Genomic DNA, 72,089 nt, shown 5'->3' on the forward strand with positions numbered 1-72,089 from the left:
CAGGCAATACGGCGCGTTGGTGTCATTTGCCACGACAGACAGACCACTCACAGGTGGCAGAACACAGAGGCCTCCCTTATGGAGTGGGTGTCCAGTCACCACACAGCCCGCCATACTGTAGGAGACGTTTTCCCGGAACACAAGCACCGAAAGCTCACGGGTGGTGGGATGTACGGCTTCATGTCACATCTGCAGCGCACAAGGTTTGGCAGAAAGAGCGTCGATGAAATTGCCAATCTCCATGGGGCGTCGTCCCCCACACATATCGCTGCAGAAAACGGCAGTTCGCAATGCGAAGAGCAACAAGAAGACATTCTGCAAAATCCTGGGACGCTTCAGCCGGTGGCTGCATCCCCATTAAGTAATCATTAAACATGGTCCGGCTGATGCGGAGGGCAACGCTACAGCAATGTTGGATCTCACGTACAAGTTGGGATTATTGGGGGCAATTCGAAACGATTCGACGAAATTAGAACCGGATACGCGGCTGAGAAGGGTATTTATGCGTTTTAACCTACTTTCCCGCTTGTTCTTATTGTGTCATCAGGAGGGTGAGGTGAGGAGAATGCAACATTAAAAAGTACATGAATAAAACGGAAAAAGATCTTTAAGATCCTCCCTCTCTCCCTTTCCCTCCACCAGTTCGACACCACCCTGGGTACCTCCCACACATTTTAGTCCAACTCTTTACAAATGTACCTGTCAAACTTCCCCACACATCAATCCTCGTTTCGTCTCTAGCTCCTTAGAGTTACGCAACCCCTTCGACATCCTCATGAGTCGATGCCTGCCTTCAGGCGCTGGAGCAGCCTCAAGGCGAAATGTGAGTTTCAGATGGGCACATTTGTAACGTGCTGAACCAAAGGGCCTCGATTGCATGTATAGTGATACATGGAAACTCTGCATTTTATTGAAGCATATCTTAATGCTGCACCCTCATGATCACGCCACAGGACGACACGAGAAAGGAGGATTGGAAAATTCTGAGTATCTCTTTATCTCGTTCAAATATCGTTTAATGGTTTCGAATGGCTGCTAGTGGTTTCAAGCTGAAGTGACTGAGCCCTGCACTAGGTTTGAAGATTCTGGCGGCGTTGTCCACCTTTATCGAGGATCTTTAAAGCATGCATCGTTACACACAGCTAACGGGCTAAAACAAAGCGGTTCTTAGGTTAATGAAACTAAAAATGTATAGCCAAGTTAGATAGCTGTGTCGCAGATAAAAGAGTTGTTCCAAGTTTGCTTAAAATTCCGAAAAGTTTCGGAGAAGTCCTCCAAGGCAGTCAAGAAGCACGTTCGCACATATGGCCGGGTACTGCACGCCTCTAGTTGCGGCGCTGCGGTAAGCAGTTGGCGAAGGTGCACCAGACGCGCTCCAACACCCGCCACAGGAAGCCTCCAGGTGTGTGCTGGCCCTGCGCCGACTCCTCTGGCAGCGGCTGCGGCTGGTAGGGGGGCCACATGGCGTCGCCGAACTGCCGCACTACCTCGGCGCGGCGAGTCATCTCCAGCTGGGCCTCAACCATCTCCACCTCGATGCTGTCCAGCGTTTTGCTCAGCTCGCTCAGCAGCGACTCGCCGCCGCTCTTCTGCTGGCGCGCTCTGGTCAGGAACCACAGGCGGTGGATGTGGCGCAGCAGCACCCTCCTCGTGATGCCGTACTGGCGGTACACCTCGTTCATCAGCGATTGGAACGAACGACCACTAACTAAGCGACGATGGCCAGAGTTCTGCAAAGAATGACAAGAATTCAGGGTTACTACCAGAACTGAAAGTTCACCTACGAAGATTATCGCGACGGAGACTTTGAATAAAATGTTCTCGGGTAACTGGCCGCGTCAAATTCGTTTAAAATCCTAAGTTTGCAGTTATCGGCTCCGTCAGTGAAAACTCGCGATGCTCGCACTTTTATTACCACAGGTCGGCGTGTGTTTGCAACACCGACTCAAAGGAAGGCCTTGGCGCTTGTTGGTGACGTCACGTCAGATAGGCACGGCGAACGCCAGGTCTGTTGCAGGCAGAAACGCCTCGGCGTGTGTATCACTATAAATCTTAATTTTGGACAAAATGTTTGGTTTTGTTTTGGATTCTGCAGTTTTATTTAGATGAGAAATTTTCTTACTATCATAAAGCTGCAAATGAAGATCATAGTTCTGTATTACTGAATTCTGTCGAAACAAACTTAGATCAATATGATAAGATGCTTTGCCCCATTGCAAGCTTCGGAAATTTTCCATTCAAGTAACTACATTTACTTGATCCATTTTGTTATCGAAACTTACCCCAACCGCCTTACAATGAACTCGTTTCTTTATTTTCGTTTGACATCTTCACTGGAAATGTGATCTAATTTACATGTGGAAAAGTCCAACTGTTGCCATTCATTAGATTACAGTCGTTTTCAGCGAAAGTAATTCTGAACAGGAAACAAAATAGCTTCATACATCGAAAATATTGCTGAGCTTAAACTTTTTGAACACGCACATTAGAAAAGATAAATATCCCTCTTGCAACTGAAAGGAGAAACTTTATAAGGTAAAAATTTTATTTGGTGAAACAAGTATCTCTAGCCTCCTCTTCTGTCCCCCAACCTCTCCCCCAACGTGTACAATCTCAAGATATTTCATTAACATTCAGTGCTCCTCACCCCATAGTCAACCAAGATACCTAAAGAAGAGCACCAATATGTTCACAGTTTCTTGTAAAAGCAACCCAGTACAAACGTAACTTCCTAAGATTTACAAATAAGGTAAAGAAGCACGAATTCTGTTGCTGCTGGACCATGAAGTTGTTTTTGTATATCAATCATTAAAACAGGTGGAAATTTATGTTTTATGTTCAGGAGTACACTATTTGTTAAGAAGTGTAATGAATTTGACAATTGATTGGAGAAATCTCTCAGAACAATGTTTGTTGGCGACCGACTGAGCGACCGACCTAGGTATACAGCGCAGTTTGCAGCTGCACTACTCAGAGCAGGTGGTTAACAGTGTGAACTGATATCTTTCATTGTCAAGTACACACTTCCAGGCACTGGTAAGTGCACTGCTGGTTACTGTTGCAGTTTAAACACACTAGTTTCCACTGATCCCTTAATCAAATGGTCCCAAAGGAGTGAAATTTATGACTCACGTTCAAATCTTAGGTTTCTTGATTAGACTGGTCTATTATTGCAACTTCATCAGAATTTTTGTACTTCACGTGACGTTTAAATGGCGTATTAACTGAGAACGTTTTACCCAACTACTGACAGTTGATAGTAATTATACTAACCACAGACTTCCTCAACGTAACATACTGTTGTCCATTAAAATAACAGTAGATGCCATGCGTCAAATGTGGCATGAGGTGTGCTATGTGCTGCGGCATTCAGATAATTAGAACTGCAGTTCAACCAGCCATGTATACTGATAAGCTAAAATATGATCACAATCACTACCGCACGGTGGCATTGCGGGCAAGTGATGCAGTAACGATAGTTTGTAAGCTGAGCAGACACGGACGAGGTGTCACCCTAGCGAAGACATGGGCTGCAAATGGGAGAATCTATTGGGATCAGCGAAGGTCACACATGGTAAATTGTTATGGAGAGCGTGTGAAGGCGTCTCTCGAAAACGGCAAAGCAGGTCAAATGTTCACGTGCTACTGTCTTTAGTATTTACGGCAAGTAGGACATAGAAACTACCACGAGGCGCTAAATGACTACTCTCGTCCACGAGACGTGTCTGCCCTGTCAAGTAGGGTAGTTGGTGACCTGTGGCATCTACCGAAATAACACATTGCCTCTGCACTTACACTGTTTCAGGGCGCACAGCTCATTGTATGGTGTTGAACATAGCTCCCCATCAATCCACCACTACGTGTTCACATGATGTTGACCCATCTCCTCGCCCCTCCCCCCCCTCCCTTCTCTAAATCGCGGTCCTACGTGGGGTATCTTCCGTGCTGTAACGATGATAAAATTAATTTGGAGAATTAACTAAATTTTCCCTTTATGCATGTAGTGATTCATCCTATTGTTTTTATCCACAGAGAAACTGCTAGCGAAAAGACCAAGAAGATAAGAGATTAGGGCTCGTACAGAGGCATATAGGCAGTCACTTTCCCCTCGTTCTGTTTGGGAGTGGAAGAGGCAGAGAAGATGCAAGTTGTGGTACGAGGTACCCTCCGCCACGCACCTTATGTATGTAGACGTAGAGGTAGGTGGTGGTTGTAAGAGACTCAAATATTTACGTTGCGCTGTTACTCGATTTACCCCCTCGATTGCACAAAAATTCCTTCGAGTGGGGAACATTCGATAGCGATTGGGGCTGTGTGAATGTTGTCACTTATGGGCAAACTGCATTGACGTTTAGCGAAAACAATGTTGATTTCTGTTTAATAGTCTTTAAGGCCTAATTGTGCAATAATTTTACATTAATAGAAAATAACGTTCGTGGAATGTAACTGTTCCCGTATAAGTCACCTGTAACATCCACCGACACATTGCTAGCGAACACTCTGACCTACACAGTATTCACGGTCCCCGGTGGTACACTTTCGGCATTATATCCACTCACCTTTGCCATTGTATCCACTCTTTTCTTCAACCTGGACATTTATCGTCGGCAGAAACAACATTTACATTCCATCGGCTCCTGTTCAGAATGATTTAGGGGCACAACATCGACACTGTACCCTGAAGCTAATTTCACACGGAAGGGACACGAGTCAGCCGACTGTCGAGTCATGATGCTATCATTAAAAGTGTCATTGTAGGGCCAGTAGCAAGGTAAAATACAGGAGGTGGACCCAGGCAAGAATACACGAATCAGGTCATGTATAATACCGGCTGCACCACATACACTGAGAGGAAGGCCGAGGACGTATGCACAGCGAACTGCTGCTAACAAACCCGATGGCTGACGACGAATATGACAACGACCGGTTGCGTGTCTGTCTCAACACTCTAATGTCCGAAAACAGTCTAATTTTCATGGGGTTGAAGCAGATAGCTTGAGCATACCTTGAGGCACCATACAGGCTTTATTTCATCAGAATCTGATCATGGAAAAAAGAGTTACCATTAAGTACGATCCATACCAGTATTATAAATACGAAAGTAACTTAGTTTTGACGACTAATTTTGTATGGACATATCGCTCTAACTGTGGAAGAATAGATGCTTCTAAAGAAAGTCTGCAGTGCAAGATATTTTTGTTGAGTTGAATATTACGGGAAATTGAGACAAATGTTTAATCTTAGAAATAAACCTATTTACTTTTGATTTTACCATACTTGTGAAAAGGTTTTTATTCGTCCATATGTGCTACATGATACTATTCGAAGTAACGAGTACAATGCTGATAAATCTTTAATGTGTTCAATCCTACCACATTACTGCTTCTGTAGTGTCGTGGATACAGTCAAGCATACACTGAAAAATTTGAAATGATGCTTGGTTGAAGACAACGCCAACTATCCCACTAGAACCTAATTAGAGTGTCTCAAAAAATCAATCTTAAGCGTATGCAGAAATACATAAGGTGCCATCAAAACTTTTCAGTTTGAGAATGTTTCGGCAGCGGATATACAACCCTGCCAAACTATGATGCAAACATACACTTATAAGCCAAAACATATTTATTTAACACAGCCTGTGAATGAGTATCTCGATAATGGCGAAGCTGGTCAAATTTTTACGTGCTACTCTCGTCAGCATCTACAGAGAGATGACACTGAAACCACTAACCGCTAAATGGTTGAACGTCCATGAGTCGTCACAGAACCTGGACTTCGGAGGCTTCTCTACTCAGAGTAGGATAGACTGATCTGTGGCATCTCTGCCGAGAAAGCAGAGTGCTGGTGCTCGCACAAGTGTTTCGGAGCACACCGTTCATCGTACATTGTTGAACATGGAGCTCCCCAGCATACCACCTCTACTTGTTCGCATGTTGACCCAATGACACCATCGATTACTGTTGCAGTAGGCAGTGGACAATCGGGATTCTAACATCGATCAATAGAAACGTGTCGGCTCTTTCGGTGAACCACATCTTTGCTTAAATAGGTCGACGGTTATCTCCACAAACGGCGGCTCGAAACGTGTAGGTGCCACGGACGTAGGTTGGTGGGACCAATTCTGTGGTATCAGAGACATTCTCCTGATCTTGCATGGGACCTGTGGTAGTAATCGACGACACGATGACAGCTGCGAACCACCTGCATATCTTCATGTTTGATGCCTTCCCCGATGGCGATGTTGTCTTTCAGCAGTGTAACTGTCCGTGTCTGAGTCAGAACCGTGCTACAGGGCATCAAGGAGCATTATAGTGAACTTACGTTGATGCCTCGGCAGCCAAATTCGCCTATTGTTAACTCTACGGACCACATCTGGGTCGCTATTGGGCGCCATCACCACGTATTCAAATCAGCGGCACATTATGTGAGCTAATTACGTTACCTGTGCGGAGACATCTAACGCCAATTACTTCCACAAACCTACCAACAAACTGTCGGATTCCCAATACGGAGAATCGGTGATGTTCGTATCACGACGGACAAATAAGGTATTAAGCAGGTGGCCATAACGGTTTGGCTCTTCAGTGCATAACCACCGACACGTAGACAAGGTAGTAATGTGGCATTTGTGGTATATTTTAGATGTTTCACTAAATGCGGAAACCTGAACTATGACTACATTATTACCAAATTAGTTGAAAGAGCACCAACGTGCTGCAATTCTTTTCTTGGCTACCGGAGGACAAATACTAGTAGATATCTATCGGAGAATGACGTGTACTGGGCAGCATGCCTGTCGAAAACAATGGTTATGGAATGGTAGACGAAGTTCGGTGGTGATTGCGTTTCATCTCAAGATGCCAATGGACCTGGGAGGCCAGCTTGATCAACTAGGGATAAATCAAGCGGACGGCAGATGATGCGATTAGGACGGACCGGTACATAACCACTCGTCCGCTAGCAAAGAATCTCAACGTCAGCTTCAGTAGTATGCAACACTTTACTCGTTAGAAGTTAGCCACGTTAAGATCTTTAACGAGAGGATAACCCAGGAGTTGCTCATCGAACAAAAAAGAAACAGAACAGCTGTTTGCCTCAAGGTCCTGACTAGTTTCTGACCAGAAGGCCGTATGTTGCTTAAGCGCCCTGATGCAGGCGACGAAAGCTGGTGCCATCGTTGGTAACCGGAGTCTAAAGCGTTGAAGTAGTGGTGTCATTCATCGTCCCAAGTAGTTCAAGGGCCATCTATCTACTAGTAAGGTGAAGGTCACCCACTTCTTTGATTACCGGGTCCCATTGTTCACTGATTTTCAAGGAAGCTGGTCTCTCTCCTACTGGGGAACGGTACTCCGCAACGCTGGAAAAATTACGACGTGCAGCTGTGGCGAAATGTCCGGGAAAATTGAGACATCGCCTTATCCTGCTGCTGCTTCATGAGCACACACGACCCTTTATCACACACGTCGCAACGCAGAAGTTACGCGAATTCATGTAGGGAACGCTCTAGCACCCAATAGCCCTGATCTCTGCCCATGCAATTGTCTCACGTCGGCCTCTTAAAAGAAACCCATGAAGGGTCGACGATTCCTTTGTGAAGGGAGTATATTGATTGATTGACTGATATTTTGAGGGGTTATAGGACCTAACGGCGAGGTCCTCAGTCCCGCGATTCCGAAGTAAGTCAGAAAGAGGGTCTGCTAAAAGTGATCGGATCCAGTCAGTGGAATCAAACTGTAAAATAATGAAAAACACACGCATCAAAGGAATAAAACGTGAAATCAAACGTAAAAAATTGAAAAAAGGGGGACCATCATGGGGTCAAAGACTGAGAAGACTGTAAAGTCAGTCCTAACCACAACCCACCTGCCCCTGTCCCAAAACTAAAGTAAAATCATCTATCTGGAAATAAAAACCACTTTCACAGACAAAACTGAGGACCAGTTCAATCACCTGTGGATAGTCTCCCAAGATAAATTTAAGGAAACGGTAAGACTAGACTTACCACGAAGAACCGACAGAAGGGGACATTCCACCAGTACCAGATACCATCAGTCTGGCTCCACAGCCACATTGTGGGGGGTGGGTCATTACACAGAGGGAAACATTGAGTGAGTTTCGTATGACCAATGGGTAAACGGCATCAAACATTGAGGATCGGATCGAACAGCGCCAAACTGCAGTGGACTCCTTGATTGTGCGGAGTATGTTACTACGAGCAGTAGCGCTCCAGATGGCATTCCACTTTTTGGCAAAGAGATTTGACGTAGATCCGCATACCCGCAGCTGCAATCATGAAAGGAAATGCGAGGCCAAGTATCTGCTCCACTAGCCACATAGCCAGCCAGTTCATTCCCTGGGTTGCCCACATGACTTGAGACCCAGAGAGAGATTGAGCATGTGGCACGCTGAAGGGCAGAGACAAGGTCATCGATAGCATAGACCAAGATGTGACGAGAGTAGCTTCGGTCGATAGTCTGCAGGATGCTCATGGAGTTTGAACAAAGTAAAACACTGTAGAGGGAGGCCTCAGAAACAAAAAGGAGAGCCCTGTGAATGGCTGGAAGCTCTGCTGTGAACACACTACATGAACCATGTACTAAATGGTGTTCGAAGCCAGTGGGCGACCTGAAAACGTATCTAACCTTATGGTTTGTCTTAGAACCGTCTGTGCAAAAGTTGGTGGCACTATGGAAATGCGCAAAGATGGCACATACAAGACACTGGACAACCATTGGAGCGACTGAGACCCTAGGACCCTGGAATAGACCGGTCATAATCCGTGGTCTAGGCACAATCCGAGTGTGGGGAAGAGAAGAAAGACATGGCGTGCAGTCCAGTGAGTGGAAATGGAGATCCTCAGAGGAAACAGACGCATACCAACTGGCAGTACCAGCCGTGGGTGGATGTTAGAGGGGAGACATCCCTCATTGTCGAAGAGCACAGGGTACCTGGGATGGTCAGGGAATTGGCAAATGGCGATTTCATAAGAAACAATGGTGAACCCCCACTTCTGTGACGAGAGTTAACAGGACTAGTGCAGAAGGCACCAACAGCCAGACGCGCCCTTCAATGTTGGACAAGGTCAAGCAGAGTGGAAGAAGCTGCTGAGACATAAATCTAAGTACCATAATCTAATCTGGACAAGACCAGACCATGGTATAGATGAAGAGTGGTGCCGTCTGCACCCTAAGATGTGTGGGCCAGGAGGTGGAGAGCATTAAGTTCCCACATACATGTAGCCTTTAGGTGGCGAATATGAGTCAGCCATGTCAGATTGTTACGAAAGTAAGGCCCAAGAAACGGGACTGTGCTACAAAATCCGAGGAGCTGGTTGCCTAAATAGCTGCTAAACAGTGCTATGAATAGTAATGTATTCACGTACAGACTAATTTAAAAACTGTAGCTGAACATATCAGTTCCATATAAGTTGTTAGTACAGAACTTTATTTTCATTGTAACAGGTAGGTGACTAAAGTCATCATTTCAATGTTTTTATTTATTGTTTCATCGCGTGAATCGTGTGGAAAGGTTGAGACATGTAAACTGTGAATGTTTTATTTTATTGCAAATTTTCTAAAAGTAAGGTTGGAATAATTTTTATGCAGTAATGGGTCATGTGAGTGACGTCCAGTGTGCAAGCCAGTAAATAACAGCAGCGAGAAGAAAGGTGTTTTATTGATTAGTACCTGATTTCTTGAAGTATTTGCATCATCTTTGGTTTTATTTAAATTTGGTTTCATAAATTCTGAAATTTCAAAATTATTTTCAGTAATACTATTGGTTGAGTTAAGGCTTATCGCAGCTGTTTGTGGGCATTAGCTTTTCTGATTGGCTGCCAGATCACCAGCAAACGGGGATTAACGATTTCCTGCTCACTTTGGAATGCAGTTCTGCATATGGAGTTGCCCGTCAGCTGTCTTCGTGAGCTGAACACAGAATCGCGCTATACAAATTTCGGCTAAGATGAAGAAAATCATTTATTCTGTAGGTTTTTCGCCGTGATTGTGAAGATACTTCATTTTGAACATTAAATTAAAGTTCGGTAATTTTAAGCAAATTAGACAATTATTTGCGTGTGAAATTTCTGTGCAGTAACTACTCCGTGTGGCGTGTTTCTGAACATTCTCAATGGGTAACACCTTTCATAGGAGACATTGAACGACCTAATACAGTAACTAGGAAATAGCTGTGAGTCTGACAGTTTAGAACGGAGTTTATTCGAGTGGGAGTTTTAAAATTCGGCCTGCCTTTTGTGAGAAGACTTGTTTCAAACCACTATTGAACTAGCATCAATAGTAGCTAAAGCAGACTTGAGTGCCATTAAACTAATTTCAGAGGTAATAAAACCTAATGAACTGAACTATAACGTTTTATGCAAGTACTAAAAATCCGGAAGGCCCCATTTTTCCTTTCGGACTTATAGATACTGCTTGAGTTTTGTGTTCCTCCTTTGATAGGTTTTTAATCAGTGTTTCCTTAGTTCTACTTTTAATCGGCTAAACCAGTACTTAGCACAGAGTGAAGGCGATAGACTTCTAGATGCCTATCGATGTAGTTGGACATGGAGTTTCTACATTGAAACAAACATTGACTGTTAGGTCGAATTGTGATATGAACTAGGTGAAGGGCGGTAGGTGAGAACTCGCCACGCAGTAGAAACAATCCACCGGCGGCACACGAACTGCCTGCCGGTAAAGCAGTTACCGGAGACGATCACTGTAAGAGTTCCTAGGGAACGAAACTCGTCTGTGGAAGGGATGGCCTACCACATACCTGTTCGACTGTTTCTAGTCAGCCTCGGGGTCTTACATGGTTCAATTTACAGGCAGATACAGAACACACATAAGCGGTGTGTTTCATCATGGCTTCGTTCATAAAGTGAGAGAGCATTACGGAAGTGCTTCAATGGCACGTGCTATATAAGGGCGTTTATGCATCACGGAGAGGTTCACCACTGAAATTGCTAGCGTGCACGTTCCAGAAGGAATCGAGCCCATGCACACATTGCAACATGACGGCGGGAAAATAAAGTCAAAGGTGTCTGTCGAAAGCTATTCTTCCCGCCCATTTCCAGTATTAGACGCTTTAACCAATATGACGTATAGAATTTCAACAAAGCCACAGATACTGACAGAAAACAGAACGGTGAAATGTGAAATATGATAAATCTGATCGAACGAACAAACAAGGGACTGTGGTTAGCAAACTGGAACCATGCGGGTGGGGGTGTGTGGTGGGGGGGGGGGGGGGAGGGGGGGGGAGGGGGGGGGGGGAAGTAATGGCAGTTCAAATTCCAGTGTGTTCAGCCCCATGTGGACATTTCGTGATTTATCTAAATGTCTTGAGCATACGCTGCGATAGGGTTCTTTTCCTTCCTTACGCTTTCCTCAAACCTAGTATGTGACATCGCCCAGAGGACGTTAATCCTCGCCGGCCGGTGTGGCCGAGCGGTTCTGTGCGGTTCAATTTGGAATCGCGCGACCGCAACGGTCGCAGGTTCGAATCGTGTCTTTGGTATGGATGTGTATGATGTCCTTACGTTAGTTAGGTTTAAGTAGTTCTAAGTTTTATGTGACTGATGACCTCAGATATTAGGTCCCATAGTGCTCAGAGCCATTTCAACCATTTTTTGTTAATCTTCCACCACCACCTGGTTAAGTACTAAGGACCTGTCGATATATCCAATGAACTTACTGGTTTACATTTGTCGATAGCTGCATCTAGTGATTCTGAAACTCCATTTCCACTGTCCTCGCCATTTGAGATCCCATTTCCATTGCTGTGGCCATTCCCATTCCAACTTTCCTCGCCATTTGAGATCCCATTTCCGTTGCTGTCTGCATATGCATATTTCTCGGCATCTGAGTTTCCATTTCCATCACTGCATTCGATCAAGCTGTGGTATTCTTCACAATTCTCGTCTTCATTCACTTGAACCGCTTCACCTGCAAGAGAAAAAGTTTTTAATGGATATTTGTTATGTACTTTTCTGTCCTGATTAAATGTTATTTTCTGTCCCTATTTGTTTTAGTTGTGTGTATTCTTTTACAATTGTTCTCCTGACTGTTTCACAAATACAAAATTTATGAATTATTCATACACGAAGGAAAGATTGTAAATTTGATCGCCCTTGGCTTTGTTATGAAAAATGTAAGCGCTTGGAAGGGCAAGGACGGTCGAGAGTTGATGGTTGAAATTGAAGTACACTAGTGTGGATGGTGATTGAATTCGGTAGAATCAATCGGCGAAGTGATATTTGAACTGTCCTTGTTGAGATGAATATTAACGAAAGTACTTTAATAGTTTAGGGCCAAGCGAAACTGTTTTTGAGAATACAGTACACTAACGAAGACTGCTGTTATAAAGTTGCATAACGGCGATGCTTAAGTGCTCCCTATTTAACTTCATGTTCGATCTGTACCCATTTAAAGAGTGCAAGGACTATGGATGTGAAGTCTACCGACTAGACCCCTCTTGCTTTTTTTTCCTTGGGGAGCACTCAAAGAAGCAGTTCATGACGGAGCCTCAATTACGGCACACGATTTGTGTCGGCGAATCGCCAGTGCATGCTCTACGATATCATCCACTGTTAACTACACCCGTTCATCGTTCTTTCGAACGGCGATTGCAAATTTACCTTTCAGTCCATGGTCAACAATATGAACAGACGTTTAAATAAAGGATAAAGTTTTTTTTAAGACAAAATTTATGTTCTGCGATTTGGATGGTTACCAATTCATTACTAGTAAATTGTTTATTACATTAACACGCGATCTAGTGTTTTACTCTTGGTACGGCGATAGTGTGTCTTCACTGTAATTCCATATCAAATACTACTGCGAAGTTCCCTTTGAGTTGTCTAAGATGTATTTTACCTCTTACTACCTTGAAAGACCAGATCTTTGTTTAATTTTCCGGGATATTTACACACACTGGACGCCGAGGGCAACCATTTGTAATGGATGAAGATATGATACAAGGGGGGGCCCACTAGTGATAATGAGGTATCCAGAAATAGGGGTAACTTCAGGAAGGTTATCTTCAAGAAACGCATCGCTGCTCACGGAAGAAGTAACAGTAATAAAACGTCAAGTATGAAACGCAAACCTTATTAGTTTTCTCGCATATACAAGAATAACTGTAGTGGTCGTGATAGGATTTACAAATTTTGCGCTTTCTTCACGGCATTCTCTTATTTCTTCCGTGACTGGCGTTCAGTCTCTCGCAGCAACAGAGTTTACTTTACTGAAAGTAAGACAGTATGTTAATGCCTGATTTTCCAAGGGAAATAATAGGTACCTTATCAAGTTTTGAGTGCTTATTCAGAGTGAATCCATGCACTAAAAGGAGAATCCTGAAATTACAAACCAGTTCTCTCTCACATACTTTAGTTTCAGACTGAACTATACAGTTTAGAATTTAATGTAAACAGAGAATAGATTAAACAAAATGGAACCTTAAGATGAACACTTACAGTCTCAACCACGAAACACTTATTTTGTGGTAACCTATTTCGGTCAGTATTTGACCATCTTCAGACTTCGTACAATGATGATAGGCTATGGCTGTGAACGGAGCAGATATTATGGCTTCACGAATATCAAATGCTTTAGATGAAGTCTCAAGATTGCCAAATACTGGCCGAAACTGTTTATCACAAAATAAAAATTATTGGCGGTGGAGAGTATGTGGCTATCTTAAAGTACTAAAAAAACCGCTGTTCTCCAAGAGAAATATTTTCAAAAATTACTAAAACGAGACTTTTTTTACAAGGTGATCTGATGAGTTAGCGTTCCAAATTTTCTTATCTATTAAGTGACAGTACACGCAATGTTTCTTAAAATCTACGTCCAATGCCTATGTTATCACGAAGCTGAATTTTATCCGATGAAAGCCACATGCGGTGAATATGAATGAACGCGTGGGAGGAGGTTAGTGTGTGCTCCGCGCATTACAAGCGAGAATAAACTTTTATGACACAGGCTGCTTACGTTATATAGGTTAATTTTAGATAGTTTTCTGTGCGTGTAAGATCATATACACCTCGTTGACATATGATTCAATTCTGGGCAGGTATTGAGGTATCAGCTTACTTGATAACTCAAGTAACAACCATCAGTTTACTGAAAGAAGTTTCACAAGATTAACAAGGAATATTCAGCGTTATAGTTCCAGTTAAGAAGTTAATACCACGAACACCTTGTCCTGTTATCCCCGTGAATCTTTATTGGAAGTATTGCTCGCTGCGTGACTGGTGTGGAATGATTGATTACCTGGAGCGCCTCGGCCACTCACGTCCTCATCACGGACCAGCTGCACTTCCTCGCCTTCAGCCCCTCCGGACGCTTCGACAACTTCCTCCAGTTTTACGTCTTCTCCTTGAGCAGCCCTTCTGTGGAGTAAAATGTAACCTGAATTATTTTAACTGTTTTCAGCTGTAATAGATTCTCTTAAAGTTTAAGGTATGAATTACTTGTTATGACTAAGAGGTAGTGGCCGAAGTAGAGCTGTGAGGACGGGGCGTGAGTCGTGCTTGGGTGCTCAGTTGGTGGAGCACTTCCCCGTGAGGGCAAGGGTCCCGAGTTCGAGTCTCGGTCCGGCACAGTTTTAATCTGCCAGGAAGTTTCAAATCAGTAATGAAGTTTATTGCGATCAAATAGAGTTCTTGTGCAAAGTACTTCAGTGGCTAACCGTTTCGACAAGCCAATTTGAACCAGCTGACCAGTAGAGCAGTGAACTGGTAACTTACCACAGATGGTAACCTGTACGTTTCATAGCGCAAAGTATAATTCATGGGCTGCTGAAAGTAGCAAGTCAAAACAGTTTAGCGACTGAAATATTGTATATACTTAATACCAATAAACTTCAAAGGATACGGGGTCTGCTTATTTCAGCCACAAAATCACAAACATTTTAAGTTTATTTTTATTTTATATTCTTTTACGATTTTCATTACTATCACAACAACGAATGAGGTGACTGTGCTGTATTTTGTATTTTACCGCTAGTGGGACACTACCACAGAGATTGTGACTGCATGTTTTAACAGTGATAATTCTTGCACATTCATGTAAGTTGCTTTCTGAAGTTGGCAGATGGATATTTTTCCCACGTCATGTGTTTTCAGACAGACACTATCATCACACTGCTCACAGCACGCAGTTAAGACCTCTTCCACTGGTCTGTGCCGGAGTCGCCGTAGTTAGACTTCCAAGGCCTCATATCAGGAACGTTTGTCCAAGGCCTGAGACGATAACGTCTCAGGCCTTCCGCAGTTTTGACATCTGCTGCCTTGGGTTCCGTCGATCTACCCATCTGAAGTTTCACGGTAATTTGTTACGGTCGTTCTTCGACATATTTGTTTATCTTGTGATCCCAGCAGTTCCTTGCCAACAGCAGATGGTAATTTTGGCACACGTTCCAGTGGAGAATCCTTTTCACTGCTTGGAAACAGACGCTTTTCAACAGCTCCAGACCTGCTTTGCGCGGTGTAAATTTCGTGTCATATGTTGATTTCTCGAATCTGGCTTTAATGGCGTTACTCCTGATGCCTTCTTCCTGTGTAGAAAAAAATCAGGCTTTCAATTTCCTTCTTTAGGAATCGCCATTGGCCTGCCAAAAACAGCTCTATTACCGATTTTGCCTTCTGCTGTTGCAGTCTTCAGTCCTGAGACTGGTTTGATGCAGCTCTCCATGCTACCCTATCTTGTGCAAGGATTTTCATCTCCCTGTACCTACTGCAACCTACATCCTTTTGAATCTGCTTAGTGTATTCATCTCTTGGTCTCCCTCTACGATTTTTACCCTCCACGCTGCCCTCCAATGCTAAATTTGTGATCCCCTGATGCCTCAGAACATGCCCTACCAACCGGTCCCCCCTTCTTGTGAAGTTGTGCCACAAACTCCTCTTCTCCCCAATTCTATTCAGTACCTCCACATTAGTTATGTGATCTACCCATCTAATCTTCAGCATTCTTCTGTAGCACCACATTTAGAAAGCTTCTATTCTCTTCTTGTCCAAACTATTTATCGTCCTTGTTTCACTTCCATGCATGGCCACACTCCAAATACTTTCAGGAACGACTTCCTGACATATCTATACTCGATGTTAACAAATTTCTCTTCAGGAACGCTTTCCTTGCCATTGCCAGTCTACATTTTATATCCTCTACTTCTACCATCAGTTATTTTGCTCCCCAAATAGCAAACTTCCTTTATTACTTTAAGTGTCATTTCCTATGATCTTCAAAAACTACTTCTGTCATGATTTGTCGCACAGGCTATCAGTGAAATGAAATGATCGTATGGCATTGTTGGCCGGGAGGCCCCACTCGGGAGAGTGCGGCCGCCGTATTGCAAGTCCTCTTTAGTTGCCGCCACTTCGGCGACTTGCGAGTCAGTCATGGAACACCCAGTCCGCTGCCGGGAATCGAGCCCGGGCCCCCTGCGTGGGTGGCGGTAACGCTACCACTATGCTACGTAGGCGGACACAGGCTATCAGTCAAGCAGTCTATCGTAATGGATACTACTACTACTTCTGTGGGCTGCGGCGAGTACTTTGTTACGATGAGTGCTGGTGAGTAAGCTGCTTTGTGTGCCCTCACATGCTGTGCAAACGCACGACGCATCAGTATCTGCAGCATCACTTCGGAGCACTGCATATAGAGGGCCGCGGGCTGATGAGTGTAGCTATGTGTCGTGCTATTTAAGTAGCTGTGTATTGTAGAATGTGTACATCATCCAACCAACAGGATGGAAGTGTTGATTCAAAACACTGAAGATTACAGAAGAACTGTATTCATTACTTTGAATCGTATCTCACAGCACGTATCAACCAATAAAAGAGTTTCCACAAATAAGCGAGATCAAAAGTCAAAGAGTAAAGATTTTCCCCTCATTCATGTAATTCTTGAAGTGAGTAATTATCTTGTACAACACACTTCCTAAAGTAGCCTTTGTTCTTCCTCAAGGTTCAAACCGTGTCCACACTAAATTTCATCGAAACAGGATCAGCAGATTCACATTACGACAGATTTTGGAGAAAGATAGGGAAAAATCAAAAATATAGCATTAATTTTCACGCATGTAGAAAAAGCGTATGATACTGTTCCAAGAAAATTACTTTGGAGAGCACGACATATGGCAAACAAACCCTTCCTTGATTAAAATAATACAACACATGTATAAAGATAACATTTGCCAAGTGAAAGACATTTAGAACAAGCAAAGGCCTTTTACATTGCTGTCCCATGTCACCATCATTATTTAAAATCTATATAGATATTAGCCTTAGAACATGGTCTCGTATATGTAATAGTATGGGATTAGAAATAAGAGATGGAGTTTACCTACATCATTTATTATTTGCTGATGATCAAGTGGTCGTAGTACAAGATGGGGAGGATGCTAACTATATCAAAAAGATAAACACTTATTTGGGATCCATTTTAGAAATCGAGGGAAAAATCAGAGTCAGAAATCAGTAAAAGAGTTAGTAGCGGACAGAGGGTCACTGGGATGCTTAACACAGTCTTATGGAGCAGGAATGTAATGAGCAAAACTAAAAAATTAATATACAAATCTATGTGAAAGAGTGTTTCTGTATGGAACGGAGACCTGAACAATTAACATGAAGCACATTAAAAAATTACAAGCTCTAGAGATGGACTTTTGGAGAAGATCGGCAAGAATCTCCAGGATAGAGAAGATAAGGAACACCGAAGTAATAAGGTGAATGGAAATAAAGAATATATGACGTAATGGATAGGAAGAAATTACAGTGGTACGGGCATGTACGACGAATGGAGAAAACCAGAATACCAAAATTGATACTGGAGTGGGAACCGGAGGGGAGAAGAAGACCCATGACCACCTGGCTCCAAAATGTACAGCACACAATGAGGAGAATGGGCGCAGAGGAAGAAGACACACAAGATCGAAACACCTGGAGGAATATTTTGAGAATATAGTTTAAGAACGGTTATTGTTTGTATTATGATTTCCAAGTAAATTATTATGTTGGAGGTAAGCCTGTGTAATGAGGAACAGGTATAATAATAATAATAATAATAATAATAATAATAATAATAATAATAATAATAATAAATAGGATCAGCAGATTAGTCGTGGAAACTGAACCGACAGTTACTTTGGTATTGTACAGGGTGGCAGCCAGTCAAGGAATATTTTAGGGAATTGGTTTAAGAAATGTATTTCAAAGGCCCAGTGGAAGCGTTACAAGATTTCTCCCAGAATAATTCACGCCGTATCTACGTGACAAGTCGCTTGCCTTTCAAAACAGAGGCAGTTCTGTCCAGTTAAAGCTGCTGACAGGAGACGCACTGAGCCCTCTGTTGAAACTGCTGGCGAATTCACGTCATTGATTTTAGCCAATAGCGTGCGCGGGATACCCATCACGTGTGTGGACGCCGGAGCGTCCTGCGGAGCAAAACACACTTGCTTCTCTCTGTGGTAATCCAGTCCTCGAGCAACAGACATCTTGCCTCTGCCTTTCGCGACCGGCCACCAACCCAAGTCAACATGAGCCACTTCCCCTTCCGTTGCCCATTTTAATTAATTTTTCGACGTCCTAGACTGGCCTGAACCTGCTAACTTCAGATCCTAGAATCGGCCTTTGTACTCCGTATATTGAAATATAGCCTGTTCATTGCACTTAATTTCCTGTTTTGTCATTTAACGGCAGCCCTGTATGCCCGCTATCAAATCCTGACCGCTCGACCTCTTGCACAATGCCGCCACGAGGAATATTTAACAGCCTTCTTCCCCCTTCCCTGCCCACCTATACCTTAATATCGGTTGCAGAAGACCCCTCGTAAACTTCCCCCTAACTTTATAGTATTTATAATATGGATAAAACGTTGAATTACGGTATCTTCCCCTTACTTTAGCCGATTTTGCTGCTCTTAACCCTATACGACGCCACGAACTATGCTGTACTTGCATGCGAAAACTCCATAAAAATATGCTATGAGTTTTGGAGAAGCGTGTTCAAACAAGCATACATTGGCTCTGCAGATTATTGGTATAGATAGAGATAAGTTGTTATTTCTACTATTAGTATTATTATTGTTGCTGTAATTACTGTACGGAACTTTCGATTGTAATAAGCAGACTGAGTCCTGTAAGGAAGGACAGAGTGGAGAAGTGGCTGGTAATTTCGTACTAGCTATTTCCAGAATCAATATTCAGTCTGGGAAGATGCCCCACATTGCGTCTAAATTACTTTTCCGTAAGACGCTTTCTTCCAGGAGTCTAAATGCAGTAAGATGGCCCGAAGATTTCCTTTTAAGTATGGTAAAATGGAGAGGTATTGGTTGGTTGGTTGGTTGGTTGGTTTGGGGAAGGAGACCAGACAGCGAGGTCATCGGTCTCATCGGATTATGGAAGGACGGGGAAGGAACAATCCCGGCATTCGCCTGGAGCGATTTAGGGAAATCACGGAAAACCTAAATCAGGATGGCCGGACGCGGGATTGAACCGTCGTCCTCCCGAATACGAGTCCAGTGTGCAACCACTGCGCCACTTCGCTCGGCGGAGAGGTGTTGGTGGGAGTAGTGTGTGGGGGAGTCGTTAGTCTTGTCGTGAAGAACTTCCAGCGGAACGCAAGGTTCCAGCTTCCAGTCCCACAGCCACACACTGTTTTGACAGGATGTCGGTAGATACTCCGTTGAAAAGTGGAAGATCTATTGAGCAAGCTTTATCCTTTAAGGATAATCGTAATACCTCTTCAAGGCCACTAATTGAAATTCTCTCTTTCTGGTCATTTGAAACGTTCGGCAAGACGCCTGCTTGACTCAAATCACGGTCAATGAAGGCAACAGTCGGCAGAATGAAGTCAGTTTGTAACACCATAGCTCTAATACTGCAATGATTTACTTTGGGTTTTGTTTCATTTAATGTTACAACATTGAGCTTGCGTAAATGTGTTTGTTTGAATCGATAACATAATTTTATACTCTTTTCTTTGTACAAACTTTGATGTGATTTGATTCTATGCAAAGTAGTGTATCTGTCATTTAAATTCTTTGTCCAATTTGGAGGGAACTAAACTTACTGTATATAATTGTAACTTGTGAATGAATAATTTCCTGTAGAAATGTCAATATGTGCAAATGTTCTGTTTTATATAATGTATATGGTTACTGTTATGTAAACTGCTGATCCTCACTTAGGTTTCTTAGTTTGTATGTAAGAGGTGTTGTGCTTCTCCTCAGAAAGGGAACTGTGAGGCGCGCTCAAATTGTGGTTGGCCTAGGTAGAAAAGGTGGGACGAGCTACAAGCCGGAGGGGGACGAGCTACAAGCCGGAGGGGGACGAGCTACAAGCCGGAGGGGGACGAGCTACAAGCCGGAGGGGGACGAGCTACAAGCCGGAGGGGGACGAGCTACAAGCCGGAGGGGGACGAGCTACAAGCCGGAGGGGGACGAGCTACAAGCCGGAGGGGGACGAGCTACAAGCCGGAGGGGGACGAGCTACAAGCCGGAGGGGGACGAGCTACAAGCCGGAGGGGGACGAGCTACAAGCCGGAGGGGGACGAGCTACAAGCCGGAGGGGGACGAGCTACAAGCCGGAGGGGGACGAGCTACAAGCCGGAGGGGGACGAGCTACAAGCCGGAGGGGGACGAGCTACAAGCCGGAGGGGGACGAGCTACAAGCCGGAGGGGGACGAGCTACAAGCCGGAGGGGGACGAGCTACAAGCCGGAGGGGGACGAGCTACAAGCCGGAGGGGGACGAGCTACAAGCCGGAGGGGGACGAGCTACAAGCCGGAGGGGGACGAGCTACAAGCCGGAGGGGGACGAGCTACAAGCCGGAGGGGGACGAGCTACAAGCCGGAGGGGGACGAGCTACAAGCCGGAGGGGGACGAGCTACAAGCCGGAGGGGGACGAGCTACAAGCCGGAGGGGGACGAGCTACAAGCCGGAGGGGGACGAGCTACAAGCCGGAGGGGGACGAGCTACAAGCCGGAGGGGGACGAGCTACAAGCCGGAGGGGGACGAGCTACAAGCCGGAGGGGGACGAGCTACAAGCCGGAGGGGGACGAGCTACGAAACTGTGCATTGCCATGTAAAAGATGCCTTTTGTGCTGGTTCCGAGAGAGAATATTTTCTGCTACTTTCCAATGCCTCGGATGGATAAACAGCTGGAACGACTCTGGAATTGGTATTCATCATCGCCACCACAAAAGGCCAGAGTCCAGCAATTCTACCTGCAATTCCACCTACCGACATGCAATGCCACCACATTGCGCAATCACTAATGGAGCACTATAGCAATGTACAGTGAAGGATCAGCTAAATGGATGTGTTAGTGTGCTCAAATATAAGGTAATTTACAACTGAGTTTATGTACCTACAGTGATTTTTCTCCTTATTATAACACCTCTCAGGTTTCTCTCCGTTTGAACTAAACTGATTACCGGGTGTCCCTACTGAAATAACATTAAAGACCAGTGTTTTTGCTAATTAATGCCTCTTGAACACAGTAAAAAGAAAGTTAATGATGCTTGCTAAAAATAATTTTCCTAGTAAAACAGCTTATTAATGTGTTGTTGCCAACTTCAAATTAAGAGTTCTTAAGACTGAGGCTTGTAAAGTTTTGCTTAGTAAATGATCACATTACTGCCTATTGCAAATCGCACAAGGTGAGTCAGTATCTTACATATATGTTAATTGTATCTCTCAATGTAGTAAAAGTGGAAAACTGCAGTGTGTAACGTTATATACTCTTGTTTGTTAAGTGTGTGTCTCTTGTGTATTGGAAGTGCATATTAATAATATAACAGGATCCACAGTTTGCCGATTGTGTTAATGCTAGGTAACAAGTAATGGGAAGACCACTAATTATGAAAACATTATTTCTTTATTCAAATGATAGTGAGAAGCAACCTGTTAGTGGATCCCAATTAACGTTAATTTAAATAGAAAAGTAATTAACTGAGAGACTTAACCTATATCCAATTAATGATTCTGCAGTCAATAGTAATATAAAGACCATTCAGTTTGTGTAAGCCCTGAAAGTAATAGTGCGTTTCGGTATCTGTTATAATTTCGCAAATAGTTTGTGCTGCTCTGTTAGTTTTAATCTAACAGTAGACATATGTATCTGTCAAGAGTTCACTGCACTCGCGTGTGACGAAGTATAGGTTGTGTTTATCCATTAACGTTATTAATAACTATATTCTGGAACGAGAATGTTAATCATTCTCTTGCCTGGTTAGGCTGGCGACCGTTTTCTTTATCCGTTGAACAGTGCAGATACGCAAAATTTTGTTTGTTACTGTTCAGATATTTACGTAATTCTGACTTTCATTTCCGATAAGCCACCTCCGTTAGGTACAACACGGTCAACATAAAATTCCTCTCAGAGGGTGACACTGTTCTGTTGCTTTATACCATAATTGCTATTTCATAACCTGCTTCAAGCTTTAAGGTTATGGTACAGCAGTAGCAGACGCTAGTGTTGTAAGTTCTCTGCACTCCTACGCTTTTCAATTTTGGACGTGTCGTTACTGTCGTTTGGATTTCAGGGTAGTGGTGAGACCACAAAGTTATGTCACAGTGTGAATACTCTCAGATACCAAGACCCATCAACTACTTTAGACTGGGAACCGTACACTGCTAACAGGCAGTGAACTGAAGCACGTTCAGCCGTTGTTACGAGAGGAAGCCCGCCAAGTTGGCGACCGCCTGGAGGGGGATCTGCACAGCGCCCTTAGCCCTTCTAGCTCACGCTCCGAGACTAGGGTGCAGGCAGCATCCCACTGCAGCAACACCACCTTCCGTGCGAACTGGAGAAAACTGGATGTAAAACTGATCTATCCGTTCCTGACGATCTACATTGAAAGCAAGTACCACTAACTCTGCATTGGTGTGAGATATTCACGTTTGAACGGCCAAATCTGTACACTTTACTATTGGAGATCTCCCCCATGAACCTTGGAGGCTTGGTGGGGAGGCTTGCGTGCCTCAACGATACAGGTAGCCGTACCGTAGGTGCAACCACAACGGAGGGGTATCTGTTGAGAGGCCAGACAAACGTATGGTTCCTGAAGAGAGGCAGCAGCCTTTTCAGTAGTTTCAGGGGCAGCAATCAGGATGATTGACTGATCTGGCCTTGTAACACTAACCAAAATTGCCTTGCTGCTCTGGTACTGCGAACGGCTGAAAGCAAGGGGAAACTACAGCCGTAATTTTTCCCGAGGGCATCCAGATTTACAGTGATTAAATGATCATGGCGTCCTCTTGAGTAAAATATTCGAGAGGTTAAATATTCCCCATTCGGATCTCCGGGCGGGGAGTACTCAAGAGGAGGTAGGTTAGAAAATTTAAAAAGGGAAATGGATAGGTTAAAGTTAGATATAGTGGGAATTAGTGAAGTTCGGTGGCAGGAGAAACAAGACTTCTGTTCAGGTGACTACAGGTTTACAGAATCAAATAGTGGTAATGCAGGAGGTGGTTTAATAAAGAATAGGAAAACAAGAATTCGGGTAAGCTACTACGAACAGCATAGTGAACGTATTATTGTGGCCAATATAGACACTAATCCCACGCCTATTACAGTACTACAAGTTTATATGCCAACTAACTCTGCAGATGAAGAAATAGATGAAATGTATGAGATAAAGGAAACTTAAGGTAGTGAAGGGAGACGAAAATTTAATAGTTATGGGTAACTGGAATTCGTCAGTAGGAAAAGGGAGAGAAGGAAACCTAGTAGGTGAATATGGATTGGGGGAGAGAAATGAAAGAGGGAGCCGCCTGGTAGAATTTTGCGCAGAGCATAACTTAGTCATAGCTAACACTTGATTCAATAATCATGAAAGAAGGTTGTATACATGGAAGAACCCTGGAGATACTAAAAGGTATCAGATTATATAATGGTAAGACAGATTTAGGAACTAGTTTTTAACTTTTAAGACATTCCCAGGGGCAGATGTGGACTGACCACAATCAAATGGTTACGAACTGCAGATTAAAACTGAAAAAAGGTGGGAATTTGAGGAGATGGGACCTAGATAAACAGAAAGAACCAGAGATTGTACAGAGTTTCAGGGAGCAGCTGACAGGAATGGGGGAAACAAATACATTCGCAGAAGAATGGGTAGCTTAGAGGGATGAAAGAGAAGGTAGCAGAGGATCAAATAGGTAAAAATACGGGGGCTAGTAGAAACCCTTGGGTGACAGAAGAAATATTGAATTTAATTGATGAAAGGAGAAAATATAAAATGCAGTAAATGAAGCAGGCAAAAAGGAATACAGACGTCTCAAAAATGATAGCGACAGGAAATGCAAAATGGCTAAGCAGAGATGGCTAGAGAACAAATGTAAGGATGTAGAGCCTTATCTCACTAGGGTAAGATACATACTGCATACAGCAAAATTAGGGGGACCTTTCGAGAAAGGAGAACCACTGGCATGAATATCAAAAGCTTTGGATGGAAACCCAGTTCTAAGCAAAGAAGGGAAAGTAGAAATGTGGAAGGAGTATATACAGGGCCTATACAAGGGCGATGTACTTGGACAATATTATGGAAATAGAAGAGAATGTAGATGAAGATGAAATGGGAGATACAATACTGCGTGAGGAGTTTGACAGAACACTGAAAGACCTGTGTCGAAACAAGGCCCCGGGAGTAGACAACATTCCACTGGAAGTACTGACAGCGTTGGGAGACCAGTCCTCACAAAACTCTACCATCTGGTGAGCAAGATGTATGAGACAGGCGAAATACCCTCAGACTTCAAGAAGAATATAATAATTCCAATCTCAAAGAAAGCAGTTGTTGGCAGATCTGAAAATTACCGAACAATCAGTTTAATACGTCACAGCTGCAAAATGCTAACACGAATTCTTTACAGACGAATGGGAAAACCGATAGAAGCCGACCACGGGGAAAATCAGTTTGTATTCCGTAGAAATGTTGGAACACGTGAGGCAATACTGACCCTACGACTTATCTTAGAAGAAAGATTAAGGAAAAGCAAACCTACGTTTTTAACATTTGTAGACTTTGAGAAAGCTTTTGACCATGTAGACTGGAATACTCTTTCAAATTCTGATGGTGGCCAGGGGTAAAATACAGAGAGCGAAACGCTATTTACAATTTGTACAGGAAGCAGATGGCAGTTATAAGAGTCGAGGTGTATGAAAGGGAGGCAGTGGTTGGGAAGGGAGTGATACAGGGTTGTAGCCTATCCCCGATGTTGTTCAATCTGTATATTGAGCAAGCAATAAAGGAAACAAAAGCAAAGTTCGGAGAAGGTATTAAAATCCATGGAGAAGAAATAAAGACCTTGAGGTTCGTCGATGACATTGTCATTCTGTCAGAGACAGCAAAGGACTTGGAAGAGCAGTTGAACGGAATGGACTGTGTCTTGAAGGGAAGATATAAGATGAACAACTAAAGCAAAACGAGGATAATGGAATGTAGTCGAATTAAGTCGAGTGATGCTGAGGGAATTAGATTAGGAAATGAGACACGTAAGGTAGTAAAAGAGTTTTGCTGTTTGGAGAGCAAAGTAACTAATGATGTTCGAAGTAGAGAGGATATAAAATGTAGACTGGCAATGGCAAGGAAAGCATTTCTGAAGAAGAAAAAATTGTTAACAGAGTATAGATTTAAATGTCAGGAAGTCTTTTCTGAAAGTATTTGTATGGTGTGTACCCATGTATGGAAGTGAAACATGGACGATAAATAGGTTAGACAAGAAGAGAATAGAAGCTTTCGATATGTTGTGCTACAGAAGAATGTTGAAGATTAGATGGGTTGATCACATAACTAATGTGGAGGTATTGAATAGAATTCGTGGGAAGAGGAGCTTGTGGCACAACTTGACTAGAAGAAGGGATCGGTTGGTAGGACATGTTCTGAGACATCGAGGTATCACCAATTTAGTATTGGAGGACAGCGTGGAGGGTAAAAATCGTAGAGGGAGACCAAGAGATGAATACACTAAGCAGATTCAACAGGATGTAGGCTGCAGTAGGTACTGGGAGATGAAGCTTGCACAGGATTGAGTAGCATGGAGAGTTGCATCAAACCAGTCATGACTGAAGACAACAACAAATTGCAACTATCCAAAAACACTTCAAACTTATCTGTGTGCAAAAGAATTAGATCCTAACAGCTGTGTCCGCAGAAGTATTTGCACTATCTCCTTTCTACATTTAAGAAATTTCTGTTATTTGGTTCACTATTACTAGCCAAAATTACTGATCCAGTTAATGTTTCGCCCATTATAATACTGCAAGAATCTTTAACACGGAGTAGTTTTATTCTAAGAGGGCCGCAAACTTACAGATTCCTCATGCAGGCGCGGAGAGGAATTCTGTATCAATATTTTCCTTTAATCCAACTCAGGAGGAGAAACATCTCCACCGATTCCGTGCCACGAACTCAATTTACGAAGAAAATTCTCAGGGTATTGTTTTGCAAGTGCTAGAGACGAAATCGTCATAACAGAAAACTAGATCCGTGGAAACACTGTTTGCCATTAAAACTGCAAACACAGGAACGATAGCAAATAACGGAATTTTGCTTTTTGTGGTACGCCGTATAGTAAGAAAAATACATGATCGAATTATTAGGTGGTATGTGGGTGTAAAGGATGCAATACTTAGTACATACAGCTGCCAACTAGCAACAACGAAGGCTGTAGACCAGCTGACAGTTGATCTGGGCTTCGACAACAAGTGAGTTTACATCTTTCTACGCTACTTCTGCTCTATGCCACAGATATCAGTCCTAAGCTGTCGGCCCAAAGACCGTACATTCGGAATTCAACGTTGAGCGTGCATTGTTTCTGACATCGCAGTCTGGGAAAATAACGCTGGAGAATTTTTAAGAACGTGCAGAGAAATACCAAGCATGACATTCTGGACGTAAGATGATATGGAAGGACGCCACTACGTCACATGCACGGAATATTTCTTCAGTGCAACGTCTGCATTTTGGCTCTCTTGATGCCGGTATTTCGTGGGTCTTGTGACATACTTTATACATGCCGTTTTCAAGCAGCACCAAACTGATGACTAAATTTTAATTGTTGACGACCGCAATATTGTATTTCAAACAGTTTATTCAAAACATGCTACGAGTGTCAATTCGAAGAAACGTCATCTTCAGGCCCCAAGTGTGATCTTCCAAACACAGTGACCAAGACCAATAGTGTCTTCGAATCGGAACAGCAGAACTTATTAAGCGTGTTATTCCAACACGTACAGCCAAAATCAACTGGACGCCGTAAATTCCAGTAACAAGCCCACCAATGGTCAGACGACAACTCAGTTTTCATTTTTTGAGTACTTTTTGAGGTGTTACCTGCCTTGCTTGGACCTATGAGGAAAGTTGCTAAGCCGCAACTGACGGTACTGATTACTGTCAGGAATGAATTTGATTCCACTCAAATTCTATGATTATACCACTGCACTTTGAATATTGAACGATATAGATATCTGTGTAACTTCCAATTCCCTGTATTTAGCATACTCTGAACTCCCAGTGAAGTGGCCAACATACTTAGAACAGCTCATGTGTTTTGAACGCAAAGGCATGTGACCTGTTTGAGGATAATTTTGTAAACTGGAAACCGGTAACTGCGCTTTTTAAACTGATGACAAAATTAAAAGACCAGACGGAAGAGCAAGTAAAGAAGTTTTCCTTATAGCGGGAATGAAGGATTAAACATGTTGGCGATTTGGAAGTCTGCAGGGTGATAAATTAAGTACCAAGTAAAACTAAATTAATGCACGATTCTTGGAAGGAAAATATTCGTTCAGTTAATATGCTGTTTACCAGATTTTCAGAACTTGGCTACCTTTTCTGTCAGACTTATTTCATGGAAGATTGCTTTACGATATCTCTCTGCATTTAGCAGTTACGGAGTGGGAGAAAGCAAACATTCATCCGAAAAAATTGGTGAGAGGAAACGCCTATTGGGTACATTAATTAAGACTAATTGAAGTACTGAGGTAGGTAGAAGACAAGAGGTTGTGGCAAGAATGAGTCCGAGAAAACGTTCGCGATCTTCTAGGAGCAAGAGCACTGGGAGGAAATTACTTTATTTCTCACTGCTCCTCTAAGGTAAGTTCCAAAGTATTCTAATGCCACCGTCTGGCCGGATACTGTCGCGCCTGATATGATGCCCACACCAACGCCTTCCACTCACCGCCAAGAAGCAGCATTACAATTTTTCGGATGTTAAAACTTGGTGTGTCTTTGAATTCAAATATAACGAAAATTTTCTGTTTATTCGAAGTATTGCCACTTTAAATATATCTGCGTGCTGAATTCATGTGCCATACAGTGTCTCTGGTTCACAGAGAGATTATTGAGAAAAGTGCGGAAAAGCTAATAGCCAATAGTCGAGTCGCAGGCTTGCGCAGTAGTAGTTGATTCTTTGAGGTAGGGGGATTATGTCCGGGTGGAGCTAGCAGCTTTGATAGCTGTTGTGGCGCACAGAAATTTATGTTGAAAGATGTGTAACCAGAGGCTGAGAATTTTTAGGACGATTGTATTAAGTGACAGCACTCCAGAAGCAGGTAAATTATTTCGATGCAAGCTCGAGTTCAGTAACTATTGTGAAGATTTCATGTATCCAGTGATATTTACGTTATGGTAATTATGGAGAACTATCTATCATGTATTTAGTATTCTAATTAGCGGCCCTTATTTAGGTTAGTTAAATGATACTGTATTAAGGAGTCAAGATAAATTTTGCAGCAGAGGTTTTGTGGAAAGAGACATCGAGTATGACAAAGCGGTGAGAATGCTGATTGTTCGTATTATTTGGAGACCTCGTTAGCGTCATTAGAAGATTGCCGAAGTACTTGTGTCATTTATAGATACTTCACAAAGCATATCGCCACTGTTCAGAGAAAATGTTTAACCGAATTTGCGTTGTCAAGGCTTGCACTTTCGCATGAACAATGAATTTCGAAACGAGAATCAATTAATTTACTAAAACCACTATTGAAAGAAATAAAGGAAAGGCTAACAGCCACGCAGTGATTTATTTCAGACCATTGTGCGCTCAGCAGCTAGAGCTGTGGTTTGAAAGGAGGCTAGCCTGCCTCTAGCCTGCAATTTACATCTCCACGATGTGCGTGGACAAATGGACAACAGCTGTGTCGTCATAGTATGCACTCCCAGGAGATCGATACTTTTAGAAATACTGTACTGGACAATCAAAATTCGCTGGAAAACATGGGCTCTTAAAAAGATACTTGTAAAAGTATGATTATGTACGGAGCCATTAATGACAAATAAGACTAATATTTACAAAATATGAATGCACTGTGCCTCAAAATCTGGAGGAAGGGATGTAAATTATATTATCTTTGTAATGCGAAATCTGTCCTTCGTGTTTCTTCTTCTGTCACTTCCTTCGTCACCTTTCCTCCTCCTGGCATTCGTCCGCTACGATGTACAGATCATTGTGAAAACGTACAGAGTGCTCGGAAATTGCCGTTACAAACTTCTCGGACATGTAGAGTGCAGTGAGTACAAAATGTTTTGAATAGGAACCAATGTCCGGAAACCTACGTAAGCACCCAGCTACGAGTTAGCACGATTAGAGACGCACTTTGTCTGCTGAACTGAGCTAGCTCAGGCCTACCCACGTGACGTACGCCGCGGCCAGCCCTCCTCGTAGGCATCGGCCTGATGACATTTTAAGTCTGTCCTACCCTTATGACTTGGTTCGTGCATTTGCGTGTCTGTGCATCTCAGAGCAATGTGCATGACTGCGCGTTTGCAGAATCCAGCGGCATGATCCTCTAGAATGGCGATGATCAGGGGAATGGGAGAACCGCTCGTCGCCTTTATCCAAATCATTCTCCACAACGTCCCACTCCATCCCATACTCTTTTCGCCATAATTACGGAACGGGTTCGTGAGAGGGCTACCTTCACCGTCAGCAGGTCTGACTGACAGGATTTGCGATTGGTGTAAAGAATGGCTGCTAACTAAATATAGATATAGATAAATGTAAATTAATGCAGATCAATAGGAAAAAGAATCTCGTAATGTTTCAATACTCCGTTAGTAGCGTAGAGCTTGACAGTCACGTCGGTTAAATATCTGGGCGTAACATTGCAGAGCGATATGAAGTGGGACAAGCATGTAATGGCACTTGTGGGGAAGGTGGATAGTCGTCTTCGGTTGATTGGTAGAATTTTGGGAAGATGTAGTTCATCTGTAAAGGAAACCGCTTATAAAAAAAACTAATATGACCTATTCTTGAGTACTGCTCGAGCGTTTAGGACCCCTATCAGGTCGGATTGAAGGAGGACATAAAAGCAACTCAGATGCGGGCTGCTAGATTTGTTGTTGGGAGGTTTGATCATCACGCCAGTGTTACGGAAATGTTTCAGGAACTCGGATCGGAGTCTCTGGACGAAAGGAGGCGTTTTCGTGAATCGCTACTGAGGAAATTTAGAGAACCAGCATTTGAGGCTGACGGCAGTACAATTTTACTCCCGCCAACTTATATTTCTCGGAAAGACGACAAAGATGAGAGATTAGGGCTCGTAAGAGGCATATAAGCAGTCATTTTACCCTCGTTCTCTTTGGAAGTGGAACAGGGAGAGAAGATGCTAGTTGTGGTACGAGGTACGCTCCGCCACGCCCCGTATAGATGATGTTCCAAGGAGACACCGCCCACTCGAATTGAAGAGGCCATACTGCATCACGTCGAACATATAGCATCAATGCGTACACCATCTATTTTTTGCTATTAGTGAGTGGAATCTTGAAACAACTGATGTATTGGGTCACGGCTAATCAATTACTTGGAGTGGTCGCGTTACCAATATGGTTGCAGCAAGGGAGCGGAACGTTTCCAAGCGTGGGTGCCAAATCAACATATTGTACCGCAGAGATAGGCTGGACAGTGAAGGGGGAGGCGTGTTTATAGCGATAAGGAGTGCAATAGTATCGAAGGAAGATGACGGAGATTCGAATTGTGAAATGATTTGGGTGAAGGTCACGGTAAAGCAGGCTCAGACATGGTAATTGGATGTCTCTATAGGCCCCCGGGCTCAGCAGCTGCTGTGGCTCAGCACCTGAAGAATAATTTGGAAAATATTTCGAGTAGATTTCCCCACCATATTATAGTTCTGGGTGGAGATTTTAATTTGCCGGATATAGACTGGGAGACTCAGACGTTCATAACGGGTGGCAGGGACAAAGAATCTAGTGAAATGTTTTTAAGTGCTTTATCTGAAAACTACCTTGAGCAGTTAAACAGAAAACCGACTCGTGGCGATAACATATTAGACCTTCTGGTGACAAACAGACCTGAACTATTTGAATCAGTTAATGCAGAACAGGGAATCAGCGATCATAAAGCGGTTACTGCATCGATGATTTCAGCCGTAAATAGAAATATTAAAGAAGGTAGGAAGATTTTTCTGTTTAGCAAAGTGACAAAAAGCATATTTCAGAGTACTTGGTGGCTCAACACAAAAGTTTTGTCTCAAGTACAGACAGTGTTGAGGATCAGTGGACAAAGTTCAAAACCATGGTACAATATGCGTTAGATGAGTATGTGCCAAGCAAGATCGTAAGAGATGGGAAAGAGCCACCGTGGTACAACAACCGAGTTAGAAAACTGCTGCGGAAGCAAAGGGAACTTCACAGCAAACATAAACATAGCCAAAGCCTTGCAGACAAACAAAAATTACGCGAAGCGAAATGCAGTGTGAGGAGGGCTATGCGAGAGGCTTTCAATGAATTCGAAAGTAAAGTTCTATGTACTGACTTGGCAGAAAATCCTAAGAAATTTTGGTCTTATGTCAAAGCGGTAGGTGGATCAAAACAAAATGTCCAGACACTCTGTGACCAAAATGGTACTGAAACAGAGGATGACAGACTAAAGGCCGAATTACTAAATGTCTTCTTCCAAAGCTGTTTCACAGAGGAAGACTGCACTGTAGTTCCTTCTCGAGATTGTCGCACAGTTGACAAAATGGTAGATATCGAAATAGACGACAGAGGGATAGAGAAACAATTAAAATCGCTCAAAAGAGGAAAGGCCGCTGGTCCTGATGGAATACCAGTTCGATTTTACACAGAGTACGCGAAGGAACTTGCCCCCCTTCTTGCAGCGGTGTACCGTAGGTCTCTAGAAGAGCGAACCGTTCCAAAGGATTGGAAAAGGGCACAGGTCATCCCCGTTTTCAAGAAGGGACGTCAAACAGATGTGCAGAACTATAGACCTATATCTCTAACGTCGATCAGTTGTAGAATTTTGGAACACGTATTATGTTCGAGTATAATGTCTTTTCTGGAGACTAGAAATCTACTCTGTAGGAATCAGCATGGGTTTCGAAAAAGACGGTCGTGTGAAACCCAGCTCTCGCTATTCGTCCACGAGACTCAGAGGGCCTTAGACACGGGTTCACAGGTAGATGCCGTGTTTCTCGACTTCCGCAAGGCGTTTGACACAGTTCCCCACAGTCGTTTAATGAACAAAGTAAGAGCATACGGACTATCAGATCAATTGTGTGATTGGATTGAGGAGTTCCTAGATAACAGAACGCAGCATGTCATTCTCAATGGAGAGAAGTCTTCCGAAGTAAGAGTGATTTCAGGTGTGCCGCAGGGGAGTGTCATAGGACCGTTGCTATTCACAATATACATAAATGACCTGGTGGATGACATCGGAAGTTCACTGAGGCTTTTTGCAGATGATGCTGTGGTGTATCGAGAGGTTGCAACAATGGAAAATTGTACTGAAATGCAGGAGGATCTGCAGCGAATTGACGCATGGTGCAGGGAATGGCAATTGAATCTCAATGTAGACAAGTCTAATGTGATGCGAATACATAGAAAGATAGGTCCCTTATCATTTAGCTACAAAATAGCAGGTCAGCAACTGGAAGTAGTTAATTCCATAAATTATCTGGGAGTACTCATTAGGAGTGATTTAAAATGGAATGATCATATAAAGTTGATCGTCGGTAAAGCAGATGCCAGACAGATTCATTGGAAGAATCTTAAGGAAATGCAATCCGACAACAAAGGAAGTAGGTTACAGTACGCTTGTTCGCCCAATGCTTGAATACTGCTCAGCAGTGTGGGATCCGCACCAGGTAGGGTTGATAGAAGAGAGAGAGAAGATCCAACAGAGAGCAGCGCGCTTCGTTACAGGATCATTTTGTAATTGCGAAAGCGTTACGGAGATGATAAACTCCAGTGGAAGACTCTGCAGGAGAGACGCTCAGTAGCTCGGTACGGGCTTTTGTTAAAGTTTCGAGAACGTACCTTCACCGAAGAGTCCAGCAGTATATTGCTCCCTCCTACGTATATCTCGCGAAGAGACCATGAGGATAAAATCAGAGAGATTAGAGCCCACACAGAAGCATACCGACAATCCTTCTTTCCACGTACAATACGAGACTGGAATAGAAGGGAGAACGGATAGAGGTACTCAGGGTACCCTCCGCCACACACCGTCAGGTGGCTTGAGGAGTATGGATGTAGATGTAGATGTATTGTCTACTCACTCCCCTCTGGAAGTCCTAGAAATTTGTAACGAGAATACCCGAACTCCCTGTGTAAGTGTGAACAATTTCGTTCAAGTGATACTCCTTATTTCCTAACAATCTCTTTAATACGTTACTGACTGGTTCCCAAGTGGAAAAGTCTGCGGGTCTTGTTGCATAAACGCGAATAACGGGCTTGGGTGATACTCGCTTAGCCACCATTGCGGCCCTCTCACTGAGGTAACTACGAATTGTAGTAATTGCTTACAACCTGCGTATCATTTGTTTAAGAAAGTACAACTACCCAGTGTTTATCACGTGAGCGCCATGGATGATCCAAATCTTCACGGTAAGGAGAATACGAAGCCAAGCCTCTGCTTAATGGAGTGAGTCGGGGTATGCCGACACCTCGTCCAGATCCCACAAACCAAATATTTAATTGCAAAATATAGCTGCTGTTAGTTCGCGTGTATAATTTAGAAATGGGAGTAAGAAGTGAAATTACGCTTACAGAGGTCCTCCCAGATTTTCCAGTGCGCGAAAGTAGGCAGAGAGGAGGAGTGACTCAGATACATTTTGGTGCATCAGGACATAAAGGAATTTTAAATGGTTAACCTCAAGAATAGCACCGGCAAGAATGCATTCCTCGCCGAGGCAAGTCTACTCGTATCAAACACAGAGCTTATTGTTCCTAACAAGTTTCTTATAATGTACGCTTAGAGCACAGCATTTTATGGTAGTGAAAAATTGACTGTGGGGAAAACCTAAACATAAAAGAATCGATGCATTTGAGATGCGCTCCAGAAGAATGTTGAAAATGAGGTGGACTGATAAGACAAGGAATGAGAAGGTTCACTGCAGAATCTGAGAGGAGAGGAATATTAGGAGAACCCTTACAGGAAGACGACGGTCTATGATAGGAGATCTGTTGAGGTATCAGGTATTAACTTCCATGGTACCATAGGGAGTTTAATGGGCCGGCTTTTCCAGTCAGATTTCGCTTCTAGATGACTCTGAAGGCTTGTTTGCCTGAGAGGATCTAATCCAGCTGAGATGAACAGACTAACACACAGCGGAGTATGCGGTAGCAAGCCGATGAAAGCTTACAAGCACTTCATCCGCCACTTGCTGACTGTAAGTAATGGTGAGATCCAGTCACAGCAGCTAAGTCAACTGTGAAGAAAGCTTAGTAATTCGTAACGACTTTCAGTAATTTCATTCTTCAATCTGGAGACCAGTTATCAGAGCTTCAACATGCATTCAGCTCTAACAAAAGATTGTGTTTTCCTTATGTAGTATTTTTTACCTCTATGCACTTATCTTCGGCTATCACGGTAAGACTCCTACAAATTTAAACTTTGTCATGATACAAGTTCCAGAATGAGATTCTCACTCGGCAGCACATTGTGCGCTGATATGAAACTTCCTGGCAGATTAAAACTGTGTCGGACCGAGACTAACTCGGGGCCTTTGCCTTTCAGGAGGCACAACTGCACAATAAAAAGACGCAGAGCAGTACAGTGCAAAACAATAAAGAAGCAGACGACAATGGCTACCTTGTACAACACAGTCAGCTACGTAATGTTGGCAGCAGTCGAAACTGCGTGCCTACCGAAGCCTCCCGACGTTTACCGACTTCTACTGATACAGGACTAGGGGAGGTCTGCCATCTGAAAGTTTACACACTGTAGTTCGGGGCCACGTTACGTTGCGCAGCCTACCTGCGCCTGCCGAAGAAGGGCCGGCACCAGACCATGAGCCAGTGGCCCACGATCTCGGTGCTGCGGTCCATGTGCGCCGGGGTGGTGTCCGAGTGCGGCAGTGCCTCCCAGTGGTCTGTGGCGGCCTCTGCCATGGTCCCGAGGTCCCTCTGCGCGCTCTCCATCTGGTAGATGTCGCTGTACACAGACTCCACGTACCCCACAGTCTGCTCCAGGAAGGCCGCTTCCAATTCGGAACCATCTTTGTCTGCATCGAAGCCTCCAAGTGAAATCTGTACCTGGGGATGGAATGAACGTTGGAGTGGTACGCAACGAAAAATATAGAGTGTGTGTACGTGCGTGTTGAGCTATGCATACAACGAGAAAGATATACTGCATGTCTTATGTCCTTGAATTATGGTACACAATGATAAATATTTTATATGTAGTAACATAATCACCTGTGTTTACTGCTTTTATTCACAAGCGACCATTTTCGGTGTTAAAATACAGTGTGTTCCTAAACGAATATCCGGATTTTAAGGTTTAGTATTTCTTACGGTGAGTCTACTGTTGTAAATAACACCTCAAATGAAAGAGCAACTCAATTTTTCTTACAAATATTGTATGCGCACCATTCGTAGCAGAGCACACATCGAATCGACAGGCGAGCTCTCCCCGCAACCCCGATGAGGGTGTCTGGGGTAATTGTTGCAACAACTGCTTCACTCCTGGCGATCAGTTGATAGCGGAGGCACACACACCTGATCCTTTATGAACCTCCAAAGATAAAATCGCGTGGCATCAGATCGCTTGATCATGGGCCATGCGAAACAAGCTATCGTCTAGCGCGTTGCGGACACTCCAGTGGTCGGTTACACCGTCATTTAATCAATCTTGTGAGATTATATTAGAACAAATAAGCCCTCTGTCACAAATGTTAGGTCAGAATTGACAAGGTTTCGACGCTACTACTAGCGTCCTCTTCAGAATTAGACTATCTGTTCTAAAACACATTAGGTATGTAATACATTAATGAAATTGAGCTTTGTACTGACTGGAGAAGATGCAGTACTTACAAGTCACATATTAAAAAAGATCTAAGCCTGAAAGGCGACGTCATGAATAGTTGTGAGATGGCGAGCCGCTAAAGGCTGCTCGTACTGTGAACAACGGTTGCAACAAGATTTTTTCGAGTTCTTTCACCATGTCAGCCTCAGATGTTATCTTAACGTCCTGTTTATTTCTGCGAATTCTGACTGACTGCGTTACCGTCCACGATATCTGGGCTCCACCGAAATAGCAGCTCTCCCTAGACCACACTGCTTGCTGAATACACAAACGGCGAAGTACATATTGCGTCCTCCGCCGAGTCGGTCTGCTTCAAAGCATTGTCCAGTCCGTCCTGCGGAGGACCCTCGCACAGAGCAACGTTTGTCTGTGACGTCAGTTTACAGGCCCTCCACGAATTCTGATATGGCTGCTTCCCTGCTTGGTTAATGATCCATGGTGTTTCCTGTAACCAACAGTTAAGTACAATATGGTTTCATAGAGGCTGATTACTTAGGGGTACACCCATTTCAATGTATGTAAATTATTCTTTTCGGGGTTTACATTCTTACAAGACAGTTTGGCAGGCACGGTAGTGTAATATGGGACATAAAGGTATCATGAATAATCATCTGCCTTTAGGAGCTGTCTTTACTTAAAACAAAAATAACGATTCATTTTTGTTACAATTTATCTGGAACTGTACTTGAATCTACAGTACCAAAACAAGAAGAGAGTATGATAAATTAAATGTTTTAGATTCACAATTCAACAAGCACAACTCAGCGTCTTAGATAATCGTAGTTCGAAAACTGACAAGTTTTTTGACTGTGGTAATACCCAAGGTCAAGTAGTAACGCAGCAACAACCACTTTTTACTTTGTTAGGTCTAACTAAAAAGAAGCCGAAATATCTGGGTGACGTAGTAACTGAACAATGCAGCTACTTTTGTTCGCCGCAGAATTTAAATTTTTCGCTCTTCAATCAATTCTGTTTTGTCTTAAGGAAAGAGATATTTATTATTCGGTTTTAATTTATTTTTCGTATTTAACGTTCTGGACAGTACGCCAGTCAAGGGCAACTTGATTGGCACAAAGCCCATGCAACAATAGCTATAATAAAAATAAAAGTGAGGTAGAGGTGGACAATAGCCATGTCTACTGTTGATGGTAGGTCAACAATTTTAACGTTAACTGTAATTCACTTCACTGAAACGACATTTACTTTTAAAGAAAGTATGAAGCAAAGATTCTCGCAAAAGAAAGATATATTCAAAACTACAGGATATTCTTGGAGTCCTCAAAGGAAGATGGCGCTTGGCATTGCAGCTCTTCTTTTCGTAGGTATACAAGTCGTGAAATCAGCGGCAGCTCGCTGGTACTTTCGGCGTAATGACGACTCAATAATGAAATTGTCATGGACATCATATCTTGATTGGTATAGGCTCCACCACGCAATAGAATTACCCTCCAAGGCGTTTCAGTGATCGCAGGCTTGTCGGACGCAATCGTCGTCGTATAGATCCAGTTTCTGATGTGCACAATTGCAACGTAACTGTTCAGTCCCATCCTCTGATCGTGATATTCCGGTCCGAAAACTTTTAGCAATCATGATAGCTAATTAACAGTTCTGGCGAAAACAGTTTGCAAGGCTCCAGGGCGACAGTTATGCTACTCCAAGAAACATCACTCACCCAGTAACATTTTGGTCCATAACATCCATGTTGAAGTTTAGCGTAAGCCGTCAAAAAGGACGCGGCCTTTAATTTTCGAGTGATTCTGTGTCTCACGATTACACAATAGACTGCGAGTACGCCACGACGCTGCACCGTTTTTACGTCTTCACTGTCCGACAAACTATCGATATCGCTTTCGCATCAGAATTCATACAAAAGTTTAGCATATTACATTTGTTTAGACTCAGCGCATTACGTGCAATCCTTACAAAGAAAATAAAACATGTTTTTCAACTTTCGCATACTCCGTTAAAAGGAGGTTCAGGTAGCAATGCAAATGAAGTGAAACATAGTAACGTTTGATATTATTGAAAAAATAATTCTGTACCACCGAAGATATACGTACAGAGTTAATGGAGGCACAAGAAGAAGAAGAGGAGGAGGAAGAGGAAAAATCTCTTTACAGCATCTTTAAAAGTTTCATTAGTATTTTCGTGATTATCTACCGCTTACTATACTAACCCGTCACTAGAAGTGCCTCTCTTTACATGTTCTCTGCGTTATCAATTGTGACTGATATGTACCCGTGACTGAGGAACAGTATTTAAGAAAAAGTCTAACAAGGGTTTTTGACACTACTTTCATGTTTATTTTTTCCGAGTGCAAAATGGCTTAGGTCTAAGTGTCAAAATTGTAAATTAAAAACGGCCTAAAATTCCTTAGCATCTGATCTATATCGCTAGTAGGTAGTACACAATTAAGTACCTGGAAGGGGGTTTATCGAATCACTTTGAAGCTATTTCTTTACCGTTACACTAACACCGCGCGGGAGAAACGAATATTTACATGTTTCCATGCGAACTCTGATTTTCTTATTTTACTACAATGATCATATTTTCCTCTGAAGGTGACCGCCAACAGAATACTTTCGCATTCTGAGGAGGAAGTTGGTGATTGAAATTCCATGAGAATATTCTGCAGCAATGAAAAGCTGCCTTTGCTTTAATGATTGACAGCCAAATTCGTGTATCGTTACTGAGGCACCCTCCCCCTTTTTCAAGACAGTATCGAACGTGCTGCCCTTCTTTGAACTCTTCCGATTCCTCCGTGAATCCCATCTCTTGTGGATCCTACAGCACGACACAATACTCCTGAGAGCAGGGACAAGTGTTCCGTATGCTGTCCATTTAGTAGACCTGTAACATCATTTAAGTGTTCTGCCAATAAATCTTAGTCTCGGTAGCTTTCTTCCCCCCCTCCCCCCCGCAACATAATGTGATCGTTCGAATTCAAGTTATTCGCAACTGCAATCCCTATGTATTTAATTGAATTTACAGCCTTTAGATTTGTATGATTTATCGTGTAACCATAATACAGAAGATTCTTTGTAGTACTCATTTGGATAACTTTACAGTTTTCATAATTCTGCGTCAACTGCCACTTTTGCCGCAATGTATATCGTTATGTAAACTATTTTTCAATGGGTTTTGTCCATCTGATGACTGTACAAGACAAACGACAGCATCACCTGCAATGGAAGAGGACTGCTCAGATTGTCTCATAAATCGTTTACATGGATTAGGAGCAGCAGAAGGTATGTAATACTTCCCTGCGGAACGGTAGGTATCACTTCCGTTTTACTCGATAAACTTCCGTCAGTTGTTACGAATTGTGGCGTGTCTCACAAGAAACCACTAATCAAGGCATATTTGAGGAACGGTGTCTGGATACCTTTAAATATGATATCTATTTGAAACTCCTGTCGATAGCACTTATTACTTCGCGTGAATAGAGATCTAGTTCTGTTGGGCAAGAACAAAAGTTTTGAACAGATGTCGGCTATTATTCAATAAATCTTTGTCTTCGAGGTAAATCTATGCTCCAACAGAGTACATCTTCCAAAATTGTATTACAAATTGACGTTAGTGGTATAGGTCTGTGAATCAGAGGATTACTCCTATTTCCTTTCACAAGTATATGTGTGACCTGAGCAACTTTCCAGTCCTTAGGTACGGGTTTTTCGATGAGTAAGTAGCTGTATACAGGGTGCTCATCGTAACTGGAGACATTGAAACAGCTCGAAAATTACACATCGTATCAAAAAGTTGCAATTCCAATTTGTTTATCTCTGAAGCGAGACAACGGTCAGCCCACCCCGTGAGTGAGCGGGAGGGAGGAGGGGAGGGGGTGCCAGCGTTGGGGGAGGGGCGTAACTCTGAAGACTCCGATTCTACGGTTAAATCTATGTATGTTTTTGTCTGAAGCGTTTTCCTCGTTTCGCGACACATCGGAGTGATGGAAATGGGTACACAATCGTTGATGCTACTCAATGGCCCTTTAATATCCAACGGCACACGGGACCACACCTTCACGCTGCGAGGCCAGGCCAGTATTTCGTAATGTCTAATTGGCATCCCCATTCTATCGGTCCGGGACTACTGGGCGCGCCCCGGTGGCCGTGTGCCGAACTACGGCGTGCTGGAACGGGCGCCACACAGCGGCCGCTGCTCACGTGACGTGCGGACACACGACAGACAGCGGTTCTCAACGTTAGAACACTTGTGCAGTGTTAATGGCCTACACACCTACCTACCATTGAGAACAGTCGCGCAACTGGAGGATAAATGTTGCAACCACAGAAGAAGGAAAAAACAAATGGTCCTGATTCACGCAGAATACAGGAGGGATTTTGAGGCTACTGTTGCTTTTGTACGCCCAGCGCTTTTCTGAGAAAGCTCGATGTCGTTCATTTTTTTACAAAGTTGGCCACGCCTTTCCGTTTAATGGTAGAATACAGATCGGTAAAGGGGAACGAAGCATACCTTTTAGACGAAATGCTAATGAAATACCTGGACAAGCGGTAGTGCAATACAGCCCACAAACAAGAGCCTGCAAATTACACAGCGATACCGGTATGTCCATCGGCAATGTTGACGAATTCATCAAATCCACGTTGAGCAAGGAGAAAAAGGGAGTCCCCGATAGCGATGACCAACGGGTAGCGAGGGAAACACTGGCCGACAGCGTGCAAACCGCTCAATGAGTCACTACAGATACTGAAGGATAGTCCTGAGCAGGAGCGGATATGGTCCAGTGCGCGGAAGATGGCTACTAAGACTGCAGTAAAAGCACTACAGCCATCGGGCAAGGAACGAAGTTATTTGCGTCACGCATAGGTGTAAACAAAACCAGTGCAGCCAGAAACCATGGAGCCATAGGTATAAATCACTTCTGCACCTTGGAATGGACTTAGGAGAGAGTAGAATTGGTGGCGAAGAGCCAGAGGGACAGAAGCCTTTGAATCAATTGAGAGATCAAGACTGAGCTGTGGCCGAGACACCAAGGAGGGGTACGTGCGTGAGCAGAGAAGAGAAGAGAGGTCGTAAAGGCAATTGCTAGAGTTAAAAGAGCGACTGAATGCAGTCAGCCATGGTAAGCCCACATCGTGGCCGCCTCTGCGGCAGGTTGATCTCCGTGTCTGGATAAAGGGTCTTTTGGGCGCAGCGAATGCGGAGCGCATAAGATATCAGCTGCTGTTGACGCAAACCTCTCAGTGGTGGAATCCCAGCCCCTCAGAATTCTAAGTACGGGGCTAGTCCGGAAGGCACCAGTCGCAGGTCGCAGGTCGGGCCCCACAGTGGCGGATGGGGTCTAGGATTTGCAGCGTCGAATGCGACGCAGAACAGTAAAGAAGACTTCCATTGTCTGAACGAGACTGGACCAACGTTTGATATAGTCTCAGGAGATCAGAAAGGTCTGCACCCCAGGCGGTATTGCACAGTCACCTAATAACACAGATAGGACCAGCACGTCCTCTTAAGCTGGCGAAGATGAGGGGGCCATGTCAACCGGCCTTCGAAGACCAGACCCAAGAGGCTATAGGTGTCCTTTAATTACTCTTTCTGGTCTTTGTCTATATCATGTTCCGTGTCGTTGATTTTTCTTTCTTCATTGAGTTTCATGGTCGTGGAATAAGGAACCAATTGGCTTTGTAGTCTGGTCCCTTTAACACCACAACCCAGCCAACCATCCAAGATTATAACGGGCTATGAAATCATCACAGTCCGGCCCTACATTCTGAATACCATACGCTGCTACCAGTGTCATCGGTTCAATCACACTGAAACGCCTTGTCGCCACCCATCCACATACGTAACTTGTGGCAGGGATGCTCACAACGGCGAATGTCGGCCGCCTTCTTCGCGCTGTATTGACTACAATGGCAGCCATTCTGCCTCCTCCCGGGATTGTCCCGTGTAACTAGATGAGTGGGCTGTTCAAGAGCTAAGGGGTAAACAAAAACGTGCCTTACCCAGTAGCTCGCAAGTTACTGGCTAGTCGCAAAGACTGTTCTCTCGTCTGCCACCTATAGTTCAGTTATTATTACCCCTCGCTTCATGCAGGACATGGCCATGCAGACTTGCGACCGCAAATTTGGCTCTGAGGTTGTGAAGTCATCCAGTGACAAGGTAGCATAGCCTTCTACCTCGTCCTGCTGTGCAGCAAATGATCAAACTCTCCCCTAAAGGGGCGAAGCTAGCCTCTGAAAACTGGCAGGCGGGAAAGGACAGAAAAACTACTCCCAAGAAGACTTCCTCCGTCCCTCCACCCAAACACCCAAGTCTTCCTCTAACCATAAGAGCTTTAAGTCCACGAAGGACAAACGGTCATCTCCTTCAACAACTCCAAGATCCTTCTCGACGGTGTCGCCACATGGTCACTTAGCCTTGCAGCCTCTGTCTCGCCAGTGCCCACCACCAACCGTTCTTCAGCGTTGGACTCCACAGACCGACACTCCACAATGTGCTCCTTGGCGGAAACAGACTTGACACCCCTTCATCTCTCCCTCCTCGTGACTGTCCTCCAATGGAACATTCAAGGCCTTCAGTCCCACAAAAAGGATTTACAGCTGCTTCTGCCATCACAGCATCACCTTGTACCCTGCCTTCAGAAGACGAAATTGTGCCCTCAGGACCGCTTTGAGCTTTGACATTACTTACCAATTCGTTTTGACCTTCCCCCTGAGGTCAGTATTGGGGCCTCATGCTGCTCATATGGGGTAACCTTCCCACCCAGGGCGCCCACAGCCCTTTTGTGGGTGTGTGTGGCACGCATGGGGTGGACTTCTTTATATCGACCTGGCTATTGTCCCTGGTTCGTTTTCGTATGTGCTACTGTTTAGTTTGCTGTTTCCATCTCCTTTTTGGGGTTTTTGGTCCCTTTGGGGTTTAACCTCCATTTCCAACTTTACTGTTGAGTGTGAGCCAATTGGTGAACTCCCAACCTAGTTTCCATGGTGCAGGCTTCTCTCGCCCTCGCCTGCCTTTTACCCTTGCTCCCTGCCCCCTTTCCTGCTAGGTCACCAGCACAGCAGCCACTACGTGTGGTGGAGCTGTTAAGTACTCACTTGGCTGAACCCCCTGACAACAAAGGGGTCACACTGCTAGTACCTGAGCTGCTAACGCCTCGTGCATACCAAGGAGTCAATGCTCATCACTTTCGGGCATCACAACTCCTGGCAATGGCCTCCGTGCCAGACGGCCCTTGCTGTAGCTTCGTGGCACCTATGGGGCGAGCCCCTGATAGGAGCGTGCGTTAGTATGGCGGATGCCTTGCTCATGAAGCGGCAAAAGCGTCAACATCTTGGCCATGCAGTGGCCGTTTCTAAAAGTGATAGAAGACATGACACTCCTTCCGATCCATTGACATTGCCCTCCCTGGCCACTCTCTGGGAAGAGGGTCAAGATGGCCAGCTTGGGTTGAAACCTTTCCCTCAGTACCTGGTTTTTACTAGGACCGATTGCGCAAGTTATGCCACCAGACCCTCAGATCGAGCGATAAAAGCCCCTGCTCAAATAAAACTAAAAACTAAGCCTGCCATTGCATCGTCATCTGATAAAAGGGCAGGGAGTATATCAGGAATGCGCAAACGTCTGCCTGAGCGCAGTTAAAAGAAGACAGATTGAAACTTCCCCTTGGAAAATTTATACAAGACTGTGCTTAAATTGACAATATTTTTAGCGCAACGCAATCTGACTTTCAATAATCCCTACAAAAGAATGGCCCTGACTAACATTAACCTATACCTTTCACAAATCACTTACCTCACAAAAATCTTGGTTACTCTAACTACTGCAATACAGCCAGCGCCACTACTGCCAGCTAAATAAAAGATTCAAACTATGGAAGTCACTAACTGCTGATAGGCACAGTTAGCAAATGGAAGATTTTAATAGAGAACAAACAATGTATTTACCTTAATAGTCATAATATATGTATCAGTTCATGACATCAATTCTTACAAATTTCAAAACTCCGCCATCTCTCTCCCCACGTCCACCATTGCTGGCGGCTCACCAGTTACCAATAAAAAACCCTAAACAGCCTACTTACACAGGAGAGCCACAAGGGTCCTGCCATGAAACTCAGAATTTTCTTTAAATATTAGTTATTAACGCCCACTTTTGGCGCAGCGAATATTAGGAGCCGCCTGTGAGTCGCCAGACACTTAATACAGCAATACCACTATGCAGCAAACCAGTTACCTCAGCAGACAAATTAATATTGTTAAATGACTGGAGATGTACGAAGGGCTACAAAGCTATACGATGTATGCTACGAGCCAGTCTCCTCAGTCGCCAACAAGATGTATTCAGAGACTATTCATATGCGATAGTTGACAACAGGACGTACTGAAAGCTTGTCCTTTTTTGTTATGGTTTTAGCGCGCAAAACTGCTACGATCATTAGCGACCGGTCTGTAGTTTAGGAAAAGGTAAAAGAACCAAACTGGGAATCAGCAGCAGTGGGAGCGAAACACAAAAAGTCGGTGAACTAAAAAACAGAAGGGAAGCTTAAAAAACCACTATAGAAGCGGGAGTTGTTCGTCTCCAAAAAGAGTTTCAAATGACTGACATCTCACTGGCACTAAAACTCGAGAACGCGATCGGCTGAGCGCGTGTCATCTGCTAAAATGGAAGGTATATCAGGCGTCAGCTGTAGACGGGCGAGTAAAGGATTAAAATAGGAGCACTCAAGTAAAAGGTGTCTCACCGTCCACAGTTGAGAGCAGTGGGGATGAAGCGGGGGAGGATCGCCTCTTAAAAGATGTCGACGGCTAAGAAGACAGCGCCCTATCCGGAGTCTAACCTCCTCCCGACGACTAGTTCTGGATGAAGACTTCCAAGCACAGGGAGGAGCTTCCACGTCCCGCAATTTATGATTGGGAAGTGCAGACCAATGTGCGTTCCATGAAAGAGCAACACGGCGCCATAAAACACTCCGTAGATCGGCGAAGGGAACCACGCCTTGGCCGCTATATTGACCGCCTCGTTTCCACGGACACCAACGTGTCCTGGGATCTAGAGGAACGCCACAGAGACGCCCCCTCAAGTGTAGGCAGTCGTCAATCCGGTAGACCAGAGGGTGGACAGGGCAGAGAGCTTAGAGGCTGAAGAGAGCTCGCCGAGTCTGAGCATATAGTACACTGTATCCGCTGATAGCGACAGCCTGGAGAACAGCGTAAAGCTCCGCAGTAAAAACCGAACACTGGTTGGGAAGCCTAAATCGATTAGGAGTGAGGCCAACAATATATGCACTCCACCAAATGATTTTTTGAGCCGTCAGTGTAAATAAATGTGGCATCCATTTGTGCGCACAGAGCATCAAATGCCCGACGATAAACGAGAGAAAGGGTACCATCCTTGGTAAACTGACAAATGTCATGGAGCAGGCAGGTCCGGGGGCGGAGTCAATGCGGTGCTGTACCCCAAGTTTTCAGTTTTAGGAAGGTGGAAGGAAAGAGAACGTAGAAATTTACGAAAGTGGACTCCTGGTTGTAGTAGAGAGGAAAGGTGGCCTGCATACCCTAAATCCAAGGAGTCGTCGGAAAAAAAAAAAGTCACGAGCCGGATTAGCAGGCATGGAAGACATACGGCTAGCATTACGACTCAGGACAGCTCGTCGATTGGACAGCGGAGGTTCAGCAGTCTCAGCAAAGAGGCTTTCCACAGGGCTGGTTAAAAAGCTCCAGACTCTTGGCACAATCCACGGTGGTGGACAGAGTCGAGACGCCGAAGAAGAGAAGGCCGAGCAGAGGAGTAAACTATGCTTCCATTGTCCAATTTCAAGCGTACTAAGGCGTGATTGAGGCGGAGAAGAACCACTGAGTCCGCTCCCCAGGAGGTACCATTCAGGACACGGAGGGTGTTGAGGGATCGCAGACAGCGAGCCGAAAGATGGGAAACGTGGGAGGATAAGCAGAGTTTCCTGTCAAACTTAAGCTTTTCCTTTGGTGATAGTTTTACCGCGTTCGCTAATTTTAGTAACCTCTTGAAATGAATCGTTACACTGTGTTACTCTTAAGATCCTCAATAACAAATGCATCGTAATAGCACTCCGGGATATGTTTCAGGAAAATGACCTACCCGCGTGTCCGCTTATACCCGCAGGTAGCTTGCTTGAATCTTCTCAAGCATCCAATAAGCTGAGAGAACTGCTTGGTGGGACATTCACAGAAAACCGGTAGGATGAAATCCTAGGGGCATATTCATTAAGATAATCTGGGAAAGGATTAGCACTCAGTTGCAAACTGTACGCCACTTACACCACTTCCTATAGAATCGCAACTAAACTGAAAAACTTTTATTGAACTTTCGTGCCGTGAAGAGAGCCTGCAAACTACTTTTACGCTGCACATATGTTGCAAGCTGTTGACTGACATCTATTTAACCCAAAACGAACAGTATATCCCAAATATTACAAACTTTCCACTTAGCGCGTCTTTCACCAACAACCAGAAGCATTTACTTCAAATATGCATACTTCAAAATGTATCGTAACGAACAACACACTTCAAGAAAGTGACAATTTGGTGTCTACGTGGTGCAACCTGAGCACCAACACGCCAAGGAAAAACACTTTGAAATTATACACCTACGTAATATAAACAGGATAATGTAAATTGGGATGATAGATTACGTACTTCAATGTCCCTTCTGTGTGCGCTGCATGACTCGAGGGCTGTTCCCGCACACTGTATTCTGAAGACGTTTCGCATAGAAACAATAACAAGTTCGTGCTTGCAGAACATACAGAAGGAGTTGTCTGCAGATCGTAGGTTCAGTGGTGTGATGCGACGCGAAAACACCTCACCCGTGGTTGTCGCCATCGGCTGGCGATCTATTGCAACCAACGAAATATGTAAGTGAAAACCGAGGTATTAAGTACTCCATATTGTTGAAACAGACACGGACTGTATGGCTGAAATGATACTAGAACGTTTTCAACTTAAAGTGACTTCATCACTGCGCCTCCACAAAAGATATTTACCGTACGGACGAAACGTAACAGGTACTGAAAAATGTGGCCTTAACGTACAACATGCTACAATAGAGCACCTCGTTTTCCACTCGACCCTCCTCAGATACATCAGTCGAATAGCTCGAGCGAAAGACAAGACTTACTCCATGTAGACCCACATCTCAGACTTCACAAGGTTTAGAGATGACAACTTCGGAATCTGAGGACAAAGAAGTCTTAAATGGACAACTCTCACTTCACTAATGTGACGTCAAATCGGCCGACGAGTTTTGTATGAACCAGAGTTCTATACACTATTTATTACTTTGCATGGTTATTTCGATTTTGGTCTTCTCACAGTAACTTTTTTTAGCGTACATAGATGGAGACTGAAGCGACGAATGAAATTTTGTACCGAAACCGGGATCTCCTGCTTGTTAGGTATACTAATCACACCACTACGCCACTAACAGTGGCTTCGCCTACCTGGATTGACTACTACATAGACGTTAGAGACTTAACGGTCTCTGGAAACAGTTTCATTTCTTTAGCATGTGAGTACATTTTGAAACTTCTGCACTCATTCTGAATTTAAAAAAATGGTTCAAATGGCTCTGTGCACAATGGGACTTCTGAGGTCATCACTCCCCTAGAACTTAGAACTACTTAAACCTAACTAACCTAAGGACATCACACATCCATGCCCAAGGCAAGATTCGAACCTGCGACCGTAGCAGTCGCGCGCTGCCAGACTGTAGCGCCTAGAGCCGCTCGGTCAACACGGCTGGCCTCACTATGAATTTACCTCAACATTATGATTTGCCACAGTTCGATATTTCATCTGCCAGTTCCTCTGTCGCTGAGTGCTTACAATTAGCTGTTGATACACCGCCTTACGTTGCAACCACATCTCTCAACAAATACCAAAAACATTCCTCTACCAAACAGTCAGGTCTCTATTGCAGCTATTCTGAATCTAGTCCCCACGTGTTACTCCAAAAAGTTAATCGTTAACCGCTCAAACCGCTACCACTATCCAAGCTTTGCGGTAGTCGGAATTTAGGGAAGCCATAAAACCGTCTTTCAAACGTTTTCCACTTATATTTCGCATCATTTCATTGAACACACTATCTACGCGCGTAGTGAAAATTACGAAATATACTATTCTACAGATTAATTTCTAGTTAGAACCATTTACTTTTTTATTAATTTCCAGCCTCACTTTGCCTATTTTCAACTTTCGAACAACCTGAAGATTTGACAGTTCATCAGAACTAATCTGGGACAGTCATTAAGTCCAATTACAGGCTAATATTCCATGTAATGAAGGAAGTGGTTCAATTAGTCCGCACCCGAAATATTCGATTAGTTTCTACAGATAACAGGAGAGTATTTTTGTAACAATATATGTTTCAATTACAAATGTATCTTACAGAATTTACGATCCTTTGAGCGAACAATTGAGATTCATATTACGTTAATAAAATGTCAGAAGAAGAACCTAGAGTAGAGTATACTTATTTTCGATGACCGCTTTGAACCATATTCAGGTGAGGTCGCCTGAAAACTCGTCGCTACAACTGCTGCGACGTCGACCATACAGTAGCGGCGCCAAATTTTTCGGTATCCTGAGGATAGCCTATAATGGCTGACACTGGTCGTCTAGAATTTCTTACATCTGTGGTTTCTCCTCGATAAATTTTTCAAATCACTGCCTAAGAGAAGAACATTACAGCAAAAAGGATGACATTCTAAGTTAAATTGTTGTTGCTTCTCTAAACGCATCCAACGCTCATACGTCATTGACAGTCGAGGGTATACCATAGTCACTGTATCTACTAACGAAGCATTAGGATTCCTCCTCCTGGGGTGTGATTGCTTCTGTTGAGCTAGTGGTTGGCCAGTGTTAGTCACAGCTAATACTGTACATAGGTAAAACACAATCTTACCTACATTTGAATACAATTTCTGGAAGGGATATTTAATCGTAAAATGCGCAAGAGACCTTTCAAAGGCCTGCAACTAACAGCTGCACGTCTAACCGGCAGATATTTCTCTATGATGTAGCACAAGTCCGCAGTGGTGGTTGAATTGGTATTTTTAGCCCATTTTAATCCCTTTTTGTCTCAAAGAACCGTAGGAAAATAATTCTGCTTGGCGAAATGCGTTCCTCGAACATTTGCAGTACACACTATCTTTGTGTTACCCCTCTTGAGAAAGTCTTAGCTTGATAAAGTTTTTCCTTTATTGACTTTGAATGCGCGAATAACTCAGTCGAACGTGTAGTATTGTAGCCTGAAAGACCGCATCTCTAGTTTTACTGTCAGTGTTGCTGGTATCCCAAGAACCAATGTTATGGATTGATAAAGGCATGTAGCCGAATCCAACCCGAATAATGTCCAAACACAACGGCTTGAATGACATGAATAACTTAATTTGGTATTGTGACGCTAACTTAAATGATTTGTGGGATTGCTGTCGCAATCTTCAGACGCAAAGAAAGTGTATGACTTACCTTAATTCTTTTTAGATCATAGGAATTTAAAATAACAGTTTAGGAAATATGCCTAAGAACGGTTTCGCATTAGAAAGGAAAGACATTCAGGGAAGATAAAGAGAAACGAGGTAACAGGAAACATTTTAGGTTCAGTTTCGTCGATACCTACTGTATTTGCAGAAGTTTGCTATCCGATATATCCTGCATTACTTTGGATTTTAAATTTTCTGTTCGAAGTAGGTAAGGTTCGGTGGGAATCAGTTAAACTACCATAGAAATAATCATTACATAATTTAAATGACTGACAGATTTAAAAAGAAAAATTAATAATAGGTAACATACTGCAGTGTAAGGCTTTAAACAATTAAGAACAATTCCTGTAGAGTTGAAAAGTAAGGGCTTTGCTCCTCTATTTTTTCAGTTCTGCAAGAAACTTATTTACAGTGGTAACTGTTGAAAGCGGCACACTTTCCTTCACACAGCGTGAAATACTAAAGTTACGACGACTGCCTGTGTGCTACCATCTATGCCCTCAAAATGCCGGCTGAAACCTCTCGTTGAAATCCGGTATGCGTAAAATATGCGCCGTAAGAGATATTTATGCAGTAGTTTTCGTTAACTTCTCGAACTATCAATACCTCATTGCACCCTTAACCCAGCCTAGACCTCGTGGTACGTCCCAAGTATATCACAAACTGAAACACCAAAACATGTAGCAACAAAACGAAGGTTCTCACGTATTTCCGCTTGCGCACCTATTCCATCACAGAACGTCATGTCAAGGGTCAAAGCCAACGTCAGAAGGCTGAATCCATCAAAAAAGTACTATACAAGTACAAAAAGTTTTCCTTCTAATGTTGAACGAGTAAGAAGCATTTCTCTTGATACTATAGTAATGCACACAGATCGTCTGAGGAACGACGTGTAACAAGTTTCAGAGTTGGAGATCCGAGACGCTTGGTCAACGGTTTTGCACCAAGTCTGAGCTGACAGCTCCCTTTCCCGCCTACAAATATTCGTCCTGAGTGTACAGAGGTGCCCAAAAATATAATACAAGTGGCGATAAGAGCGCAAATACGGAAACTAAACAACCCTTTGCGTTTCAGTGAGACTATTGTGGTAAGAAGAGTTCCTTCGGCTTATACAAAAACAGAACGACGTTCAATCACCGCAAAACAGATGGCATTCATTTTGTAATGGGGAAGTTCTGACACGAGTACATCAAAAATTACTGGCATCAATTTTAAAATCTTGTGGCTTAAGAAAACTGAACAATTTCATAAAGTAACAATTCCATCTCAGTAAAACAAAATTGATGACAGTTGCAGAAACCTTCCATCCGAGAAGCCTGTGGAGCGAAGAGATAGATCACAATCTCTTTTGCCAACAACATTTAGTTTTTACAAAATACTAATCTTGTTAATCCTCTAATTGTAGGTAAGAAAGTAAATTGTTTTGATCCGTATAACGCTTCTTGAATGCTGTGTTTGCAAGAGATTTTAGTCTCTCATTTTTCTAATTAGTTTCTTGGACACAAGGTTTCTGCAACTGCCATCAGTGTTGTTTAACGTAGCTGGAGCTGCCATTTAATGAAACTTTTCACTTGATCCATACGAATTAATGATCATTTGATCAACTCGACAAAACTCCTCTACAAAAGCTGCGGATAGTGAGGAGTATGCACTGTGTTTTGCTATGGTTAAATTGATCTATGCAAACAGAAGAACACTTCTGTTATCTGCAAACAGACAAACTTAAATCATCTGACAGGTTTGCTAATCGGCATCGCAGTCAGTAATCAAAACTTCGTGTAACAGACCTTGAAGAGCTGCACCGTGCTCAGATACACTTCGAGCCTGTCGGAGACCGCTTCGATGATGGCGGCCAGCTCGTTGTGGTAATCCCTGCAGAACAGGCGGCTGATGACGTTGACGTCGAAGCCGTCGCTGTCTGCCCAGCTGGGTCCGGGGGGGCCTGCCTGCGGTTCGGCCATGGTGCAGCGCGGCTGTGTCGGGCTGTGCCGTTTGTCCGTGGAGGGTCGGTGGCCGATGGGGACGTCCGCTGAGCTGTGCCACCGAGGGGGCGCCACTTCCCGCCTCTCCGATACGCTGAGAAAATCGCTCCAACCGGCGAGGCGTGCATGTAGCGGCCAGCCCTAGACAGGACTGTGCCGAGCCCCGGTCGTACCAACGTGGCGGAAGACCTGCTTGTACACATTTCGGCAAATCCACGACAAACTGCGAACGATTCTCAACAACACACTTCAGATTCGAAAATTGTGCAGGTCGCACCGGTGTTTAAGAAGGGTAGTAGGACTAATTCATCGAACTACAGACCTGTACCATTGACGCCGGTTTGCAGTAGCGTTTTGGAGTAAATACTGTGTTCAAATATTATGAATCACCTCGAAGGCAACGATCTACTGATACGTAATTAGCATGGTTTCAGAAAGCATCGTTCTTTATTCGCACGGAGTAATGGCCGCTATTGACGGGGGATCTCAGGTTGATTCCGTATTTCTAGATTTCCGAAAAGCTTTTGACACCGTTCCTCACAAGCGACTTCTAATCAATCTGCGGGCCTATGGGCTATCGTCTCAGTTGTGCGACTAGATTCGTGATTTCCTGTCAGGAAGGTCGCAGTTCGTAGTAATAGACGGCAAATCATCGAGTAAAACTGAAGTGATATCAGGTGGTCCCCAGGGAAGCGTCCTGGGACCTGTGCTGTTCCTGATCTATATAAATGACCTGGGCGACAATCTGAGCAGTTCTCTTAGGTTGTTCGCAGATGATGCTGTAATTTACCGTCTAGTAAGGTCATCCGAAGACCAGTATCAGTTGCAAAGCGATTTAGAAAAGATTGCTGTATGGTGTGGCAGGTGGCAGTTGACGCTAAATAACGAAAAGTGTGAGGTCATCCATATGAGCTCCAAAAGAAAACCGTTGGAATTCGATTACTCAATATATAGTACAATTCTCAAGGCTTTCGATTCAACTAAGTACCTGGGTGCTAAAATTACGAACAACTTGAGTTGGAAAGACCACATAGATAATATTGTGGGGAAGGCGAGCCAAAGGTTGCGTTTCGTTGGCAGGACACTTAGAAAATGCAAGTCCACTACAGAGACAGCTTACACTACACTCATTCGTTCTCTGTTAGAATATTGCTGCGCGGTGTGGGATCCTTACCAGGTGGGATTGACGGAGGACATCAAAAGGGTACAAAAAAGGGCAGCTCGTTTTGTATTATCACGTAATAGGGGAGAGAGTGTGGCAGATATGATACGCGAGTTGGAATGGAAGTCATTAAAGCAAAGACTTTTTCGTCGTGGCGAGATCTATTTACGAAATTTCAGTCACCAACATTCTCTTCCGAATGCGAAAATACTTTGTTGAGCCCAACCTACATAGGTAGGAATGATCATCAAAATAGAATAAGAGAAATCAGAGCTCGAACAGAAAGGTTTAGGTGTTCGTTTTTCCCGCGCGCTGTTCGGGAGTGGAATGGTAGGGAGATAGTATGATTGTGGTTCGATGAACCCTCTGCCAAGCACTTAAATGTGAATTGCAGGGTAATCATGTAGTTGTAGATGATCGAGATGAAAAGCTGACGTCCTCTTAAAGAAGGAGTGCGTCTTGATAACTGAATTCCCACAGTATAACTTTCACTTTGTAGCAGTGAGTGTGATACTTGACTGATTAAGGCTGCGTATCGGATTGGGTCTCGAATACGGAACATAGGCTTTTCGAGGACAATCTGTACTGCTGCAAACTACACTGCTGAAAAATGGAATAGCCACAGCTTCTACATCAGTATACTATGTTTCCAAATGAGGTTCTAAAAATTTGGGGACAGGTTCCATGTACCAAAACGAGAAAAAACTGTCCAGCAGACATTGACTCTAAAATGCGTACCTTAAGAGCTATCAACAGTTGTTCATCCTCGATACAGTGAACCACAGTTTTTCTACTGCAAACTATTCGTTTTCCATATTTGGGAGGAAGTAGTATGGACTAAAGAAAAAAAAGTCTAGCAAACATGGGTTCCAAATTGAATACTTTAAGAGCTATGAGAACTTCTTTGGTAGAAGAGGCGTCTTTCAGTGTAGCAAAGATGAACAAGTGCTCGTAACTCTTAAGGTATACAATTTAGAACGCATGTTTACTGGACATTTTTTCATGTTCTGGTGTAACGAAATAGCCCCCAAATGTTTAAGACTTTATTCTGAAACATCTTGTATACACGTAGTACATGGTATAAGGCGGAGGGTACCTTGTAGCACTATTAGACAATCTCTTTCCCCTCTAATCGCAAGCGGAGCGAGGGAAAAACGACTTTCTGTGCCTCTGGACGAGTTTTAATTTCTCTCATCTTGCCTTCGCGGCCCTTACGCGAAATGTGCACTGGTGACAGTGGATTCGTTCTGCAGTCAGCCGCAAATGCCGGTTCTGTCAAGTTTTCAAAAGTGTTTCGTTGAAACTATGTCGTGTTTCCTCCTGGGATAGCCGTTTGATTTAACGAAGCATCCACCGGTAGCAAACGCAGCAGCAGGCCTCTAAATTTTTTCGACGTCTTCCTTTAATTTGGGCTACCATACGTCCATGATTAACCTAGACAGTCCTGGTTATATCGTAAAAGCCGCGCGGGATTAGCCGAGCGGTCAAGGGCGCTGCAGTTATGGACTGTGCGGTTGGTCCCACCGGAGGTTCGAGTCATCCGTCGGGCATGGGTGTGTGTGTTCGTCCTTAGGATAATTTAGGTTAAGTAGTGTGTAAGCTTAGGGACTGATGACCTTAGCAGTTATGTCCCATAAGATTTGACACACATTTGAACATTTTTTATATCATAAAATTCGTAACATGAGTTTTCCGAGAAATGATTTCTTTCTTTTAATGAGATCATAAAGTTCACCACATAGAAGTTTTTAATTAATTTTAACTTTAGGGGATGTTTAATAGTGGATACTGAAAGTCTACCCTTTTGGAAGTCAAATGTTCCCATACGTGAAAAAAAATCTCTCAACTGGATTAGAAGTCTCAGGAAAATACATTGCAAACTGAGACATGTTAGAAATATGTATATATAAATAAATTTCAACGACCAGAGGTAGAGATTGACATGACAATGTCGGCTGAACAATGAATTCCTAAAATACGTGTATCTAAATCACTCTGAATTTTACTAAAAACATTTTCATTTCGCATTCTTATTATAACACTAAAATTGCTGTTAGTGCTGTCGGCAGAACAACAAACCAACTTGCCTTCAACTTTGTCTTTTTCTTACACAAGAAAAATTTGAAAAGTTAAAACCTTATCTTGAATTTCCCCCACCACACTGAAATATGTTGTAACTACCGGAACAAGTTTTACTTCACTTTCAGTTTCACTTATCCATCGTTACTGTTGCATAATTTATGTTTTCCAAACAAAACAACACATAATCAGATATAAAACGTGCAAATAACGTGCCTTGGTTTTGGTTCAACCAGATGAAAATTTCGGGCCACATAAGTTTTAAACCAGTTTACATGAACAAACCGATGTTTTGAAAGCGAGTTCAAGTCTATCAGCTTAGTTTGAAAATGTTGCCACTTTAGCAGAACACTCAAGTCACTATTATTACCATGATCGGCTTTAAAAGGAATCTCTTAGGTTTTGTAAGAAGTAGTACTAAAAATGGTTCAAATGGCCCTGAGCACTATGGGACTTAACTTGTGAGGTCATCAGTCCCCTAGAACGTAGAACTACTTACTTAAACCTAACTAACCTATGGACATCACACACATCCATGCCCGAGGCAGGATTAGAACTTGCGAACGTAGCGGTCGAGAGATTCCAGACTGTAGCGTCTAGAACCGTTCGGCCCCCTTGCCGGCGATCAAATTTCAATCGATTTGCCATCATCGCTGACAATTCAAAACCTACTGGCTATTGGTAGAAGGTACTGTATTCCTAAAGCAAATAATACATCATCTAGTTTTTCAGAGTCATTCGTCTCGTAGATGAATGTGTCTAGGTCAAGTTGCTATGGCGACAAGAAGGCGTTGGGTCTGACAGCTGCAGCCATGCTGTGAGCAATGTCCATTCTTTCGGTCTTTCATTTATTTTAGTTTGCTCGCTTCATCATCATTAGTCGATTGCGAAATTTTGGTTTGTATCAGGGATGAGAAATTCATTCTTCGTAAGTAACTGGGGATATTTCGATATGTCGAAAACTTGCAGTCGAATAGCTTCGACAAGTATGCCTGCTGCTGTTTCAACCACACGTCGACGCTCTTCCTGTGGATATGACCTTTTGACTGATAGCAGCTACCTGTAAGAATTTTGTGCCCAGTGATCTTTAAACTAGCAACATTTGATTTCTTCATAGATGCGGCCGTTACTGTATCACTGCCACACTTGTTCACCAGCTGAGCCTTCACAATACTGACATCACGATGTTAGCCACTTTGGATCCGGTCTGTCAACTGCTGAAGGGAAATTTACATTTCTCATCATCACTGAAAAGGAACCAAGGAATAGTAGAAGTGTATGGTGTTGGATCAGCTCATTCGATGTTTCAGTGCGTACAAATATAAGGTAACTTATACTCGAACTCTTATACCTACCTTGATTTTTTATTCTTGGCCCTGAGCACTATGGGACTCAACTTCTGAGGTCATCAGTCCCCTAGAACTTAGAACTACTTAAACCTAAGTAACATAATGACAGCACACACATCCATGTCCGAGGTAGGATTCGAATCTGCGACCGCAGCGGTCGCGCGGTTCCAGACTGTAGCGCCTAGAACCTCTCGGCCACACCGGCCGGCTATTTTTTACCCTTCTGTCACATTTCCACTTAGGGTCCTTCCCATGCTAAAGTGATTACCGAACATTAAAGCCTACTGTTTTAACTAATGCCTCTTGAACAAAGTAAAAAGAAAGTTAAAGTTAATGTGGCAAGAGAGTGAGCTAAAGTACATGATGCTTGCTAAAAATAATTTTTCTATTAAAACTGCTTATAAATATGTTGTTGGAAACTTCAAAGTTAAAAGTTCTTAAAACTGAGGCTTGTAAAGTTTTGCTTAGTAAGTGATCACATTGCTGCCTTTTGTAAATCGCAAAAGGTAAGGTGGGTCACTTTCTCACAGATGTGTTCTACTGCAGTAAGAGTTGAGAACTAGTACTGTTGAAGGTTACACGTTCATACTTGTTAAGGGCTTGTTTCTTTAGTGTATTGAAAGTTTGTTTGGTACGCTCTGCTACAGTGGTCAAGGTTAAGACCCTCTTCCACTGAAAGTAATTCAAATGCACAAAGTTACTTAATTATAGCAAATTTCAGTCACTCTTACTATTCTAGTAAAATTCTGTACAATATTGGGTTCCTCTTGTGTATTAAAAGTGCATATTATTGTTGTAACAGGATCCATAGTTTGTCTATTGTGCTCATGCTACATATCGATTAATAGAAAGACAACTATCTATGAAAAGAGTAACTTCATTATTCAAAAGACAGTGAAAAGTAATCTATTAGTGAAATCCATTTAACTTTCATTCTAAATAGAAAAGTATTTAGCTGAGAGAGACTTAATCTGTGACAAGTTCATAATTTGGCAGTGAACTACATTTTACAATTATGTGTGAGCTGGGAAAATGTTTGAAAAGTAATACTGAACCTATGTCCAATTTGTGATTCTACAGTGAATATTAATAGTAATTTTACAAAGACGATTCAGTTTGAATAAGCCCTGAAAATAATAGTGTGTATTGTTATCTGTTACATTTATGCAAATTGTTTGTTCTACTCTGTCATCTCCAAACTCAACGTCAACATATGCAGGTGTCAGAGTTCATTGAACTCGCGTGTGGCAAAATATACAGGGTGTTTCAAAAATGACCGGTATATTTGAAACGGCAATACAAACTAAACGAGCAGCGATAGAAATACACCGTTTGTTCCAATATGCTTGGGACAACAGTACATTTTCAGGCAGACAAATTTTCGAAATTACAGTAGTTACAATTGTCAACAACAGATGGCGCTGCGGTCTGGGAAACTCTATAGTACGATATTTTCCACATATCCACCATTAGTAGCAATAATATGGCGTAGTCTCTGAATGAAATTACCCGAAACCTTTGACAACTTGTCTGGCGGAATGGCTTCACATGCAGATGAGATGTACTGCTTCAGCTGTTCAATTGTTTCTGGATTCTGGCGGTACACCTGGTCTTTCAAGTGTCACCACAGAAAGAAGTCACAGGGGTTCATGTCTGGCGAATAGGGAGGCCAATCCACGCCGCCTCCTTTATGTTTCGGATAGCCCAAAGCAATCACACGATCATTGAAATATTCATTCAGGAAATTAAAGACGTCGGCCGTGCGATGTGGCCGGGCACCATCTTGCATAAACCACGAGGTGTTCGCAGTGTCGTCTAAGGCAGTTTGTACCGCCACAAATTCACGAAGAATGTCCAGATAGCGTGATGCAGTAATCGTTTCGGATCTGAAAAATGGGCCAATGATTCCTTTGGAAGAAATGGCGGCCCAGACCATTACTTTTTGAGGATGCAGGGACGATGGGACTGCAACATGGGGCTTTTCGGTTCCCCATATGCGCCGGTTCTGTTTATTGACGAAGCCGTCCAGGTAAAAATAAGCTTCGTCAGTAAACCAAATGCTGCCCACATGCATATCGCTGTCATCAATCCTGTGCACTATATCGTTAGCGAATGTCTCTCGTGCAGCAATGGTAGCGGCGCTGAGGGGTTGCCGAGTTTGAATTTTGTATGGGCAGAGGTGTAAACTCTGGCGCATGAGACGATACGTGGATGTTGGCGTCATTTGGACCGCAGCTGCAACACGGCGAACGGAAATCCGAGGCCGCAGTTGGATCACCTGCTGCACTAGCTGCGCGTTGCCCTCTGTGGTTGACGTACGCGGTCGCCCTACCTTTCCAGCACGTTTATCTGTCACGTTCCAAGTCCGTTGTAATTTTTTAAACAGATCCTTTATTGTATCGCTTTTCGGTCCTTTGGTTACATTAAACCTCCGTTGAAAACTTCGTCTTGTTGCAACAACACTGTGTTTTAGGCGGTGGAATTCCAACACCAGAAAAATCCTCTGTTCTAAGGAATACACAATGTTGTGCACAGCACACTTGCACGTTGTGAACTGCACACGCTTACAGCAGAAAGACGACGTACAGAATGGCGCACCCACAGACTGCGTTGTCTTCTATATCTTTCACATCACTTGCAGCGCCATCTGTTGTTGAAAATTGTAACTACTGTAATTTCGAAAGTTTGTCCGCCAGAAAATGTACTGTTGTCCCAAGCATATTGCAACAAACGGTGTATTTCTATCGCTGCTCGTTTAGTTTTTATTGCCGTTTCAAATATACCGGTCATTTTTGAAACACCCTGTAGGTTGTGTTTGTCCGTTAAAGTTACTCGTACCTATTTTCTTAAACAAGAATGTCCATAACTCATTTGCCTACTTAGGCTGGAGACCGTTTTCGTATCCTTTGAACAGTGTGGATAGGTAAAATATTGTTTGCTACGGTTTAAAAATTTACATAATTCTGACTTTCACTTCCGATGAGCCATCTCCGTTAGGTACAACACAGTCAACATAACAAAATTCATCTCGGAGTGTAACACTGCTCTGCTTCTTTATACTATATATGCTTGAATAAAAATAATTTCATTATACGAACTGCCGCCAGCTTTGAGGTTATAGTATAACAGTAGCAGACGGTAGTGTATGTACTGAGCGTTATAATTCATTGTTTTGTCGCTGATGCAGGTTCAGGGCAGTCCCCCGCAGCTCCAGCTTATGCACACAGAACGCTAGGTTCTATCGATTGAGTGAGAACTTGTTTTATTGAGCCACAAATTCTGGCGTAATAGCCGACCCTCCCCCCCCCCCCCCCTAAAAACACACTACCAGAAAAAATATAGCATCCATTTAGTGGTTTCCAAACCGCAGAATATATTTTGTTGAAACAGTGCGTATAGCGTATATGAAATGATTACATTTACAGATCAGTAGTACAAGCGGTTCTGAGGTATCAGACATCGGCCCAACACCAATAGGCGGCAATGCATGCAGTGACTCTGGCCTCTAGTCGTTCGTACAGGTGGCGAAAACTGTCCTGAGATATGTTATGCCACACCTGCTCGACTTGTTCACGTAGTTTTGTGAGAGAGCCTCTCGGGATTAGCCGAGAGGTTTAAGGCGCTGCAGTCATGGACTGTGCGGCTGATCCCGGCGGAGGTTCGAGTCTTCCCTCGGGCATGGGTGTGTGTGTGTTTATCCTTAGGATAAGTTAGGTTAAGCAGTGTGTAAGCTTAGGGACTGATGACCTTAGCAGTTAGGTCCCATAAGATTTCACACACATTTCAACACTTTTTTTTGGTGAGAGTTGTTGGCTGACGATTATCATAAGTTACGTCTCGTCCTATTGTATGCCACACGTGCTCGACTTGAGAGAAGTCTGGTCAGAGAAGTTGATGCACGTGTTGCAGAGCGTGTTGATTTCATGGGAAGTGTGTGGACGAGCATTATCGTGTTGGACCAACACATCACCATCCAGTTGCTAGAACGTCAGAAGAACTGATCTGATAGTACTCTACACTTGCCGAGCGCTGGTTAGCGTCCCTGCAGAAACAAGAAAGGCGAGAAGGAGTTGTAGATTACCGCAACTCAGACCATAAGGCCTGTGGCGAAGCCAGTGCGTCTTGGACGAATTCACTCTACGAGACAGCGCTCAACCGGTCAACGTCATACGCGCAAACGACAATCATTTTCCTGAAGTCAAAACCTGCTTTCGTCGAAGAACATGGCGCGCCATTTCACCTTCCACGTGATCCTCTGACAGCACCAATCGATGCTGCAGCGTTGAGTAGATACGGCCAGAGTTGTGCGTGCCAATACTCCCACTGCTAATATCCGGTTCACAGCAGTTGTGCTGACACGTTTGGGCACACAGACCCTCTTACCTGTGCAATGGTACCTGTACGATCTGGCAGTATTGTCTTTACGATACGACGATCCTGGCGGCACTTGCAGATCATCGTCTACGGGTGTCAGAATATTACCACCATTGTTGCGCAACGGACAAGCACGTCCAGCGTGTATGGCAATTCTCCGAAAGGACCCCCCCCCCCCCCCCCCCCCGCCATTCGGACTGCCGCAATTTGACCCCTTTCAAATTCACTCACTTGGCTGCAGGAAGCACGAATGGTCTCCGATGCATGGTTGGCTCCTTGCTTCACATGTCTGCAGCACACTGAGCGATCCGCATTCAACGGTAGGCACAGATGGTAGCTATGCCACTACTCTATCTGTTGGCGGATGACGTTGAAACCATTATGAGATCAAAATGTACGTCGTCTTTTAGGGTGTACAAATTTTTTACTTTGAGTTGGCTTTTAAATCAAAATCCGGTTGAGCAAATCGAGGTTCTTTTCTGATGCAACCAGCCGCAACTCTCTTAACCTCTACAGCAACGAATTTTTGGTTACTGTACGTTCTTCGACGTGCTTCACGACCCTTAACGACGACTTTGACCATTAAAAAATGGTTCAAATGGCTCTGAGCGCTATGGGACTTAACATCTGAGATCAGCAGTCCCCTACAACTACTTAGAGCTAACTAACCTAAGGACATCACACACATCCATGACCGAGGCAGGATTCAAACCTGCGACCGTAGCAGCAGCGTGGTTCCAGACTGAAGCGCATAGAACCACTCCGGCCGGCTAACCTTCACAAGGTCAGCTACGCCATCCGCCCTGTTCTTACGTGTTTCAACAACATTTTTCAAGCCGACTTCGGACCTAAGTTATGACACTCTGCTCCCATCCTCCAGTACAGCATCACACAAACGCATGTGTCATTTGACGACTATTTTACACACTTACATTGAAATTGCCAACCGCAAAGACGTTTTATGGAACTATCCGAGGGCGTAATCGTAAACAACTGCCGGTGTAGAAGACCAACACCAAGAACTGGCCTTCCCGCTGTCAGGAAGGTGAAGATCATTATCGTCTCATGAACGTCTTACCCCCGCTCCACGGCACGTATTAACTACTAACCACTCCAATAACGTCGTCATACTACTATTGGGTGTAAATCGTCAGTGGCTAACAAAGATCGGTAAGGGCGGGGGGAGGGGGGGGGGAGAGGGAGGGGGGGAGTGGTAGTAGGGGTGTTAGGTCCTTAGACGGTCCATCATCTCACCTTTGAAATCATGCTAATTTCAACATGCTCTACACATGATACAGTTTGACTGGAGAAAAAGTCAGTCGAACCAATTTTATGGGACATTTCGTCTTCTTTATTTTCATGAATAGTCATCTTTGATGAAAGGGGCGTCCTTTAGTAGTTACAACAGTAACACAAAAAAATATCCTGATTTTGAGGTTTCCTCCACTTTTGATTCATTTCCAGTCTCAATTTTTGTGGGGCTTTGATAATTGGAACTGGTATCTGCACAGATACCAATGGTGATCTTGCAGCTCTCGGTTGAGGCACACATTTTTCAACTGTCCCCGTTGATATTTATCAACGCCTGTAAGCAGCGAAGGTCTAGATTGAATTATAACCTCATTCTTCGACAGCTGCAGGACCACTTATGGTGGGCAGAGGCACCAAAATTGTAGTGTGTGGACAGAAAGTGGGAAATGGTGGGTCTCATGGGGAGCGTCCCAGAGATGAGTCCCCACCGTCGCACTTTGGTCTGTGTCCTTGGTGGCTCACTCGGATACAGTGGCAGCCATGTAAGCAGCAGGTCCTCGCTTCGAATCCCGGTCGGAGCACACGTTTTTCAACTGTCCCTATTGATATTTATCAACCCCTGTGAGCAGCGAAAAGTCTAGATTTAATTATAACTTCATCTGAAAATTGGGGAGGCGCATCCTCAAAAATATGTAGAAAACTTATGCAAAGCATTCCACTATTTGGATTTTTTTAGCGCCATTTGATCAGACTGCATCTCGTTTTTGAAAAACTTGACTTGTCGTTCCCTGGAAAATGTACAAGAAGAGATTCTGTTTCGTGAAAAACTCGTTCACCTGACCAAACGTCATTTGATTTCCTCTTGTTGACTCACATCTTATGTAAGACATACATATCGAGAGTGTAGATGATGATCTCTGTTTACAACACTGTTCGAACAACACCGGTGTTGTTCGACCATTTGTGACAAAACTCTTATATCATGTCACGTCTTCGTAGGAGTTGTGAAACCTCTCTCTGAAGATATTACTGACGTAGAACTTGTACATAGAAATGAAATTACAATCAAGCTGGGTCTAAATTAATTTTTAGTTTCGTCTTGTTAGTGTCAAATGGCGGTAGTAAGCTGGCAAATTTGTTTCACATGAAATGATCGTACATCATTTTTTGTAGAGAGACCTCCTCTGGGGTAGTTCTTTCGCTAAGGACAGGTTTTCCTATTGCGCGCCACTTCGGCGACTTGCACGTGATTGCTCATGAGATGAAATGATAGGAAGAACACAAACATCCGGATCTCGAGCAGAGAAAACCATCGATCTGCCCGGGAATCGAATCCTGGACTCCGAGATGTAAAGCCAGCAACACAAATCGCTAGACCACGTTCTGCTGATTTCTTCACAGTTAACAATGGCGACAGGAGAATCTCACACGACGCTACCAGTTATTTCTGTTGGTTGTTTCTCCTTTACTTTCCTTTTTTTACCAGCGTCTATAGACTGTGATACGGTCTTTAATTAGTAATCCAAACGTCCTAGGACCCGCGTTAGGCCCCAGCCATTTCTTAATTTTTGAATAAAAATCATTAAACCTGGCGGCTGACAAACTGTTTAAGGACTAATGCTCATTCTGGCTACGGCCTTGTCAAAGACGTCGGGGGAGCGGATGCAGTTTCAAGGAAACCACTTATCGTTGATCTGAGAAACTACCCCTAAACGGCAGAAAACTCAGTAATGAACTACGTCATGAGGATGTAGAATGGTTCAAATGGCTCTGAGCACTATGGGGCTTAACTTCTGAGGTCATCAGTCCCATAGAACGTAGAACTACTTAAACCTAACCAACCTAAGAACATCACACACATACATGCCTGAGGAAGCAGACAGTCGAGAAACCTTTGGTAACACAGGATATAATCCAACTGATCGATGGAAGAAGGAATTACAAAAACGTTCAGGGAAAAATAAGACCACAGCGTTATGCGTCACTTAGGAATGAAATAAATGGGAATTACGGAAAGCCAACACGAAGTGGCCACAGAAAAAATGTGAAGAAATCGAAAAAGAAGTGAAAGTCGGGAGGACTAATGTTGTAGTTGTTGCGGTCTTGAGTCCATAGACTTTCCTTTCCATTTCCAGTCTAAATTTTCTATCCTATCTACTTCTACATCTACATCTACATCTACATCACTACTCCACAATTTACATTTAAGTGCTTGGCAGAGGGTTCATCGAACCACAATTATACTATCTCTCTACTATTCCACTCCCGAACAGCGCGCGGGAAAAACGAACACCTAAACCTTTCTGTTCGAGCTCTGATTTCTCTTATTTTATTTTGATGATCATTCCTACCTATGTAGTTTGGGGTGAACAAAATATTTTCGCATTCGGAAGAGAAAGTTGGTGACTGAAATTTCGTAAAAAGGTCTCGCCGCGACGAAAAACATCTATGCTGTAATGACTTCCATCCCAACTCGTGTATCATACCTGCCACACTCTCTCCCCTATTACGTGATAATACAAAACGAGCTGCCCTTTTATGCACCCTTTCGATGTCCTCCGTCAATCCCACCTGGTAAGGATCCCACACCGCGCAGCAATATTCTAACAGAGGACGAACGAGTGTAGTGTAAGCTGTCTCTTTAGTGGACCTGTTGCATCTTCTAAGTGTCCTGCCAATGAAACGCAACCTTTGACTGGCCTTCTCCACAATATTATCTATGTGCTCCTTCCAACTGAAGTTGTTCGTAATTTTAACACCCAGGTACTTAGTTGAATTGACAGCCTTAAGAATTGCACTATTTATCGAGTAATCGAATTCAAACGGATTTCTTTTGGAACTCATGTGGATCATCTCACACTTTTCGTTATTTAGCGTCAACTGCCACCTGACACACCATACAGCAATCTTTTCTGAATCGCTTTGCAACTGATACTGGTCTTCGGATGACCTTACTAGACGGTAAATTACAGCATCATCTGCGAACAACCTAAGAGAACTGCTCAGATTGTCGCCCAGGTCATTTATATAGATCAGGAACAGCAGAGGTCCCAGGACGCTTCCCTGGGGAACACCTGATATCACTTCAGTTTTACTCGATGATTTGCCGTCTATTACTACGAACTGCGATCTTCCTGGAAGAAAATCACGAATCCAGTCGCACAACTGAGACGATACCCCATAGCTCCGCAGCTTGATTAGAAGTCGCTTGTGAGGAACGGTGTCTAAAGCTTTCCGGAAATCTAGAAATACGGAATCAACTTGAGATCCCCTGTCGATAGCGGCCATTACTTCGTGCGAATAAAGAGCTAGCTGCGTTTTCTGAAGCCACGCTGATTACGTGTCAATATATCGTTCCCTTCGAGGTGATTCATAATGTTTGAATACAGTATAGGCTCCAAAACCCTACTGCAAACTGACGTCAATGATATAGGTCTGTAGTTAAATGGATTACTCCTACTACCCTTCTTGAACACTGGTGCGACCTGCGCAATTTTCCAATCTGTAGGTACAGATCTATCGGTGAGCGAGCGGTTGTATATGAGTGCGAAGTAGGGAGCTATAGTATCAGCGAAATCTGAAAGGAACCTAATCGGTATACGATCTGGACCTGAAGACTTGCCCGGATCAAGCGATTTGAGTTGCTTCGCAACCCCTAAGGTATCTACTTCTAAGAAACTCATGCTAGCAGATGTTCGTGTTTCAAATTCTGGAATATTCCATTCATCTTCCCTGGTGAAGGAATTTCGGAAAACTGCGTTCATTATCTCCGCTTTAGCGGCACAGTCGTCGGTAACAGTACCATCGGCACTGCGCAGCGAAGGTATTGACTGCGTCTTGCCGCTTGTGTACTTTACATACGACCAGAATTTCTTCGGATTTTCTACCAAATTTCGAGACAATGTTTCGTTGTGGTACCTATTGAAGATTGTGCATCTCGCATCGAAGTCCGTGCCAAATTTCGCGCGTCTGTAAATTTTAGCCAATCTTCGGGATTTCGCGTTCCTCTGAACTTCGCATGCTTTTTCTGTTGCTTCTGCAACAGCGTTAGGACCTTTTTTGTGTACCACGGGGGATCCGTTCCATCTGTTACCAATTTATGAGGTATGAATCTCTCAATTGCTGTTGCTACTATATCTTTGAATTTGAGCCACATCTCGTCTACATTTGCATAGTCAGTTCGGAAGGAATGGAAATTGTCTTTTAGGAAGGCTTCTAGTGACACTTTATCCGCTTCGACCATCATCAGTTATTTTGCTCCCCCAAATACCAAAACTCATTTACTTTAAGTGTCTCATTTCCTAATCTAATGCCCTTAGCATCACCAGACTTAATTCGACTACATTCCATTACCCTCGTTTTGCTTTTGTTGGTGTTCATCTTATATCCTCCTTTCAAGACAATGTTCATTAGATTCAGCTGCTCCTCTAGGTCCTTTGCTGTCTCTCACCGAATTACATTTTCATCGGCGAACCTCAAAGTTTTTATCTCTTTTCCATGGATTTTAATTCCTACTCCGAATTTTTCTTTTGTTTCATTACTGCTTGTTTGATATAGAGATTGAATAACATCGGGAACAGACTACAACCCTGTCTCACTCCCTTCCCAACCACTGCTTCTCTTTCATGCCTCTCGACTCTTATAACTGCCATCTGGTTTCTGTACAAATTGTAAATAGTCTTTCGTTTCCTGTATTTTACCTCTGCCACCTTCCGAATTTGAAAGAGAGTATTCCAGTCAACTTTTTGTTTTTTCAATTACCGCTACCAGTCAGAAACTTTCTTACCTATTGTACTACTTATTTATTTAGCGGCTTGTTTCGAGGAAGTACCTCGTCTTCAGGGTAAATGGCATTACAAAAATAATTTTACAATAATGTCATAATGACGTTACATAGTCTTTTCATAGATGTTGTGGTTATCTTTGTTCTTCTGGCGTGGCAGTCTCGTGGTGATGCGTTGAGGTGTTTCCATTTCCGTGGCTCTCTTGGCTTTCTTGGTCACTGTTCATAAATTTTCACTAACGAAACAGTAATTTGGAAACACGACTCTGTTTCCAAGTTACTAATACATCATCGAGAAGTCAAACCAATCGTCCATGAAGTTATACAGCATCGAAAAGTCAAACCAATCGTCCATGAAGTTAAAAGTGACAAAAGCAACATTAGGAGTGCAATGAGAATTACGCTATTAAACGTAGAAGAGAAAGGGAATTAGTGGAAAGAGCACACTGAAAGCTTTGTCTTGTGACACAATAGAAGAATGAATATCAGTTCAATATAGACGAACACCGTGGCCTTTGTGTAGCGTCTTTGGTTACTGATTAAACGCGTCCCGGTTGCCGGGAACCCAGCCGCTGCTTAAATAGAGAATACAAACCGTCAGCATGGCCGCCGACATAAGAATTCACTCTCTCTCTGCCAGTAGCTTTGTCAAAGAGGACAGAGGGCCGACCGAGCACCAGGGCACTCTCTTGACCTGCAGGAAGAATCAGTAATGAGCAACGGCATGAGGACGCAGAAGACAATGCAAACTAATCCATTAAAGACGCATAACATGTATCCACACGACATGTGGCCTGTAATTGAAAAATGTATCATGATAATCTCTCTATTGACAAAAGGGTCCAGGTTACGTTTCTGTTCGGATCACCGGGAAGGGACGGCAAAGGGGCAGATGATTATGAGATAACATTCTACGAGTTGGAGCATGGAATAGCAGAAGTTTGAACATACGTGAAAGCTACGAAATCTGTAAAGGGGAATGCAAAGCTTCAACCTAGGTGTAGAGCGGGGTCAGTAAAATGAAATGGAAAGAACTTAAGGATATCTAGATGGACAAGTGTAGGATAATATCAACAACAGAAAATGATATTCTCGAAAAGAACGGGAGACACGGGAAGACTCCATTGGGATTACTTCATGGTCAGACAGAGACGTAGAAATGAGATAATGGATTGTCAGGCGTACCCAGGGCTGATATAAATTCAGGTCATAATTTAGTAATATCTTAGGTTAGTCTGAAATTTAAAAAAGTCTTCTGAAAAACTCCATGTAGAGGAAATGGGATACTGAATTACTGAGGAACGATGATACGAATTTGACGTTCGATAAGGATGTAGCTACTGCGATAGGGAACACCTTAGTAGGTAGGCAGGTTGAAGAGGAATGGATATCTCTAATAAGGGGATCACAGATGTTAGACAGACGAACATAGATGCAAAGCAGGTAACTGCGAAGTAAGCTTGAGTGACAGATAAATACTTCAAAGGATCGACGAAAGATATAAGCACAGAAATGTTCAGGGAAAGACAGTAACACATCAATCTAGGTCCCTTAGGAATGGAATGAATAATAAAGATAATGGCTACATGAAAAATGGTAGTAGAGATAATTGATTCAACATATAGGGAAGTCTAAACAACCTTCGGTGATATTAAAAACATGGTTGGTAACACTGAGAGTCCAATGGGCAGTTCACTGTTAAAAGCAGAATAGAGTAAATAGGTGGAAAGGGTACATTTCCTATATAAGGGGGCGGATTGTCTGGTGACACGTTAGAAGAATAGATTGAAGTCAATAGGGATAACAAAGGGGATCAGTATTAGATTCAGAATTTAAAAGAGCTCTGGAAGACTTGAGATGAAATGAAGCTTAAGACATAAATGACACTCCATTGGAATTCCAAAAGTAATTGGGGAAGTGGCAACAAAGCGTCTACTCAAACTGTTATGTAGAACCTAGCAGGCTGGCGACAAACCATCAGACTTTCTGAAAAATGTCAAGATAGTAACTCAAGATAGGTGCAAAAAGCATCGCACCAGTAACGTAACAGCTTATGCATCGAAGCTTATGACATAAAAAATGTACAGAAGAATGGAAAAGAAAATTGAGGATCGACCAGATAACGATCAGTTTGGCCTTAGAATAATCAAAGCCACCAGAGAGCCAGTTCTCACGTTGCGGTTGATAACTGAACAAAGACACGCTCATTGCATTCGTCAACCTAGGTAATGCGTTCCAAAACGTAAAATGGGGCAAAATGTTCGAAATTCTGGTAGTAGTAAGCTATAGGCAAAGACGGTTAACGTACAATATGTACCAGAACAAACAGAGAAAAATAAGACTGGTCGACAAAGAATGAATTGAAAAGGGTGTAAGGCAGGGATACAGTCTTTCGCACCTGCTGTTGAATCTATACATAGAAGAAGCAATGACGGAAATAAATGAAAGGTTCAGAAGTGGGTTGCAGAAAGAAAGGATATCGATGATAAGATTTGAAAATGACATTGCTGTCCTCAGCGAATGTGCAGAAGAATTGCAGGATCTGTTGGTTGGAAGAAACACTCTAATGAGTATAGAATATGGATTAAGTTTAAATTGGAAATAGACAAAGGCAATGAGGTGTAGCAAAAACGTGAATCACGAGAAGCAAAATAACAAAATGGCAGATAGCGAAATAGAAGAAGTTAAGGAATTCTGCCATCCTACAAGAAATTTTACCTATGACATACAAAGCAAGAAGGACATACAAAGAGACTAACACAAGCAAAGGCGGTATTGCTGGCCAACTGAAGTCTGCTGGTATCAAACACTGGCCTCAATTTGAGGAAGAATATTCTGGGAATATTCGTTTGGAGCAAAGTATTCAGTGGAAGTGAATTATGGACAGCGGGAAAACCGGAACAGAAGAGAATCGAAGCGTTTGAGTTGTGGTGCTAGAGAAGAATGTTGAAAACCAGGTGGACTGGTAAGATAAGAAACGAAGAGTTCTCCTCAGATCTGCGAAGGAAGCAATTTACAGAAAGAGGGGAAAGGATGACAGGACGTGTGTTAATGCTTCAGGGAATAACTATCATAGTACCAGAGACAGCTGTAAGTCTGAACTCAAGAGTTAAGCGCAGGAGAGCGATATTTGAAGGCGGGGAGCATGAGACCAGTCGGAAGGCGGATGACATAGAGAAAAAATAGGAGTCTTAGGGGATCCCGTGTCAGATGCAGAGTTTAACGCAGCTTTGGAAGAGTTACGGTAATTTGGAGAAAACGTATGTGATGAAAACGGCCAAATACTTTGAATTTTTGCTACCTCTAGCCATACAAATATTGCCAGTACTTTCTGTAGGTATAAATACATATACTATTTTATGTGGACAGGAAGAGGATATAGATCTATTATAGACTACATAACAGTAAATTATTGATTTCCTGGAGAGGCTGTAGGTGCCAGCGTCTCTCGAAGAGTTGATGTTGGATCAGTTTATTTCTTATTGGTGACAGTAATTGACATATAAGCAAAATGCAGAAAAGAAACCAAGTAAGGATCAACAGGAAGAACAAGTTTTTAAGTTATGCATTACAGAAGATAGCAGCATAAGACATCTCTACCAAACTCTGTTGATAAAAAAATTAACAGATGTGCAAACGATGGAATACATCCAAGAAGAATGGAAAAACTTGAAAATAATGATATCAAATGTAGCTTATGATGGTCTGGGGAGGAAAAGGGAATGTAGAAAATCTAGAGAAGTAAAAATTTTAACATAAGAGGCGGATCCAGCGGTCCAAGAAAAACAAGAAGCTTACAGTACCTATATAAAATATCCCAAAAATAAAACTACAATAAATGTATAGAGAAAACAACTAACGCAAAATACATAGCTCGGAAAGCAGACTGAAAAATATGGGAACGCTTTATTAGCAACATAGAATATTGTGTACGTGCGAGATAAAGTAAATCTTATATAGTGACGAAATGAGTCAACAGACAAGGAAAGTGTCGTGTACGTGTGAATCAAATTGGTGAAAAAGAAATGCGTAGCTCATTACAAAAAATTGTGGTATGATGATATTTTGATTCAGACATTACCTGAAATAAACAACACCAAGAGGCCTGGAAGATACTAATATGAGAGAATTGCTGTAAAAACTACAAATGTACACATATTGTCAACAAATAGAGCCTGTTGAACAAAAAAGGAGTGTGTTTACATTGTGACACTAGACTAAATGTAATTTTGTATGTAGACGACCTAACACTAACTGCAGAGAATGAAGCTGACCATCTGTAAGTTGCAGCAGACCACCAGTGATTACAACCCAATAACGTCTGTAGACAAAACGAAAGGGATTTAATTTCAGGGCACATACCCAGTAAGATCTAAAGCAGTCTTGAATAATAAAATGGTTCAAATGGCTCTGACCACTGTGGGACTCCACATCTTAGGTCATAAGTCCCCTAGAACTTAGAACTACTTAAACCTAACTAACCTAAGGACATCACACACACCCATGCCCGAGGCAGGATTCGAACCTGCGACCGTAGCAGCCCCGCGGTTCCGGACTGCAGCGCCAGAACCGCACGGCCACCGTGGTCGGCAGTCTTGAATAATAAAATCCTGGAGCAAGTGCCTGATTTCAGATACGTCCGTGAGACATGGGCGACAGCAAGACACCAAGGAAGTATAAAGCAGTTACAAGGAGTGACGTTTCTAAGAAGAATGGAACGATCCACAAGGAAAGATGGCAAAAATGTAAGGCTATAAGGAAGATTAGAAAATACATTGTAAGCTAAATGAAAACATGAAAGAAAAATAAGAGAAAATGTAACGAATTTGTAGACCATATGAGTTGAGAAAGTCTCCCGATAACGGATCTCAATTAAAAATGCTCTGGAAGATACTTATACAAATGATTCAATCCGGGGGAAGCGCACAAACAGCGAAGTCTACGTACTGATGTTATAACATTTGGGATCTGTTTACCTAGGCACAGCGTATGCTATTGCATTCGAAGTTCAGTCAGCATGTATTTACTCGTACATCTTCCATGCCATATACTGGGAACAAATTAAATCATCGGAAGGGCGTTCTCTCATATGCACAACGGTGCACAAGCCCACTATTGTAAAATTTTGTTAATACGTGCGGCTTCCTAAGTCGCTGTGGGCCTTTAACTGAAAGCCAATAAGGATCATACGTCCATCTGTTCGACTGCGTTCACGTCATTTCCAAAAAACTTGCAGCAAGGAAGCGAGATTCAGCAATAACACCGTAATATATTTGCTCCCTATTTCATCTTCGCATTCACGAAAAATGGATAACATATTTACCAGGAAAGACACGGCAGTGAGAA

General features: G+C 43.3%; 1 protein-coding gene across 1 annotated transcript; it reads right to left on the reverse strand.

Moving 5' to 3' along the window:
* Nucleotides 1-1,075: 1,075 nt before the first annotated feature.
* Nucleotides 1,076-51,894, reverse strand: LOC126335570 (uncharacterized). The gene is made up of 5 exons (XM_049998999.1): nucleotides 51,551-51,894; nucleotides 35,231-35,508; nucleotides 14,274-14,392; nucleotides 11,695-11,945; nucleotides 1,076-1,730 (listed from the first exon to the last, which is right to left on the reverse strand). The coding sequence occupies exons 1-5, from the start codon at nucleotides 51,722-51,724 to the stop codon at nucleotides 1,326-1,328; spliced, it is 1,227 nt and encodes a 408-aa protein (XP_049854956.1). The 5' UTR covers nucleotides 51,725-51,894; the 3' UTR covers nucleotides 1,076-1,325.
* Between the last annotated feature and the right edge of the window lie 20,195 nt (nucleotides 51,895-72,089).

This window comes from Schistocerca gregaria, chromosome 2 (assembly GCF_023897955.1).
Source record: "Schistocerca gregaria isolate iqSchGreg1 chromosome 2, iqSchGreg1.2, whole genome shotgun sequence".
NCBI lineage: Eukaryota > Metazoa > Arthropoda > Insecta > Orthoptera > Acrididae > Schistocerca > Schistocerca gregaria.

Coding starts and splice junctions, on each gene's coding strand:
- LOC126335570 (XM_049998999.1), bottom strand. CDS start 51,724: ATGGCCGAACCGCAGGCAGGCCCCCCCGGACCCAGCTGGGCAGACAGC. Junction 11,946..14,273: donor GAGTGGCCGAGGCGCTCCAG/GTAATCAATCAT, acceptor TTTCTCTTGCAG/GTGAAGCGGTTCAAGTGAAT. Junction 1,731..11,694: donor CTATCGACAAATGTAAACCA/GTAAGTTCATTG, acceptor CATTCTTTGCAG/AACTCTGGCCATCGTCGCTT.